General features: G+C 50.5%; 2 protein-coding genes across 2 annotated transcripts; both read left to right on the top strand.

The window, feature by feature from the left end:
* The first annotated feature begins 21,471 nt into the window (after window positions 1–21,471).
* ANKRD33 (ankyrin repeat domain 33) lies at window positions 21,472–23,800 on the top strand. Its single transcript, XM_065887736.1, has 4 exons — window positions 21,472–21,592; window positions 21,783–21,923; window positions 23,059–23,454; window positions 23,649–23,800. The coding sequence occupies exons 1-4, from the start codon at window positions 21,472–21,474 to the stop codon at window positions 23,798–23,800; spliced, it is 810 nt and encodes a 269-aa protein (XP_065743808.1).
* Window positions 23,801–40,638: 16,838 nt separating this feature from the next.
* ACVRL1 (activin A receptor like type 1) lies at window positions 40,639–48,152 on the top strand. Its single transcript, XM_065887297.1, has 9 exons — window positions 40,639–40,702; window positions 41,262–41,513; window positions 41,700–41,911; window positions 42,170–42,269; window positions 42,640–42,786; window positions 43,078–43,353; window positions 43,945–44,142; window positions 46,683–46,813; window positions 48,018–48,152. Exons 1-9 carry the CDS (start codon window positions 40,639–40,641, stop codon window positions 48,150–48,152), a joined length of 1,515 nt encoding a protein of 504 aa, XP_065743369.1.
* The last annotated feature ends 18,885 nt before the right edge of the window (window positions 48,153–67,037 follow it).

Genomic DNA, 67,037 nt, shown 5'->3' with positions numbered 1-67,037 from the left:
GGAGGGATGGAGGCCAAGGGTACCAGTTACTACAAGGCCAGAAGCAGCTCAGGGCGCCAGGAGGTGTGTGAAGTCCAGGGCATGCTGTTTGGGGGGATACTGGGAAGGACTTCTTGCTCTGATACTCTGAGATCATCAACCCTTGGCCCAGCAGGAAGCCTAGGATTCTGGTCTGAGAACCCCCAGTCCCCCAGAACTTAGGTGCTCTCCTAGCAGGAAATGGGGGTGGGGGGAAGCTGAGAAGCACCTCCTCTTCAGGACCCAGGCAGGCCCCCGAGCTGGGGCAGAATGTGTCTGGCAGCGATTACGTAGGGAGCTGGGGCTGGGAGGCCTCAGACTTCAGCAGGTCAGGAGTGACCTGAGCCAAGTGTCTGATTCCAAAGCCAGACGTCACAGGCAATCCAGGATTCCAGCTCACCCCACGTGTGGTTCCCATTAGGGCTGGCTGGGGTCTTCCTGAAGGCCAGGCGGATTCCTGAGCCCCTCCCCCAACACAGCCCCTCCCTCTTGGGGCTGTTTGGAATATCTTACCCAGTTCTTCCAGGTGGCCTGCTAAAGTGCAACCTTGGGGATTTTTGGGGGCATCCCACTCCAAATAGGTCTCCCTGCCCAGTAGATGATGTTTTTGCAGTGTCAGAGGGGACAAAGGGATAGGCGACTTCTAACCCCCCAGGGAAGGCTAATCCCTGAAGACCCTACACTGTGCCTGGGGCCTTCCCTCCCCTCCAGGTTAGCTGCTTTTGTTCAGGCCTCAGCCCCTCTGGTCCTGACACTTGCAACTGCCCTCACTGACCAGGCCTTTCCTCCATAATGCCCCTGAGTGGGCATTCTAAAACCCAGGCCTGTTATTCAGATCATTTCCCTCTTACAAAACTTCCAAGAGCCTTCCGGTATGTTTGCATCCTCAGATATATCTGTGCTATGTGTGTTTTAGACACACACCATTTTAAAGATTTAAAAAATAGTTGTCAACATTTAAAAACCAGGAGGCAACACATAAACACCTACACTTGTAATTTTTCTTGAAAATAGCTGACAATACTAAGCTCACAGGCTGGCATGGCAACAACTGGCCAGAGCTGAGTAGCAACTGGTCTTCCAGAAGGGATCCCTGGGGCTGACGTGAGCACCACAGTCCCCACCAGTCCCTATTGTCTCCCAGGTCTGAGGCCCAGATGAGTGAATGGTCTTTTTAATCACTGGGCTGGCACTGACTTTTATATCTTACTTCCTGTCAGTTTCACTCCTTCCAGCATCTTATGTTCCTTTCTGTCCCTTCCCATGCTGACACTTCAATTTGCTGCAACAAACCCAAGTCGAAGGTATGTGTCTCTTCAGCTTCCTTCACACACCTCTCTGCTCCCTTTCCTAGTCAGCTCCTCTCCCCCAACACTCCTGCTCCAGACACATCACTACCTTCAGAGTCCCGAGTCTTTGCACATGCTGTTCTTTTTTTTTTAATTTTTAAATTTTTAACACTTTTTTGAAGTATAGTTGATTTACAATGTTGTGCCCATCTCTGCTGTACAGCAAAGTGACTCAGTTATACACATATACACATTCTTTTTGTTTGTTTGTTTTTGGCCTACGGAATGTGGGATCTTAGTTCCCAGACTAGGGATGGAACCTGCGACCCCTGCGGTGGAAGCTCGGAGTCTTAACCACCAGGGAAGTCCCTACATTCTTTTTTTTGGGGGGGGGAGGGGATGTGCTGGGTCTTCCTTGCTGCGCATGGGCTGTCTCTAGTTGTGGTGCAGGGGCTACTCTTCGTTGCGGTGCGTGGGCTTCTCATTGTTGCAGAGCCCAGGCTCTAGGCACACGGGCTTCAGCAGTTATGGCTCAGGGGCTCTAGAGCACAGGCTCAGTAGTTGTCCTACATGGGCTTAGCTGCCCCGAGGCATGTAGGGTCTTCCCGGACCAGGGATCAAACCCATGTCCCGTGCACTGGCAGGCGTATTCTTAACCACTGGACCACCAGGGAAGTCCCTTACACTCTTTTTAAATATTCTTTTCCATTTTGGTTTATCACAGGATATTGAATATACGTGCTGTTCTTCCTGCCCCACGAACTTCTATTTCTCCTTCCAGCCCAAACCCAGAAGCCTCCTGATGCCTCCGGCAGGCAATACCTTCAGGTTGTCCAGTGGTCCCTAGGATTCCAGAACATCTCACACTGCATCCCCACCCTATAGTGACAGCCCCTCCAGGGTTGGGAGCAGACCTGCTGAGCATCCCCACGGCTCACCTGTGTTGAGGAATCAGACCATCAGGTGGGTGATGGGGATGGTTGCGGGGAGGGGCTGTAGCTCCGCCCCTCTGGAACTGGCCTCAGTGGCAAACACAGGTTTGTTGGAGTTGGCAAGGTTGCAGGAGGGGAGGCAGCAGGTGTTCTGTGCTGCAAGGTGAGGTCCGAGGATCTTGGCAGGAAGGACACCTGTGTCACCCAGGGACCTTGACATGAGAAGGTGGATGAGGGCTTGATATATATGGGAGCCTAATCTCACTCGGGATCACCTGTGCTTCTGCTCCTACCCCTGAGGGTGTGTGTGAAGATGTGTAAGCATTTGGGCAGTGGTTCCTTGCGCCAGGCCAGTGGGGTACTCTGCCCTGTGAGCACCCCCAATGCCCCCAGAGCTGCCATCAGTACAGGGATGGAGAGGACAACATCCTCACCGCTTGAAGCTCTTGTTGCAGAGACCCCAGGAGATGGGCTTGAAACCAGTGAGGCTGCTCGCTCGCATCATCTGTTCCCTGGCCTCCTGTCCCTAGCCCACCCCCCTCTTCCCCAGCGGAGTCTCTGCTTCCTCAGGGTCCCCAGCTGTCACAGCACCTTCCACAGGACCAGTCAACCCCTGTCATCACTCCCCCTGCCCCGGGGGCTCCCCAAGACCAGGGGAGGGCCTGATGCTCCTGGTATCCCCAAGACTAGCAACTAGCCCCCTGTGGAATCACCCGAGAAGTAGATACTGGGGTATCCCCGTTTTACAGTGGAGGAAACGGCTCTGAGCGGAGAAGGAACGTATTCAAGATGCCCCACCCTTGCGGAGTAACTGGGGGAGAATTTCAGCCCGGCCTGAGGGAGGCGTCCGAGAGCCAAGTTCTGTCTCCTCCACCCCTCCTCTTCGAGGGGGTTCCAGGCCCTCCCCTGGGTTCCTCACCCTCCCTTCCCCTTCCACCCACACCAGTCACAGCCGTCCTGTTCAGAGATTGATGCGTTAATATCCCAAAGCAAGACTTGACCACGGACCAATGCGTGCGTCAGCGAGTTGAGGAGGGACAACCCCCAGGATGCTTCAGAAGTCTCGACCCCACCAGGAGCAGAACCTGAACACTGGGATTCTGTGTCTTGTAAAGCTGTGTGACTCCAGCAGGGGAATCCACGTCCGCAGCCAAAGAGAGGCGGGTCGGGGCGCTCTCGGCACCCCACAGCATTCGCCCCAAGGCGGGTTCGCGGGTCACCCCTGAGCTCCCGCCCTCCCCTCCCGAGCCGGGGGTGCGCGTAAGAGCGGGGCGTTCGGAACGCTTCAGCCCCTCCCCCAGGCTTGGGGGAGGGGAGGGAGGAGGGAGCAGATGGCGGCAATTACCGCTCGGACCCTTCCCCGCCCTTAGCCTGAGGCCGGAAGATCGGCCTCGCAAGCTTTCGCGGGCGGGAGGGGCGGCGGCCTCTGCGGCCTGGAACCGACTGGGCCGCGAGCGGGGTGAGGGGCGCAGGTCCGGGAGAGGACTTCCTTCCCCCGGGAGCGGGGCTGGGAGATTCCCTTAGGAAAAGCCAAGCCCTCCCGTCCCGCTCCCAGCCCGAGTCGGCTCAGGCCGGTTGTCCCTCCAAGCCCCGCGCCTGTAGGTCTCAGAGCTCCTAGGGTGTTCAGGTCCGGGCAGGGGTTCAGGCTGGGGAGAGGGGAGCTGGACGGTTGTGCAGGTTGTGATCTAAACAAGGGCCGGGAGTTTAGAATGGGGTCCGAAATCCAAGCTCGGGCCTCGGCAGGAGCTGACTCTGGAGGAAGGCAAGGGGCACCTTTTCTCACTGAGGGATGGAAGGAGCAAGCCCGGACTGCCCGTGCTTTAGGGCAGCGGACTGTGTGCCGGAGCGCAGATGGCTCGAGGTGGCCTGTGTGGGGCAGGGGCAGGGCCAGAGAGAACAAGAGGGCTCTCAAGACCCAGGACACAGCTCTACAAACTGGGCTTCCCTGGCCCTTTCTCTCTTCCCGAATTACTCTCCCATCCTTCCCTTGTCCAGCTCATTAGCAAAATTTGGCCCTTCTGTCTCTAAGCTATATCTTGGATCAGACCCCGCCCCCAACCTCTCCAGCATGTAAGCCCCTATTACTCCTACTTCCTTGCACAGCTTCAGAGGCTTCTGTCTGCTCTCCTGGTTCCCCAACAGTCAACTCATACAGCTGCCAGGGGGGGCATTAAAAATACCAATCAGAAAACAAATCAGAGCATGTCACTCCCTGCTAAACAACCTCCGTGGCTTCCTCTGGAAGAGAGCCCCAACTTCACCCTGGCGCCTGCCTATGCCGACGTCTCCTCCAGCATTCCCCCCTCTGCCTAGGCACTGCTCACCCTGGCTGCCTTTCTGTTCCTTGAACTAGACAAGCTTTTCCCCACCTCTGGCCTTGGCCTTGCAGGTCCCTCTGCCTGGAATGCTCTGCCCAGCTCCTTCACAGGTATGTCACCTCCCCATCAGCCCTGACCACACTACTGAAGCAGCCCCACACCCATCTGCCTGATGTACTGTGTCACTTAACCTCATCCGTGTCTTCCACAGGACTCACCACTTTCTGTAACTATCCTCTTCGTTCACTTGGTCTGTGGTCTGTTTCACCCACCAGAATGTCAGCTTCATGAATTCAGGTGTCTTTCTTGTTCTCTGCTAGCATGATGCCCAGCTCAATATTTCCATACATTTCAGGAATGCGGGAGTCCCTGGGAAATGAACTGGACACTAGTCTATCTGGTTACTCTAAGGGGTGTGCTCCCTGGGGGGGCCAGCTGCAAACCGCTGTGTTCACCCAAATGCCTCATATACATGGGCAGGCCTGTGGTTTCCAGTCACGGTAATCTTAGCAGCCAACACTTACTGAGCATTTACTATGTGCCAGCCGTTAGGTGCTTTACATGGCTTAATTAATTTAATCTGTATGACAAAGTACCTACTAATATCCTCAGTTTACAAGTAGAGACACACAGACACACACGATGTGTGATCGTTCAGCAGACATGCACACGCACCTCAGCATTGGGTTCATTAATTTTCATCGCACAATAGATGCGTGAGATGAGTAATATACGGTTGAAGCTGGGGCATTTAATAACTACCGCAGCAAGGTGGAACAGAACAGGAGAACGGAACACCAGGGAAGGGTCAGCATGGGGGCACAGGGCTAGTGAGTAGAAGAGGACGTGTAGGCCACAGCCTGTGCCCTTGCTCTGGGTCCCCACAGCACTCAGAGGTGCAACTGTGATGCAGAGGCAAGGGCCTGGGTCCTGGTGTTCTGCCCTCCGCCAAAGGGCAACCACTTACCTTCTCAGCGCCATATTAACGAAGCGTCATGGGAGGCATACACAATACCTAACTCCCAGAGCCCTGGGCAGGATTACATTAAAAAATGCCCTAGGGGCTTCTCTGGTGGCGCAGTGGTTGAGAGTCCGCCTGCCGATGCAGGGGACACAGGTTCATGCCCCAGTCCGGGAGGATCCCACATGCCATGGAGCGCCTGGGCCCGTGAGTCATGGCCGCCGAGCCTGCGCGTCTGGAGCCTGTGCTCCGTAACGGGAGAGGCCCGCTTAATGCAAAAAAAAAAAAAAAAAAAAAGCCCTAACCTATAAGGAAAAGTATCTGGAAAGAAAAAGAAAAGATATATATGTATGTATAACTGAATCACTTTGCTGTATGCCTGAAACTAATACAACATTGTAAATCAACTATACTTCAATCCAAAAAAAAAAAAAATTGCTTGTGAAAGTACTTCATCAGCTGCAGAGGACTTGCTGAGGAAAGAGATCAGGGTATAGGTTGCCAGCCTGAAAAACTGGGGTTAGAGCTACACTTTTGGTGCCTCTAAGTCACAGCCTGCTGTTGTGTGCTCCTCCAGGGCGGGCCAGGCTCTGCCTCTGTCCTTGGCCTGCCACAGTTAGTAATCAATGAGTGTTTGTTGAGTGAATACACGTGTTTGTTGAGTGAATGCCTGACTTGAGGGAATGACCAGGGGATGAGTAAGAGAGGGAAAATAAATACTGTGATGTATTGACACCCAAACTCAAAGATAGAGTGAATGGAACAGGGACTAGAGACACCCTCTGCCCCTGAGCCTGTTTCTTCATCTGTCAAAAGCAGTGGAAAGGCTTGGCCCACCGTTCTCTCTGAGCTCCAGCGTGGATTAGATGAGATGCAGCAGGTCCATGGAGGCCCCCCTTTGCTGTCTATGCTGAGCTGAAGTGTCCCCTCCCCCGACATCCCTGTCCCCTGGAATTTATAGACTCTTCATTGTCCTGCACAAAGGCCTTCTTGGGGAGGAGATGGGGTGGGGGAGGAGACTGGGGAACTAAAAAGTCAGAGGCTGAGTAACAGCCGGCCACACCCGAGGCCCCATAAATCTGCCCCAGCTCCCTGTAAGATGGACTTCCTTTGCCTTCACCCAGAGCAGCTTGCAGGGCTCGGGCTGCTGGGATCAGTTCATCCTCCCAGCAGCTCTGGAGCCTCATCAAGGTGGAGGTGTGACGGGCGTGAAGACAAGACCCTGCGAGTGGTGGGGGACTCCTACTGTTTTATCCCTCTGATGTCAGAAAGTCCTTTCCCCCATTTCGTTCCCCTCCCTTGCGCGCCCTGTAATTCTAGTCCACTGCTGTTGGTTCTGAGCAGAAAAGTGAGCGTTCTGTGGGTATTCTGAGTCCAGACCCCAGAAAACAGCCTCTTCCCCAGCTCCGGCCTCTCAGGGAGAGAGGGTCGGGGCTGAGAGTAGAATCGGCAGATGGCGCAAGGCTAACAGATGACATGGAAAACAGAATTACTCAGATGTTCTGTCCCTCCATCTTCCCCCCAGAAGGGATGGCCTTCAAACTGGAAAGAGATAATGATATCAATTGGGAGGGTTGAGGAGGAGAGAAAGGGAAGCTACAGGGTACAGGGGACCACAAACCAGCACGGAAAAGACCTGGCTTGGAAGCCCATCCCTGCCACTCACCAGCTGGGTGATCTCAAGCAGGTCCATTAACCTCTCAGAGTCTGTGTTTCTTCATCTATAAAATGGGTCGATGAAAGAACCCTGCCTTACCTTCTCACTGGCTTTTATGAAGATGATGTGGATTTTCCTCTTTGTAAAATGGGCTTTACAACTTGTGAAGGTGTAAAAATGTAACAGGTTACTTATAAACTGTAAGTGTCAGCACCTTAATTGTTTGTAAAATTATTTTTTAAACATTTTTTCTTACGAAATAAAATGGAGTAGAAAACATTAGAGCGTGCCACAACTACTGAAGCCTGCACGCCTAGAGCCCGTGCTCTGCAACAAGAGAAGCCACCGCAATGAGAAGCCCTCGCACTGCAACAAAGAGTAGCCCCTGCTCACGGCAACTAGAGAGAGCTCGCGCACAGCAACAAAGAACCAACACAGCCAAAAATAAATAAATAAATTAAAAAAACAAAAACAAAAACCATCACAGTGCATCACATAGTTTTATAAAACTTTGCTTTTAGTTATATGTATGTTCATGTGTCCTGAGGCTGAAGGTAGATGTATTTACTGTGGGTGATGGTCAAAAAAGTTTGAAACATTCCAAATGGAGGAGATCCTTTAGTGATATCTCCAGAAAAGAATAGTGGATGGATGGAAGCTAACAACAAGAAATGCACCAGGGGGCTTCCCTGGTGGCGCAGTGGTTGAGAGTCCGCCTGCCGATGCAGGGGACACGGGTTCGTGCCCCGGTCCGGGAAGATCCCACATGCCGCGGAGCGGCTGGGCCCGTGAGCCATGGCCGCTGAGCCTGCGCGTCCGGAGCCTGTGCTCCGCAACGGGAGAGGCCACAGCAGTGAGAGGCCCGCGTACCGCAAAAAAAAAAAAAAAGAAATGCACCAGGTGAAACATATATGTAATTGTGGTGGACTGTGGAACCCCAGGCTGGGAAGATGAGCCCTGAGAAGCTCAGTATAACTGAGGTTGGTGGCGATGGGTGGGGGGGCTTACTTAGGACCTATCTGCTCTCTCGTTGCGTAAGGAGGCTCTCTTTGCTTTGTAAAATGCCCGGGGCCTGAATCCTGAGGATGCTGACCCTGAACACCTACTAAGCCATGGATGCTGCTCCTTCAGCATGGTCCTGAGCTGAGCCAGCAAGAATGGGCTGGTCAGTGAGAACCTTGAGCTCCTGTGCCTGGACCCCTCCCCCAAAAAGTCCACTGAGAGTGCAGCAGGTACGATGTAGTGTCGGGCAGGACCCCCCTGCCTGAACTTCACCCATGACCCTCATCCCCACCCCCACCCCCGGGGCCACAGTCTAGTGATGGTGAACTGGTCAGAGGGGGCCCTAAATCAACCCCAGGCTTCCCTGGTTGGCGTTGAGTTACGAGCTGTGGGTTTTGTGATGTAGATCGTGGTTGGGGAGGAGGGGCCATGACCTACGGCAGGTCACACAGGACCCCCAGAAGGGGCCAGAGCTGGGGTCAGAGGCCATCTCCTCCATTCTCCGCCCTACCCTGCTGGGTACCATTCCTAGTCCTTAAGCTGGGTTGGGCCATTTCCCTACTGACCTCTGGCCCCAGCTGTACCTGCCACCAGACCTGTAGGATAGGAATAGGGGGGCTCATGCTGGAAAAAGATCCTGAAAGAAAGGAAGAGGATGAGATGAGAGGACACTTGGCTCCTGACGGGTGACTGGTCTGTGCTCCAAACTGGACCCAAGCGCTCTTTCTCAGCTCTTTATCTGAAGATTTGCCACTGTGCTCTCCCCCAGACTCCCCCTTTTTCTCTGATTGAATTCCACATGTCAAGACTCCTGCAAACCCCAGCCCGGAGGATTAGATGGCTGGAGATATGGCATGACAGTCAGAGAGCAAGATAGAGAGAGAATCAAGCCGGTGCTCCAAACAATGCATATTATCAGGGCTTAAGAGAGAGAGTTAGAGGGGTCAAAAGATGGAAAGACCCAGACAGAAAGATGAGAAAGATCAAAAACTGAAAAGATGGAGACAAGGTGAAGCCAGACAGAAGGCAGTGAAGAAAACTAAGCTGAAGAGAAACTGGAGTGGCAAGAAAAGAGCATTCTGGTAAACTCCTGTCAGACCCCAGCAGCTCAGAGATCAAAAGGAGGATAACCTGCACAATTCCTTCACTGTTAATCCTTAAGGCCGCCACACGGAGACTCCAGAAGGAAATGTACCTCACAGAAAGTTACCTGTATGACCCAGGATGTTATCCATTATTTGACACATTAACCAGGAACCTCCACTCCCCCACTGCCGCAATCATCTCTATCAGCAAAGACATACACAGGAAGGGTCAAGACCCAGGCTGAGGAACTGAGCAGGGGTTGGGGAGGGACACAGAGGTCTCCCGAAGCCTGGACGGGGCACCTCCAAATGGGCATCGCTGCAGATGGAATGTAAAAGAAAACTCATGAAACTTCTGGGTGCCCGGACAAGCTGACGAATGATGACCTACAAAAATAATTCTCCTGTCCTTTGTGGTTTGCGCCACAAATCGAACTCCACCACTCTACCCCTGTGCACTAGTCCTGCCAAGACCCTGCACCTGCCCCCAGAACGCTCTGCTATAGCCTCCACTCTGTTGGGTGGGGATGCTCTCCCAATCCCTGCACAGGGCTGCCACCTGCTGGCTGAGAGTGGCCTTTCAGAAACAGGACCCTTGCAGAGGCTGGGGGGTGGTGTGTACTGAACTGGCAGGAGCTTCTCAAGGCTTGCGGGAAGAGAATTTGCAAAGCAAAATGTGAAATCCCCTTTACCTAGCTAGATGTTCCTGGGGCCTCTCAGCACAAGTTAAAGGCTCCTATCCTTTTAGTACAGTCACTCCTGAATGGTGCTGAGGGGTTCTTCAGGCCGGAGGACAGCCTCAGGAAATTCACATTTCCTGAGTGGCGGACCCTGTGCTAGATGCAGGAGACAGAGGGACCAAGGTGAGGGAAATAGCCAAGTATGAGATTAACGATAACTAGTGTGAAAAGCACCAGAGCCAAAATATATGCCTGACACAAACTAGGTTTCAATTAATAGTTATTGAGTGAATGAATGAATTTCTGAGATAGCACTGAGCAATGATGAACTCTGTACAGCAGAGGTTGTGGAGGAAGAGGAGGAAATAGGGAAATCTTTCTGATTCTTTTCCTTTCCCCTTTTGTTATCAAGTAGTAATTATCCTGGTGGAAGATTCAAACATTAAAAAGCAAAATATGAAGATCCCCTTTCATCTCATTCCTATCCCCCTCCTTAAGTGAATCAATGCCAACATTAAAAAAAAAAAAATTATTTATTTATTTGGTTGCACCGGGTCTTAGTTGTGGCAGGTGGGCTCCTTAGTTGTGCCTCGCAGGCTCCTTAGTTGTCGCTCCAGGGCTCCTTAGTTGTGGCATGCAAACTCTTAGTTGCAGCATGCGCGTGGGATTTAGTTCCCTGACTAGGGATCAAACCAGGGCCCCCTGCATTGGGAGCACTGAGTCATAACCACTGCGTCACCAGGGAAGTCCCCACTGCCAGCATTTTAATGAGCTTCATTCTTTACAGTAGTCCTCGACTTTGGCTGCACACTAGAATCACATGAGGAGATTTTTTAAATCCCCTTGCTCAAGTTGTGCCCCAGACCAATTACCTCAGAATCTCTGGGGTGCGTCCCGGGCATCACTATTTTTTTTAAAATATTTATTTATTTATTTGGGCTGTGCCCGGTCTTAGTTGCAGCACTTGGATCTTTAGTTGTGGCATGCGAACTCTTAGTTGCGGCATGCATGTGGGATCTAGTTCCCCGACCAGGGATCGAACCCAGGCCCCCTGTATTGGGAGCGTGGAGTCTTACCCACTGGACCACCAGGGAAGTCCCCAGGCATCACTATTTTTAAAAATCTTCAAGTGATTACACTGTGTAGCCAATGTTGAGAACTACTGTTTCAGGCCTTTCTATGCATTACTTACATATATGTAAGCGGCCAACTGTGCACGGGTACACACACACACACACGATATATATATTACATTGAGTTTTTCTTCTCAATTAACATTTCTCAGAGATATTTTCGAGCAATCCATATGGATCTATCCCTTTTTTTGGCCATGCTGCACAGTATGTGGGATCTTAGTTCCCCGACCAGGGATCGAACCCGTGCCCCCTGCAGTGGAAGTGTGGAGCCCTAACCACTGGACTGCCAGGGAATTCCCCTATCTTTTTTTTTTTTTTTTTAATGAAGGCAAAATCTACACGTGCATATTTTCCCAAGCCCTTCCTCTACTGATGAACATTTAAGTGGTTTCTAAATTTTTTTACTAATACAAATAACACTGCAAAGTTATACACAGTATATCTTTGTTCACATATGCAAGTGCTGTTTTGGGAAAGATTTCTAAAATCAGAATTTCTGGATTAATGTGTATGTACATTTGTTATTTTGATAGACACTGTCAAAATGCTTTCCAAAAATATTTACTAATTTACATTCTTCCAACAGTGTAAGCATTTAATATTACTAGTGTTTAATTTTTGTTAAGTTGATGGTCCAGAGTAATATTGATATTTCATTATTTTTTTAAAATATATTTATTTATTTTTGGCTGCGTTGGGTCTTCGTTGCTGCGCGTGGGCTTTCTCTAGTTGTGGCGAGCGGGGGCTACTCTTCGTTGCCGTGCGTGGGCTTCTCATTGCGGTGTCTTCTCTTGCTGCAGAGCACAGGTTCTAGGCGTGCGAGCTTCAGTAGTTGTGGCACGTGGGCTCAGAAGTTGCGGCTCACGGGCTGTAGAGTGCAGGCTCAGTAGTTGTGGCGCACAGGCTTAGTTGCTCTGCAGCGTGTGGGATCTTCCCAGACCAGGGCTCGAACCCATGTCCCCTGCATTGGCAGGCGGATTCTTAACCATTGTGCCACCAGGGAAGTCCCCATTACTATTTTAATTTGCCTTTTCCTGCTTACTTGTGAGATGAAGTATCTTTTCATATATTTATTTTGGCCATTTGTATTCCTTCTATGAATTAATTACCATGCCTTTTGTCCATTTTCCTATTAGGTTGATTTTTAATTATGATTAGAGGAAATTTTATTTCCAATAATATGACCGGCTGGACTCTGGACTAATCTTTCGGAGTAAAACAGTAAAAATGCAAGTTAAAATACAAATTATTTTAAAAGCATTGAAGAGTTGGCCAGATAGCAAGAATTTATTAGGTTAAAATCTAAGGGAAGGCAGAAACTCAGGGAAACAGAGCAAACAATATACTTTAGCTTGAGGACAGCTGTTGAATTAGGCAAACTTGAGCTTCAATTTCCATAGCCTTTATATCTGACAGAATCAAGGTGAGGAATTTCATAGAAGATTTCTGTAAAAAGCTAGGAGTCCAGGGCTTCCCTGGTGGCACAGTGGTTGAGAGTCCACCTGCCGATGCAGGGGACACGGGTTCGTGCCCCGGTCCGGGAAGATCCCACATGCCGCGGAGTGGCTGGGCCCGTGAGCCATGGCCGCTGAGCCTGCGCGTCTAGAGCCTATGCTCCGCAGCAGGAGAGGCCACAACAGTGAGAGGCCCGCATACTGCACAAAAAATTTTAAAAATTAAAAAAAAGAGTAAAGAAAACTACAGCCTGGTTGATTTCACTGGGAAGAGTAACAAATATTAAGGAACAAATAATCATGATCCCCTCACAGACTCTTCCAGAAAAGAGAGAATGAGAGAATACTTCTCAACTTACTATATGAGCCTATTTTATGAATTATTATTTTATGATATCAAAACCTGACAAGGGTGGTAAAAAGTGAGAATTAGAGGCCAATTTCATCCATGAATATAGGTGCAAAAATCCAAAAGCATTTATAGATAAATTATTAAAATCAATAAGAAAGTTTAGAAAGCTTGTTGCATATAAAATTAATATGCAAAATATATTCTATTCGAATAAAACATAAAATAGAATGTAAAAATAATATATAGAAATATAGAATATAGGAATAAGCAGTTAGAAAATATTAATAAAATTAATAAAAGGATACTATTTACCTACCATCAGAATGTATGTAGGAAAAAATCTATCAAAACATGTACAATATAAAATGTTCTATTAGTCAACCACATATCAGTACTTTAACACACACAAAAAGCTGATTTCTCACTCTCATTCACTCAAAATCTGCCATGTGTCTGGATGATTATCCAGGTAGCAATTCGGTAATTCAGGTTGCTTTGATCCTGTGGCTCCACCATCTTGCCATGAGGCATCCTCTGCCATCACCAAGGCAGGAAAAAAGCTGCTGGAGGGTCTTACATTAGCAAGTGAATGCATAGGTTCAAAAGGGACATTGTCGATTCCACTCACAACCTATTAGACAAATTAACCACACAACTTCGCTTAGTTGCAAGAGAGCTGGGGAAGTATAATCCTCCATATGTCTGGAAGAGATAGAAGAATTGAATACGGGTGGGCACAATAAGTCTCTAGCACAGACCTTTAGGGAGAAAACTATAAAATATTGAAGACCTTAAAGAAATCTAAATAAACAGAAGATAGACCATGTTTAAGGATTAGAAGATTCAATATTATAGAGGTATCAGTTTTCTTTAAATTGATCTACAGATTAAATAGAAGAGTCTCTTATATGGTCGCAGACAGGTGTTCATTGCAAAGCTGGAGTCACCTGAAGGCTCAACTAGGCTGGATGCCTAAGGTGGCTCACTCCCGTGATGCTGTTGATGCCGGCTGGAGGCTGGAAACTCAGCTGGGGCTGTCAACTATGGCACCTACAAGCTGGACTTCTCACAGCATGGTGGCTGCATCCTGAGAGGGAATAACTTGAGAGTGACTTCCAAGGGGGAAGCTGAAAGGTTTCTTCTGATCCAGCTTCAGATATCACACAGCATCACTTCTGCCATGAGCCCCTAAGACCAGCCAGGTTCAAGGGAAAGGTAAATAGAACACCTCCCAGTAGGAGAAGCGTCAAAGGATTTGTGGCCGTCTTCAGTCTGTCACATTTGACAAACATTCAAAATACCAATAGTTCAAAGGACCAAGAGTAGTCAAGACATTGTTAAAGGAGAAAAAGAAAGTGGGAATACTTGCTTTGGCAGACACCGTGATTCATTTTAAAGCTTCAGTACTTAGGACAGTGTGATTTGGGCCCAGGTATAGACAAATAAACCAGGTACTTCTCTGTAGTTCCTTCATCTTTAACATATGGCTTCTGCCTCATGGTCCTAGATGATTGCTTTAGCGCCAGCTATAACTTCTGCAGCCAGAAGGCAAGATGGTGAAGACGAGAAGAACACACTCCCATCGCATTAAAGATACTTCTAGAAACTGAGCATACCATCTCCACTTACAAAGAGTCAATTTAGGCCAGAGCTTAATCACATAGTCATACTCAATGCAAGGATGGCTAGAAAATGTACCCTCTAGTTGGGTAGCCTGTGTCCAGCGAGAGAATTCTATTACATACAGTCCACAAACACATGAAGAGATGTGCAAACAATATTAGTTATTAGGGAAATGCAAATCAAGACCATAATGAGATACCACTTCACATCCTTCTAACTGGCAAAAATTAGAAGGCTGACAACACAAGAGTGGAAGAAGCCTCACAGGGTCTTTTACATTTACTGGGTTCAGTTATAAATGGTACAAACAATTTGGAAAACAAGTTTGCATTATCTCCTAAAATTGTATAATTAAATGATTTTTGACTCAGCAATTCCACTCCTAGAATACTCTTGCATACACAATCATGCAAGAGCGTTTGATGAGAGGCTGGGCGGACTCAGGCCTGGGGCAGCGTGGACACTCTGGCCCCGGTCCGGTGGCGACGGCAGAGGCCAGGGGAGCTGCAGATTCCGGGGAACTGGAAAATGGCCTGCAGGAGATTGGAGGCAGCTGCTCAGGAGCAGGGCTGCCTCCAGGTGAAGGCGAGCACCCTGGAATCCTGGAGCCGGGAGGAGCACGAAGGACACACAGTGGCCAGGGGAGACCAAGTGTGGGGATTCCTCGGCTCAGCCTTGCTCCAGATGCACTGCGGGGGAATCTGGACATTTTAACCATACAGAGAATTGTCAGAAGATGCAAGCTGAAAAAGGAAGATTCCAGTTGTGGTTTGGAGCCCTCGTGTGCCAGCAAATGTAAATCTCTCATGGATGGATGTGGGTGCCCACCTGTTCAAATAGCAGCCCGGTTTGTCCTCTCCGCCAGGTACTCCCATGGGCCTCTGCGCCAGAGCCAGGAGGATCCCGTCACTTCAGAAGAGCCTCCAAATGTTATTGCTCACTAGGCCTCCTTTCAAATGCATCTTGCCTGAGAAGATCAATTGCATTATTTAAAAGTTTAAGAAAATTCAGTATCAAACATCCTGTGAGGTTTGAGAGTCCTGTGGCTTATGGACCCATAACTAGATGTAGCCCTGCTTTATAATTTTCCATTGTTTTATGGATGTATCCAGGGCTATGTACTCTTTTTAAACTAAAAGTCTTATTTTTATATTTAAAATGCACTATAATCTTCAACTGAATTTTACTAAATGCTGGTACCCAGTCTGTTCTGTGTGAGTCCCTGACCCAGGTTATCAGGTACAGGACCACCTATGAAAATGGAAATTTCTCATTAAAAAAAGAAGAGTGTTTGGGACTTCCCTGGCGGTCCAGTGGTTAAGACTCCGTGCTTCCACTACAGGGGGGCGTGGGTTCGATCCCTAGTCAGGTAACTAAGATCTTGCATACCTCCCTGCTGGATCAAAAAAAAAAAGAAGAGTGTTCATAGCTGCACAATTTATAGTGGCAGAAACTTGGAGACACCCCAAATATCCATCAATAAAGCAGCATGATAACTGTGGTATATTCACACAATGGAGTGAATATACACATAGCAACAAAGATGACCGGACTGTAGCACCACACGACAATATGAATGAATCTTAGCAATATGTTATTTAGTGATAAAAGTAGACAGCAAAAGGCTACATACAGCATTTACATCCTTTAAGCTAAAATACTAGAATTATATATGTGTAATATACATAATATATATACTTTGAAGGAAAACCTAAAGATGCAATAAAACAATATATAAAGGAACAAAACAAAAGGCATGAAATTCAGGATTATAGCTGCCTTGGGTGGGGAGGGGCAGGGGATACATTGGGAAAATCACGTAGTGTATTGTCAAGTTCAAGCTTTCGTTTGGAGGTGGTATTCCGGGTATTTATTGCCTTGTTAACAATAATTAGCTAATTAATAAGCTAAATAAAAGCAGATGATACAGGCACCAATAATGAGAACTGGGGATTGCGATCAATCTGATTCAGCGTATATGAGGTCTAAGAAAGAGAAAGAAAAAATTAAATCTGCATCAACGATAAGCGAAACAAAAACAAAAACATGAGACTTTAATTACAATAGCAAGAAAAACTATAAAGAATCTAGGAATCAACCTGACAATGAATGTATAAGACCTTGCTGGAGGAAATTTAACAGTATTGAAGAACATAAAGGAAAACCTGGAAAATGGATATATACCGTGTTTGTGGAGGAGAAAATTTAACATTGTGAGGCAGTCAACTTTCTCCAAATTAATCTATAAATTCAATGCAACTCCTATCAAAATGCCAGCAAATTTTTTCTAAAGAATTCAACAAACTTATTTGCAAATTTTTTTTTTTTTTGGCTGTGTTGGGTCTTCGTTGCTGCGCGCAGGCTTTCTCTAGTTGCGGCGAGCAGGGGCTATTCTTTGTGGCGGCGCACAGGCTTCTCATTGCGGTGGCTTCTCTTGTTGTGGAGCACCAGCTCTAGGCGTGCAGGCTTCAGTGGTTGTGGCACGGGGGCTCAGTAGTTGTGGCGCTTGGGCTCAGTAGTTGTGGCGCTCGGGCTTAGTTGCTCCATGGCATGTGGGATCTTCCCAGACCAGGCCTTGAACCTGTGTCCCCTGCATTGGCAGGCAGATTCTTGACCACTGCGCCACCAGGGAAGTCCTGCAATTTTATATGAAAGAATAAAAATCAATTTTGAAAAAGAAAATGAAATATGGAGAACTCACCCTATCAGGTAGTCAGACGTACTACAAAGCTGGAGTAATAAAATCAGTGTTGCACCAGACTGGAACAGTCTAGTAAAATGATAGAAGAACTCAAACACAGCGTAAAACATTAAAGAAAACTTGAAGTTTACATATGATAAAGATGATGCTACAAATCAGGGGGAAGAGAATTGTCTAATAGATGGGGTTATCTCACTAGTTGGAGAAAAGACTGGATCTTGTATTAGTCTGTTTGAGCTGCCATAACAAAATACCACAGACTGGGAAGCTTAAACCATAGAAATCTATTTTCTCACTGTTCTGGAGGCTGGAAGTCCAAGATCAAGATGCCAGCAGGGTTGGTTTCTGGTGAGAGCTCTCTCCTTGGCTTGTAGATGGCCTCTTCTCACTGTATCCTCACATGGTCTTTCCACTGTGCTCACACAGGGGTGGGGGAAGGGAGGAGAGAAAAAGAGAAAGAGAGCGTGCTCTGGTGTCTCTCCCTTTTCTAAAAGGACAGCAGTCCTATTGGACTAGGGCCCCCTAGGAACTCATTTAGTCTTAAGTACCTCCATAATATCACTGTCTCCAAATACAGCCACATTGGGGGTTAAGCCTTCCACATATGAATTTTAGGGGGACACAATTCAGTTCATAACAGCTCTCTTCCTCACACCATATATAAAAGTAAATTCCAGATGGATTAAAAACGAAATATTAAAAATAAAACTGCAAGAGTAATGAGAGATGAAGATCCTTGTGATCTTGGAGTGGGAAATTCTTCTTAAGCAAGACCCAAAAGCACAAAGTATAAGGAGATTTTTTATGAATTTAACCACATCAAAATTCAGGATTTCTTTCGATGAAGTTCACCACAGATAAAGCTAACAGAAAGGTTTACATTACAGTTGCCACATTTAAAACCCATCTGACAATGGGTTTATTATCTAGAATATTAAAAGAAATTCCTGAAAACTCAATAAGAAAAAGACAGGAAATTCTAATAGAACATTGGACCCAGGCTATGAACAGGTGATTCACAGAAGGGGAAACAAGAATGACTATCAGGTACGTGGGGAGATGCTCACCTTGTTGATAACCAGAAAAATCCAATGTAACATAGCAATATCCCCTTATAGTTCTGTACCATCAGATTGACAAACATTAGAAGGCCGAATAAGTACAAGGGTTTGTAATGATGTGGGAGACTTTTATGCACTGTTGGTGGGTGCACTACAAAATAGGGAGCAATCCGACAGTACCTGGTCAATAAGTATGCATGTTCCCTATGACCTAGCAGTCTCAGAGACGCTCTCTTTCAGGTCTACAACTAGATATGTACAAGGATGCTCACTGCAGCATTACTTGCAGTGGCGTGAAGTTGGAGGCAACATGGGTGTTCATCACTGGAAGAGTAAATAAGCAATATGTGATGGATGCACACTATGGAATTCTATTCAGCAGGAATAAGAGAGAAGAAAGAAAGAGGTTAAAAGGTACACCTCACGTATTTTATCAAGAGAGCAAAAGATTTTTTTCGGGAGCCTCACCCATCAGACTGCGGCTTGCATTTCATTGGCCAAGATTGTGTCACCTGGTCACACCAAAGTATAATAAGAGGTGACTAGAGAGAAGGGAGGCTATGGATAGGGAGTCTATCATCTCATCAGTGATTTCTGACACATAAGCTGGTAGATTATTTCTAACTGCTGCATAGAGTCCACAGTGTACATTCACCACATTTTACTGTGATGGCGACAGGTACAGCAGCCATCTTGTGACCATGAGGAAAAGTCAAGAGACTCCTAGAGAAGGCCCTGACAACATAAAGTTACTAAATCAACACGAACAGCTTCTTACGCCTGAACTTCTTATCCCGTATGAAGAATAAACCTCTATTTGTTTAAGCCACATGTGTCAGTTAGGGTTCAACTGCAGACAACAGAAATAAATCTGGCTAGTTTAAATGGAGAAGCAGGCTCTAGGTCCTGGAACAACTCCCAGCTTTGGGAGGCATGTGACCTCTGCCTATGATGGGGAAAACAACAGTCACTACTACAGGAAGCTGATGAATCAGGAAGCTGCTCACCAGGACCCTCCTGCATCTGTCATGACCTGTGACAGCAAAACGGATGTCCCATGCTACTTAGTTCTATTCCAAATTTATGCCTCACGCAAGAGTAGAACCTAAATCACAGATTCCTAGCTCACAAGAACCTGGGAGGTGTCATTTTAGCTTTCCAGCTTCTGTAGTTTTGGATGGATGTTGAACTGCCAGAATGTGGCAGCCACCACACTGCTGAGGTCAGCTTTTGGTTACTTACAACCAAAGGCACTCATGACTGGCGCACCGCACAGAACGCAACAAGGCCAGATCCCCAAAACATAACGCTGAGTAAAAGGAGCAAACACGATGAGCTCTGTAGCACAATCTAAGGTGTTACTTAAAATGTACACAAATCAACACTACCTTTTTCAGTGAAATGTACATTTTCAAGGATATATGTGTCAATTGGTAAAGGAAAGGAGGAGGATGGGCTGTGGGGATCAGGGATGAAAGAGATAAACCAAATGAAGTAAAATAAAACAAGAGAGAGATCTTGTACAGTCTGATAGTGGGAGTGATATAAGTACAGCAATATGATTGGCTCCATTTTCTACACCTGAGGTCCAAACCCAATTCATTAAGTTTGATATTTAATAGTAAGTTAACTTAAAGAATACTTACATAATAATTTATTAATTTAATAAATAATTGTAAATAAATGGTTTAATTTAAATGATTTATTTAAGTATTAACACAATTTCAATATTTCATATTTAATTTACCACACCAGATTAATCCATTAAACTTAATATATCATGATTTTTGTACCCCTAATTAAGCAATTCTTTATATTTTAATTTTCCCAGAACCTCAAAAATAGATTCAGGTGACCCCTGGCACCCCACCTCCGTCCCAGCCCCTATTTAGTGAGATGTCTTCACCTGCACTCTCTCCCACCCCACCCCCACCCCCTCACCAAGCCCTGCTCCACCAAGGAGGAAGGGATTTCAGCTTTGGGGGCCGAGCTCGGAAACCTGGCAACGCTTCCGTCGTCGAAGGGTCTGGTTCTACGGCAGCTAGTCTCCCCAGAACGCCGAAGGCGAGCGCGTCGGCAGAGAGGCGGGTCTTACTCCCAGAGCCGCCTCCGCGGGGGAGGAGCCGCCCTGACTCGGGCCCCGCCCACCCCGGCCAGGCTCTTGGGGCGGGTGTTGGTCGGCTTGGAGAGGAGAGCAGCGTCCCCGCCCGCACCCGCCCTCACCCCCCCATCCCTAACGAACCCGGCTTGATCCGGCTCAGCCCCGAGGTGTCTGAGGCAGCTTTTTCTGTTAAGTCGCGCCATCTGTTACCTGCGTTGCTTCCTGGGGCTGTTAGTCCACCTCGAGACACACCAGAGACCCAGTGTGTGTGCTCCCAGGAGTCTGGGGGGTTGCTGTGGGCTCCAGGCTGGGCCCCAGCAATGACTGCCTCCTAGGGACCCTCCAAACCCCAGGTAAGGTCCCATGGGAAAGAGAAGACCGCCTCTCTTCCTTGACTCTCACTAGGACCCTCACTTGCAGTGAACGACTTCGGCCCTCTTAGGGCTCTTGCCCTTCGGCCTCCCTGCCAGGGGCTTGTCCTCTCTCCAAGGTGGATGGGACGGGAGACTCCAGCGGGAAAAAGCTCTCCCCAGGGCCAGCTGCTGGGACCCCTCCTGGAATCCAGGGAGACTGTTCCCTTCATTCTGTGTTATAGATGCCAACTGCGTGAGGAGGGGAGACTCGCCTTCTTGCCCCCAGGATGGAAGAGGAGGAACTGACACTGCAGAAGGGAGGGCTGGACGTCGCTGAGACCCTGTCCTGCCCCGACCACGAGACCTTTACCCCAAGCTGCGTGCTGGGCGCCCTGTACTGGGCCTGTTTCCACAATGACACTGCCCAGCTCCAAGCCATGCTGGATGATGGGGTCTCCCCAGAAGAGGCCACCCAGGTGGACAGCAATGGGAGGGTGAGCTACCCTGGGTGCTTCACAGGGCAGCAGGGGGCGCTCTGTGTCCTCACCACGCCGCACTCATCCTTAGAGAGTCTCAGGATCAACAGCCACAGCCTGGGTCCTCAGGAGGAAGGGAGTGGGTGAGAGTGGGTCTTCACAGGGGCTGGAACATCTCTGGGACAGTTGTGGGGTAGAAGGCACAGGGCCCCCCCAAGGAGCTCATGGAGGAAAGCACCGGGGCTGAGCTGTCCCTCCCCCAGACAGGCCTCATGGTCGCATGCTACCACGGCTTCCAAAGTGTTGTGGCCCTGCTCAGCCGCTGTCCTTTCCTGGATGTGAACCAGCAGGACAAAGAAGGAGACACAGCCCTCATGCTGGCTGCCCAAGCAGGTGAGAGGCTGCTAACCCCACCCTTTACCAAACCCCGTCACCCTCCACCCCCTCCAGACCCGGCCACAGTCCCACACTCTTTGCACCGACATTCTCCCACCCCAGATGCTGCCTTGTTGGGTGGAGGGTGGGTTTGGGGCTTTGTCATCCCTTTCTTGGGTAGCTAAGCTCTGCCCTTGGTGCCCTGCAGGCCATGTGCCTCTGGTGAGTCTCCTGATCAACTACTATGCTGGCCTTGACCTGGAGCGCCGGGACCAGCGGGGGCTAACTGCGCTGATGAAGGCCGCCATGCGGGACCGCTCCGAATGCGTGGCTGCCCTCCTCATGGCAGGTGCATGGGGCCTGAACCAGGATGTGTGGTCTCCAGTCCCTCCCCCACGCCTCCCCACCAGACACTAAATCAGCTGTCATAGTTGCAATGAGGAGAGAGGTGGAGATGGAAGATCAATCCAGGCTGACTTCCTGGAGGAGGAGAGTGTGCTGGGGCTTCTCACAAGCAACAAAGTCCAGCTATTGATAGCTCTATTTGCATTGCGAATGGCGGTCCCAGAAAAGAAAGCTTGGGAGGATAACCTAGACCAGGTGGAGAACCTAATACAAAGAAGGCTGGTAACTGGAACCAGATTCCTAAGTTCTCATCCCGGCTCTGCCACCAGCTGAATGACCGTGGGCAAACAGCTTCCCTCTCTGGGCCTCACCAGTGTAAGATGAGAGTGATGGCTTTCTCTGGGCTGATTTCCAGCTCTGACGAGCCAGGGTTCCAGGAATGCAGTGACGGGTAGTTGAGACGTGTGGCCGTGTAGAGTCGTTCTGGGGTGAAGTCCACACTGTCTGTGGAGTCTCGGGCCCTCATTACTCCCTGAGGTGGGGCTGCCCTCTGTTGTTCACTCTGGGGGACCCCAGCCTCCAGCTTTTCCCTTTCCCATCCTGTCACACTGGGTTTGGGGTGAGAAGGGAGGAAGCTCTACACCCCCTCCTTTGTCTCAGAGTGACTGCCACTCCCCTCGTGCCCAGGATTAGGGGTGTGTGGTGGTGCAGAGAAGAACCAGGAGTGGGAACCATGAGAATCCCTGCTCCACCTGCTCCAGAGGGCACAGCTCGCTCCCCACCCATCCTGGGCAAACGTCACACCACCCCTCTGGTCAGTGCCTTGGCTCAGGAGGTCTCTATTCTTCTCCAGCTTTGGAGATAGGCCCCCCCCCCCCACACACACACAGTAGGTCTCTGTGAAGTCTTTTCCCCTCGCTGGACTCCAATTTCTCTATCAGTCCTAAACCGGAAGTTGGGATCTGGGACTGGTACCGTCTCTGGGCTGTAGCCACAGAGGGGCCCCAGCTTCCAGCTGCAACAGGATGGGACTCTGTGGCTTTGCATGTAACCCCAGTCAGTCCTGCTGCTAAAGAATCTGCCCTTCTGCAAGTCACCAATCCCTGTCCTACCCCATGTCACCCCGTACCTGTCCCCAGGTGCCGACCTGACTGCAGTGGATCCTGTCAGGGGCAAGACAGCCCTGGAGTGGGCATTTCTGACCGACAGCTTCGACACGGTGCAAAGGATCCAGCAGCTGCTGCGGCGGCCCCAAGTGGAGCAGCTCAGCCATCATTACCAGCCTGAGTGGCCAGCCTTGCCCGGGCTTGTGGCACAGGCCCAGGCTCAGGCCGCCCCGTCTTTCCTAGAACGACTTCAGGCCACCTTGAGCCTCCCCTTCGTGCAGTCTCCTCAGGAGGGGGGTGTCCTGGACCACCTTGTGACCGTCACGACCAGCCTGGCGAGTCCTTTCCTCACCACTGCCTGCCACACCCTGTGCCCTGACCACCCACCTGCACTGGGCACCCGAAGCAAGTCTGTGCCAGAGCTGCTAGGCACTGCCCCGCCCCCTCCCCCAGTACCCCAACTCCCCCAGGAAGTCCCTGGCCCCCGGGTCTTCATCCCCTACCAGAGCCCTCAGGGTGTACTGAGCATGTACCATCAGTGGCTCCAGCCCAGAGATAGTACCAGCCCCAGGCCCCAAGCCCCTAAGATCCTCCTCTCCAAGGCACCCTCATCTGGCATTCAGTGGAAGCCAGAGCCCAGGTCTGCAGGGAATCGAAGGCTGTCCCTTCCTGTCTGGAGATACCAGGAGCTCAGGATGGAGAGGAGGAGGCAGGAGGAGGCCAGGCTGGCACAGAGCCAGGGGACGAAGGGATAGGCCGGGCTGGGACTAGGTAATCAGGCCCCTCCCTGAGGCTCCTTTGCCCTCTAGAGCCCCTTCTGACTTCCCATCCACCTCTGTCTAAGTGACTGTACTCTCAGCCTGTGTACAAGGTTATTCATACAGCATTGTTTGCAACAATAAAAGGGTGGAAACAACCTAGGTGTCCATCAAAAGGGGACTGGCTAAATTGAGTCCGAGTGTAAATACTGCACACCCGTGTGATGCATTCTATACAGTGGCAAAACAAGAGTAAGGAAGCTCTTTATGTTCTCATGTGAAGCCATCTTCGAGACGTATTACGTGAAAAAAACAAAAAACAAAACACGGGGTGGAACAGTGTGTATGGCATGCTACTATTTGTCAAAGTAAAATCCGCACCAAGGTAAACTTGACTAATACAGATATGTAGTGAGTACCAAGATTTATTTAACTACTTAATGAGCAAACCAGCCGGATGGATCAAAGGAAGAAATGAAAAACTATTACAGACATTCAGGGGAAAAAAGAATGCTTGAATAAGATCGCAAAGATAGATACAAAAAAATCAATTCCTACCTGGCAATAAAACCATAACTTTTTTTTCCTACCAGACAAAAATAATTTGCTATTTATCAATCTTCTACAAGTTAACCTCTTAACTTTATAGTCTGCGCACTGATCAATAGTAAATCGTATAGCAAACTTAGTTACTTCCCCTGAATGACCCATAGGTGGGGTTATTAGCCAGTGATCTAAAATATCTTTGAAAGGGCACTTAGTGATTTTTTTGGTGTGCCTTATTTACAAGTGTTGGGTATTTTTTCTTAACATACTTGTTGCATAGATATATCTGCTTGCTTATTTGTGATAATGAAAGCAACCACTTGTAAGGTGCTTACTAGATTCATTGATACATCGAACTCTCCCAGTAATCCTATGAGGATTTTATCTTTGAGGACACAGGGTACAGAGAGGGTTAGGAATTGCCCAGGGTCACACAGCTAGAAACTGACAGAGATCAAGATTGAGAGCCAGCCGTTCCAGTTGTAGGGGCCAGACTCTTAACACCAAACCATGCTGCCTCACAGCACCTTTCTGGAAAGAGACACGACAGTGTTTTAGGGAAGAACACTGAGCAGCTGATGAAGGGTGGGAGGGAGACTTCTCACTAAGTATCTTCTTGAAACTTTAGGCCTTTTTAAAACATAAACTTGATTTTTTCAAACAGTCGTGGATTTACAGAAAAGTTGTGAAGGTCATGCAGAGAGTTTGGATGTACCCCATACCCAGTGTCCTCTTTTACAGACATGAGTGTAGTACATTTGTCACAATTAATGAACGATTGTTAATACATTACTATTAATAAAATCCATTCTTAATTCAGGTTTCCTTAGTTTTTTCCTAATATCCTTTTTCTGTCTAGAATTCCTTTCAGGACACCACATTACATTTAGTCATCACGTTTCCATAGATTCCTCTCGAATGTGACAGTTTTCTCAGGTTTTCCTTGTTTCTGATGACCTAGACAGTTTTGAGGAGGGTTGGTCAGATATTTTGTAGACTATCCCTCAGGTGGGATTTGTCTGATGTTTTTCTGAAGAGATGAGGGTTATGGGTTTTGAGGAGGAAGATGTACCATTCCCCTCACATCATATTCAGGGTACCTCCTACGAACATGACTTGATCACCTGGCTGAGGTGGTGTTTGTCATGTTTCTCCACTGTTATGTTCCTCTTTTTACCCCCTTTCTGTATTGCACTCTTCAGAAGGAAGTCATTATATGAAGCCCACACTTAAGGAGTGGGGAGTTATACTTCGTCTCCTTGGGGGTGGAGTATCTACATAAATTATTTGGAATTCTGTACAGAACTTTTCAACTTTTTAGTCAAGTATTACCAAATTTTGAAAGACTTGAAAATAAATCTGCTCTTGTGTCCATCAAAAGATGAATGCATAAAGAAAATGTGTTTTATATATATATATATATACACATATACACACACACAATGGAATACTACTCAGCCATAAAAATAAAATTTTGCCATTTGCGACAACGTGGACGGACTTGGAGGGCATTATGCTAAGTGAGATAAATCAGACAGAGAAAGACAAACACTGCATGATATCACTTACTTGTGGAATCTTAAAACGTAAAACAAACTAGTGAATATAACAAAAAAGAAACAGACTCATAGAGAAAAAACTAGTGGCTACCTGTGGGGAGAGGGAAGGGGGAGGAGCAAGATAGGGTTAGGGGATTAAGAGGTACATACTACCATGTATAAAATAAATAAGGGCTTCCCTGGTGGCGCAGTGGTTGAGAGTCCACCTGCTGATGCAGGGGACACGGGTTCGTGCCCCGATCTGGGAAGATCCCACATGCCGCGGAGCGGCTGGGCCTGTGAGCCATGGCCGCTGGGCCTGCGCGTCCGGAGCCTGTGCTCCGCAATGGGAGAGGCCACAACAGTGAAAGGCCCGTGTACCGCAAAACAAAAACAAAAACAAAACAAAATAAATAAGCTACAAGGATATATTGTACAACATAGGGAATATAGCCAGTACTTTATAATAACTGTAAATGGAATATAACCTTTAAAATTGTGGACTACTATGTCCTACAACTGAAATTTATATAATATTGTAATCAACTATACCTCAGTTAAAAATAAATAAGTAAAACACATCTGTTCTTTGAATAGAGGAAAACACACACACACACACACACACACACACACACACACACTGAGGTGACAATGATATTAGGGTTAGATAGTGTGTGATTTCCCCCAGAGGGTTCTGAAGGCAACTGTGGTGAACCAGAATGGGTTCAAGGTTAACTTTGCCATTTCCTACCTGTGTGATCCTGAATAAGACACTTAAGTTTCCCTTGCGTCCTTTCTCGTCTGTTAAGTGGGGGCAAACAGGGTTATTGGAAAGATCCACTCACTAATATGGGTAAAAAGGCTCTGTAAACCGCACGGTGCTGCCAAGAGTTGAGCTGCTACGGAAGGGCCCTGGGGAACCCAGTTTGACCGAGTTGCTTCCGAACCTCTGGGATGGAGCTAGAGTTCCTTCCTCCCCACCCACTGCTGAAATCAGAGCACATGAAGCCAGCCCTGGCCCTGGGCATTGCAGCCAGGTAAAGAAGCTACATCTACAGGCTTGGAACAGCATGGAAGTTACATGCTTCAGCCTGAGAGTTGGCCTGTGACCTTGGGCAAGTTACTGGACCTTTCTGAGCCTCAAGGCTCTTATATGTAGAGTGGAGGTTATAATGACTTGTCACCAAAGGGCTGTTGTGAGAATTAGTTGAGCTAATGCAGCACTCCGCACTGTGCCTGGCCTTAATGTCATCATTATCCTATGTAATCCTCACGACCTTCCTCGTTTACAGCTGAGGAAACTGAGGCTATGAAGGTTAAGGTACTTGCCCAGGGTCACCAGCTGGTAAGTGGCTAAGTGGTACTTGGAGTTCAAGTCTGTCGGACTCTGAAGCCCGTGTCCCTTCCGTTGCAGCACGCCCGGACTCCGCCCACAGCCTAGGCTCCCTGGTTCTCGGAGCCTCTCCCTCCCACTTCCAACCAGTTTGAGTTTTACAAGGGTGCAGGGGTGACCATGGCACCCTCAGGGCCAGAGAACTATCCCTCTGCAGCTCTCCCTCCAGGCTCGCTGGCTTGGCGTAGATCTGGGCTGGCAGGTGGTAACGCGTTGTCCATGGGTCAGACAACAGTTTCCAGCAGAGGGAGCCTCTCCACCTTGGAGAAGACCGACCCCTCCATCCCTGACCATCTCCAGGGCCACTAGAGTCCTAGGCGGAGCCATCTCTCTCTCCCTCTAACAGCTCCTGACAGCCTTTCGGGCCACCAGCAGGGAAAGAAGTCTAGTGGGCTGCCCTAAGTCCACGTCTCCACTAGCACCCCCAGCCTGGCTCCTGCAGCTTCCAAACTGAGTCCCTGTCAGCAGAGGCCACGGAACCCAGGACAAGGTACCTGGTGGTGAAGAGCACAGGTCACATCAAAGCCGCTCTGCTACGGCCCACAGACGTGGGTTTGAATCCTGACCCTGCCCCTTATCTCTGTGACCAGGTCCCCTCCCAGCCTCGGTCTCCTCCTCTGTAACATCTAATGGTGATAATATTTAATCGCTACTTCCCAGAGCTGTTGTGTGGCCTAAACAGCGGGAGGCCTGCGAGGCACGGAGCACTGCCTGGCTCACGGTCAGCGCCTGGTAAACAGCAGCTTTTGTTCCTGTGCTGGGCGGCAACGGGTAAGGAAACGACCAAGGGGGCAGTTCCGCGGAGGAGGCCAGCGGACGTGTCCTTGGAACCCCATGGCCTCCCCTGTGATTCTACGATATTATTCTGGTGGCCCCTGAAGTGAAAACACACACTTATCCCGGACAGCCTTCTCAGGCCGGCTCCCACTCAGCTCTGCAGCCCAGCGCCCCCAAGCCCGGCCCACTCCCCATTACCATAGCGCTGATGGTACCTGGCAGACAGGGGCTCCTACAGAGGAGACTGCAAGGTTGGCTGTCCTGACGCACGCTGGGATGTCAGCCAGGCTGTGGGGACTCCTGGGGAACTCTCCCCTCACTCCTGCGAGGGCAGAAACCGTGTCTGTCTCCCTAACCCCTATAGGTCTGTGCCCGACCCATACAGGCTCAATAAATGTGTATAGAAAAGAGCTGAGTTCAGGCTCCACCAAGGTCTGGGATGCTTAAAGAGGCCATTATCATCTCCCTCTTCTTTTTAGGGGCTGCCCTGGTTCCAGGAGTGGCAGTGACCCTGGCTATTCCAGGGCACAGCCTAGGAAGCACCTATTGGGTCAAAAGAAGGCAAGGGAGTACATATATGTGGGGAGGACAGAAGGACAAGCGGGGGCTCATTTGTTTGTGTCCCCTTTTTCCCAAACTGGGGCATCTTGACAGGATTCCCTCCTCTCTGGCAGTCGTACTTTCCAAATGGTTGAAAACATCTATGTACCTTCCATCACACCAGCCACCAGGCCAGCCGTGCCTCTCCTCCTCAGAGGGACCACGGCTTCTCATGGTTAAGGAAGATAACTGCGTTTGAAGGGAGGACTTGAGGGCAAGGCTTGGGGTTGGATGGACTCTGCAACATCCCTCAGAGTCACACAGGCAACGTCACACGCGGACACAGGGTCAGCCAGGGGCCCTAGGGGCCTGCAGGCTCACGGGCAGAGAAGTACACACAGGCCCACTGGTCCACAAACTTCTAGTCCCATACAGAGAGGCCAGGCATACAAGCACACATAAACACACCCCATCACACAGGTGCACAAACGCACAGGTTCACTGACAAAAGAAAAAATAAAGACAGGGTCCCCCGACTCCCTGAGGTTCCTGGCCCCTCCCCTGCCCTTCCTATCCCCTGTGCCCCCAACACGTTGCAGTCCCCTGTCCAACGGCTCCATACATAGCCTGTACGACGGTGGTCGAGGCTGCAGAGTCTGTCTAAACATTGGGAGCAGCAGTTAGGGGGTTGAGGGAGAGCTAAGTCTGACCCTCGAGTCCTCCCCACAGACCTAGGTATCATCCGTAACTATGAAATCCATGGTCCCTCTCAGGGAAAGGAGAGAGGTGGTGGGGACTTCCCTGGTGGTCCAGTGGTAAAGAATCCACCTTCCAATGCAGGGGACGTGGGTTCAATCCCTGGCCGGGGAACTAAGATCCTACATGCTGCAGGGCAACTAAGCCCATGCGCCACAACTATTGACCTCACGCGCCTCAACTACACAGCCCTCATGCCCTGGAGCCTGCGCGCCACAACTAGAGAGAGAAAACCCACACGCCACAGCTAGAGAGTAGCCTGCGATCTGCATAGAAGAGCCCACGCGCCGCAGCAAAAAAGATCCCTCATGCCTCAGTGAGGATCCCGCATGCCTGAACAAGGATCCTGCATGTTACAAAGAACTGCCACAGCGAAAGAAAGAAAGAAAGGAAGGAAGGAAGGAAGGAAGGAAGGAAGGAAGGAAGGAAGGAAGGAAGAAAGAAAGAAAGAAAGAAAGAAAGAAAGAAGGAAGGAAGAAAGAGAGGTGGGCAGCTAAAGCCTAAATCCTTCTTTGTGGTTGTTTCCTCCAGACCAAGCTTGGCTACCCCCCATCCCCTACATCCTACATCTGTGATTTGCCCTTGGGGACAAGGGGCAGAGGCCTGCAGATGAGGGAGTCTTGGAGACAAGAGCTCGCTGAGAGCCCTCAGTACCAGGTCCCCTGGCGCTGGGAAGGGCAGAGCCTAGGCACGGATGCTGGAGGGGTAGGAAAGGGGCAGGATTTGTGGCATTTCCCCTCCAGCTGGAAACAAAGGCACATTCCTGTGTCCAACTCCAGCAATCTGGTCCCACCCACCCGAGTGGCTGGAGCTGAAGGAAATCCCGCTGGCCTCTGGCCTCACCCGGCCACTCAGCCTCTCTTTCAAACAATGTCTGTCCCAGCCGGGGCCATTACCAGCTCTCAAATCCTGGGGACCGCCCCCCCTTGTCCAAATAACAAGCCCTCTCCGTTGGGGATGGTTCCTTTAACTCCTCAGACTCTCTCCTCAAGCAGCAAGGGTCCCTGCAGTACCACCCAAGAGCCTGCCAGGCCCTGCTTGGGCTTAGAGTGGGCAAAAGTCTTGATGCCCCTGGGAACTCCTGTGACATCCAAAATGCTCAGCCAGACCCTCAGCACATCTTCAAGTCCTGAGATTCAGTGGAACATCCCCCCAAAACAAGATCATTCACCTCAGCTAGTGGACACATCTTCCTTTATTGCAGCAAAATTGCAACTCTAGGGAAGGGTGGAGGTACCACGCTTCTGACTTGGTGAAGAGTCAAGAGATACTGTGTGATACCAACAGAACAGGAACTGAAGGTATATTATTAAATTTACAAAAGAATAACATATGATCAATAATTAGAAGGGAGAGAACCTAAATGACCTAAATTCCGAAGCTTTTAAATCTAGAGATAGGGCTTCCCTGGTGGCACAGTGGTTGAGAGTCCGCCTGCCAATGCGGGGGACACGGGTTCGTGCCCTGGTCCAGGAAGATCCTACGTGCTGTGGAGCGGCTGGGCCCGTGAGCCATGGCCACTGAGCCTGTGCGTCCGGAGCCTGTGCTCCGCAACTGGAGAGGCCGCAACAGTGAGAGGCCCGCGTACCACAAAAAAAAAAAACGAAATGTCACAGAAATGTCAGAAGACGATGATTAATCCCAGCCTCTTTGTTCTTCCCCTTAAAAAAACCCCTAACTCAGAGACCATGTGGGAGTGGATCTGAGGCTTGTCTCCTTCTCCTTTACTTGCTGCCCTGCAGTAAATCCTTACTTTGCTGCAAACTCCTGCTGGCAGAGTTGGACTTTCTGCATGATGGGCCCACAAGCCCTTTGCTCAGTGACAACTATAGTTGATAACACTTTATTGTATAATTGAAATTAGCTGAGAGAGTAGCACTTAAATTTTACTCACCAAAAAACTCATCAAAAAAAAAAAGATAGATATGTGAGGTGATGGATGTGTTAATTAACTAGATGGGAAGAATCCTTTCACAATGGATACGTATATCAAATCATCACGATGTACATTTTAAATATCTTTTGGTAAAATCTCGCATCTGTTTAAAAATTGAAGTATAGTTGAGTTACAATGTTTATACTTTAAATACCTTACAATTGTGTTTGTCAGTTATACCTCAATAAAGCTGAAAACAATCTAGAGATAGAAGTGTAAACATATTATTTAGAGTTATAGAAGTAAATGTCAGAGAAATAAATAGCTTTGGGAAGGGGATGGCCCCAGCAAGAGGGTCTGGGGATGGACACAGTCACTTCTCATTATAATCTCTTCTGCAGAATTTTTAAAGTGTATTTACTCTGCGTATTTAGGATTTCCTGAGTTATTTTCAGAATGGCTGTCTCATGCCTCCAAGTCCTCTGCAGTGGCTCTGCATTCATCTATACAACAACCCCTCAGAGCTATTCATAGAAGAGGAGGTATTTAGGGCTCCTCTCCAAACAGGTAAGGAAACTGAGGCCCCTGTCACACAGGCGAGACTCCGCCCTCCTGGAGACTCTCAGTTCGTGCCCTTCTCCTGCCTCACAGCACAGTCTCCTTCTCTCAAAGCCAGACAGCTGTGAGAGTTTCACAGCTAGAGGAGAATGTTCACAGGTATTTTGCTTTTATTTGGAGAATGTGGTAGAGATGGAATTCGCAGCCCCTTTTTACAGGTGTGGAAGGTGAGCCTGGGGGCTCTCCTCCAGCGCTGGGGCCGGTTTGGAGGAGGAGAGTCAGGGCCTCGAGGAGGCCCGTGGGGAGGGGCAATCCACAGGTTGCTGGACTGCCGAGGAGGAGATGGGACTGGGGCAGCTTCTCAACAGAGCCCAGGCCCCCGAGGCATTGTGCGGGCACCGTCTCATCTCAGTCTCCTGCCCTGAAGTGCCATCCCTTTCTTAAGAGCTTCCCCCCTGAGATGAGTCATCCTCAGGGCTCCGGCTGGGCAAGGAGTGGACAAACCCATCTAGGGGACATCCTGGAAGAGCTGGAGAGGAAGAGGAAGGTGACTCAGTGGCTCAAAATGTGGCCTCTGTCTGCCAGCCTCTTCCTGAGGTGCTGGACAGAGCTCTGGCTGCCCTACCCTCCCCAAACATTAGCAGTGGCCAAAATGTCTTTTCACCTGAGCTGTGGTGTCAGGGCCCAGGCCCAGGTGGTTTCCTGAATCTTACAGCCAAAGGAGATAACACAAGGCTGGGAAGAACCTTTGAGAGGATCCGGTCTAAGCCAGGCCGGAACCAAGGCCCCACGCCCCCTGGTTTACTGCTCTTCTCAGGACTCCATGGTAATGGAGTAATGGTGTAAGGGTGCCTCTGGCCTGAGCGGACGAGACCTAGGGAGGGCACGTCCTCTCCCTGCAGCCCTCAGAGCTGAGACTCTCTCCTCTGTGTTGAACAGATGGATAAATGGAATTCATAGGAATCTGCCCCACTTCTTCCCTAAAGGAGACCCACAGTTCTTCCTCCTTATGTATCCTGTTCTACTGTTTTCATTTGAAAAACTCCCTAGGTTGCCTGATCTAAATCTCCCACTCTGCAACTTAAATGGAGCAAAGCCCACCTCACCCTCTGCTAACCGTCCCGCCCTCCTTGCTTTGCTTTTTTAAAAAAAAAATATTTATTTATTTTCTTTATTTATTTGGGTATTTTTGTTTGTTTTTTATTTTTGGCTGCGATGGGTCTTGCTGCGGCGTGCCAGCTTCTCTCTAGTTGTGGCCTGAGGGTTTTCTCTCTCTAGTTGTGGCACACAGGTTCCAGGGCGCGTGGGATCTGTAGTGTGTGGCATGCGGACTCTTGCGGAGGCGTGAGCTCAGTAGTTGTGGTGCAGGGGCTTAGTTGCCCCGTGGCATGTGGGATCTTAGTTCCCAGACCAGGGATCGAACCCACATCCCCTGCCTTGGAAGGCCGATTCTTTACCACTGGACCACCAGGGAAGTCCCACTCCTTGCTCTTCCTTCCTACTCATCCCAGTGCAGAACTGGCTACATAATTTGTGGGGCCCAGTGCAAAATGCTGGGCCCTTTTTTCAAACATGATTAAGAATTCCAAGATGGTGACAGCAGAGCATTAAACCAAGCGTGGTGTCTGTACAGGTTGGACACCCACGAAGTCGGCCCTGCCCTAGTATCAAGAGCAATGCTTGAACTCAATATTCATAGCTTGTCCTGAAAGGTCAAGTTGTCCAATCCCCTGCCTTCATGTCACCTGTCTTCCATAGGTGAGAATCTCCTTGAAGTTTCACCCCACATACCTTTCCTAGGATCTCCAGGCCTCTGCTTCACACACTGCTGGGAAATTCTTCTAAATCTAACTAAGTCTTGGCCCTTTACGCCTGTTTCCTCTTAGTCTGTCCTCACTGTATATGGGGAACAGCTGGTCCTTTTGAGTAATTAATTCCTGTAGACTTGGACGCAGTCTGTAATTCCTTTTCCCTTTCCTCATTGGGCTGAGTCTCCAGTGCTTTCTCCAACTCTGTGTCCCTCCTCTGATGCCTTCCCCAGGTCCTCTGTGTTTTGTGGAAAGCATGGAGTCCACAGGAAGCCCCAAAGCACACCCGTCAGGGTCCACAGGGCTCCATGCTCTGGAGAGGTGGGGAGACTCCAGCACTGAGGAACAGCCACCCTGCATCGGGCCCCATCTTCCTCCTCCAAACCCTGCTCTCCTTTTATCTGTTTCATGAACTCTTCCCAGATAAAGTCCCCCATCCCCACAGACTCTCCCCAGCGATGCTCAGTTCTTGTCCATCTCGATGTTTCTGTTCTCAGTGTGTGTTTCAGACTGAATGCTTTCCTTGGGGAAGCACCCCCCCCCCTCCTTCCACCTCTCAGGACACAGATCCGTGGGCTGGGATTGGGAAGGGTTTATCATAAACCACAGCAAGGCATGGGGGAGAGTGGATATGAAAGATGGACACCAGCCACACTCCCAGTTCTCCAGCTAATGGTGCGCTAAAGCGGCCACTATAATCTGAAAGAGCAGATACTGTAATCCCATAGTACTTCCTATTGGCTGCAGGACACAGTTCTGCCCTGACACTGAAATTTGGGTGTGCCTTGGTTCTGGAATTCACAAGGCCCACAAGTTGTGAAGCAGCTGTGGGTGGGGGCTGGGAAGGGTTTCAGCAGAGGAAGTGAGGTCAGTCAACAATTGATGCTCGTCTGAGCCTTTAGTCATTGTCTCCCCCAGCCTCTATTCCTGTCGGAGAGGGTGTGGAGGCCTGGGAGGGATGCCCTGGCCCATCTTACAGAATCTCCATCTTAGAGCAAGACGCCTTAGAAGTCTGCTTCTGCTTCCAACACCAACATCTTTCCACCTGGCTCTGAGGCCATCACCTCCCCAACCTTTTCATTTATTAATTTAATTAAACACTTTCATGGAGGTCCTGTGCCAGGCTCAGCCAGCTAGCATCTTTGCTATGAACTAAGATAAGCGTCATGTCCCTTCATTCTCCGGACAACCCTATGAGGCTGGCACCGTTTATTATGCCCATTTAGCAGATGGGGGACTGAGGCATGGAGAGGTGTCACTTGTCTAGGGTTATACAACTAGTCTGGATTCTGACTTCAGAGTCTTTGTGGATAACACGGAGGCTAGGGATAAAGTGGAGTCCTACCTTCAGGGTGCCCACAGTGGTTGGAGCAAGGGCATGAGGAGGAAGGGTTTGCTTCTCTCTCCAGGAGAAGCCATTCTGCTCCCCTCCCCAGAGCATCTTGTCCGCCCTGTCCCAGCAGTGTCCTGAGGGAGGCTCCCCGTCTCCAACTCTAAAGCTCCATTTGGTGGGGTGAGGGGCCGGCCTTGAAGGCGGCAGTCCACGGCAGTTCCCAGCCTCTCCCTCCATTCTGACCGCCCGTGGTGCAGAAAGGCATCCCCGTCACTGAGCTGTGCTACGGCCGGAGGGGCTCAGACCCTCACCCCTGACTCAGAGCTGCCCCATCTGGGCCTGTTTACCCTGCGCTGAGCGCTGATCAGTGAGAGGCTGCGGAGGGGGGCGAAGGGGCCGAGGGAGGAGGCTGAAGGATTTAGACAGAGGGGGGAGTCCCCGAGGGGGGGGGGCGGGCGGAGCCAAAATATTTCGCACCCAGCCAGCCCCAAAGTCTGCCCTTGCTTCTGAGCCTTCTAGAAGGAGGAGCTGGAGTTTTGGGTGGGAAGACAGGTAATTTCTCTCCATTCTGCCCTCCCCGCGTGTCGTTCCCTCGGTGCCCCCCTACCCGTCCAGGATTCCAGGTCGCCCCTCAGCGGCTCTGAGCGGGGAGGGGCACCTCCACCTCCACCCCTCCCCCGGCCGGCCCTCGTATGGTGCCTAGCGTCCCAGCACTGGCCCCCACGGCTCTGGGCCTGAACCCCGCGAGACCCCCGCGGCCCAAGGCCAAGGCCCGCCCCCTCGGGGAGGCGGATGTGGGAGGCTGGGGGCGGGAGCGCGGCCTTGATCCCGGGCGGGGGCAGCCGAGGGGGATGCCGCCCTCGGGATCTGCAGCCGCGCAGGGGAGGGTCCGGCCCTGAGCCCTGGCGAGGGTCGAGCGGGCGGCCGTCGGCTAGCTGGGCAATAGGAAACGGTTTATTAGGAGGGAGTGGTGGAGCCGGGCCAGGCAGGAAGACGCTGGAATAAGAAACATTTTTGCTCCGGCCCCTTTCCCAGTCCCGGGAGGCCGCCGCGCCAGCCGCGCCGAGCCAGCCCCTCCCCGGCCCCAGCCCTGCCCGGGGCCGCGCCCGGACCCCAGACCCTGGCCCTCTGTCCAGCGCCCGTCGTGCGACCGCGGCCGCCGCCGGGGAGGGGAGGAGGCCGCCTGCTGCACGCTCGCGCCGCGCTGCCCGCAGGGCAGGCCCAGAGGTGAGTCGAGGTCCCCGGGCCGGGCCGTTGCGGGGGGGCGGCTGATCCCAACCCCAGTGGGTCCTCCCCATGGCATATCCCAGAGAGGTCGCTGTAGGGTCAGTCCCAGTTCCTCGTAGTACAAGCCGCCCCTCGCCCTCCACCAACATCTGCCCATCACCCCACCTAAGACTGGAGGGGGCTGGACCGAACCCGCACTGAGAATCAGAAAACTTTGCTCCTGGGGCCCGTCACTTAGCTTCTCTCATCCTCATCCATAAAATGGGCGGAAAGATCCCTGCCCTCCTTCATTTACAGAGAAGGGGGTCACATGTCCTTCCAGGAACCTGGATTGACCTGGGGGTGGGTGTCTTACTCCCAGCACTGTTGAGCCTCCCCTTGAAGCCCATCTTTCCCAGACCAGTCCCGGCCACTCTTGCCAAAGGAATCTGACACTACAACTCCCTCCTCCAGACCTCAGTTCCAACCCTGTGTGGTCAGATAATCCCCAATGCACGGACTTCCTTCAGGATCCAGGTCAGAGGGGATCCCAGTCTCCCTCCAGCCTGGGACCCCAGGTTTTCAGTCTGCCCTGGAGGTCAGTCTGGAGACCAGTGCTGTTATGACCATCCCAAGGCTGGCCACCCACCCCCTCTTTTCTGCTCTAAGGCAGAGTGGACGGTAGCTCTCACCCTCTCTATATGGGCAGCTTCTGGCCGAGTCAGGGTCTGTCCGACATCTCTTACCCCTTACTGTTTGTTTGGCCTGGTACCTGTCCTCTCATCTTATCAGGTGGTTAAAAATAGCTACCATTTATTGAGTACTACTATGTAGACACTTAGATACATTTTTGTCATGTAATCCTGGCCACAACCTAGCAGAAGAGGTGTTATTATGTCCATCCTACAGAAGAGGAAAGAGATTCAGATTTGAATCACTTGTCCAAAGCTCCATGGATGGTTGGGTGTTTAGTAACATTTATTAAGTGCTTACTGTGTACCACTTAGTACTCTGCTAAATAATTTTACTACATTATACCTATGAAATGAGCACTATTATTATTCCCCATTTTTCACAGGGGAGCCGAAGCCTCAGAAAGTTCAAGTAACTTGCCCCAAATCTCATAGCCCTAAGTGGTAGAAGCAGGATCTGAATCCGGGTCTACATGATCCAGAGACCGCAACCTGACCTCTGTGCTATACTGTGCTGCGTTCGCATTCTGTCTGAGATCCTAAGATCCAGACCTGATGCTACATCCCAGCGCTGTGAGGTGGTGCCGATGAACGCGCTTTGTGACAGTTAAGGGGCAGCCCAGGATGAGCAGGTCAGTCTGGTCCTCTGCTGTATGGTCCTCTGCCGATGTGCAGAGCAAGGCGCTTCCAGCCCCATGACAGTCACTGCTGTGCCGGGCCACTGCTGCTGATGGGAGCCGGTTATATCGATCCTTCAGGTGTGCTGGGGAGAAAGGGATCGACATCCACCTTCCGAGCACACCTCTACTCTGCTTCTCCCCAACTAGGGCTAAGCCTACAGCAAACAGATGATTTCTAAACAAACCCGCATTTGGGCGGCAGGTGGTGACAGTTGCAGTCTGTTCATGCAACCCCCCACCTGCCCTTTTTCCTCTTTTGAGGGACCTACCCGACACCAAACAACAGCAGAAATAAAATGACCAAGTGAGGATTTCTTACCAGCAATTTAAGCTGATCAAGACATACCTGGTGATTCTGGGCAAGAAACCTGACATCCCCGAGCTTCCATTTCCCTATTGGATTGTCGTGAGGACTAAATGAGATCAGCCGTCAAAGTTCGGTACTTAGCACATAAGTATTACTCAGAGGAGGTTAACTCTTATTACTAAGAATTTCACAGTGGTGAGTTAATATTTGAAATTAGTTTAGCGTTTGTGATTTCTGGCTTAAAACTGTGATGCTTCAGTCAGCAGGAGATCTTTCAAGAAGTTTTGTTAGACATGAAAGGAGTCTACCGGTCCCCAGGAGTCTGTCTGTGCTAGAGTCAAGTCTCAGGGCGAATCAGGCAGGGCCAGCTCGGAGTTGGGACTGATCTGGACTCAGCACCCTCTTGTACCTAATCTTACGCCAGGCCCGGTTAAAAATTGGACAGTCGCAGTTTGCCTCCACTGCATTCCCAGGATTAGACCAGAGGCGGATTCTGCAAATGCCGCCAAGCCCTCCCTGCACTGTTCCTGGGCCCCAGAGGCTGGACGTGTCCTGAACGAAGCCCGCGCCCTGCCCTCCCTCCGCCGTGTCTCTGAGTCCCTGGTTTCAGTGTTTAGCCTTGTCTGTCCCTTCTCCAGTAGAAGCGGGGAGAGGTCCCCGGGTAGGAATTAGAGCCCCTGCCCCGTGCACTCCACTTGCACTCACCCAGCGGGGTCCTGCCCAGTGAAATGAAAGCACGGGGACCAGTCAGCATTGTGCAGGACCCACTTCTCAAAGTGTGGTACCCACACAAACTGATCAGAATTACCTGGGGACATTTTTTTAAATGCGTGTTTCTTACTGGTCCCAGTGGACTAAATCAGAATCTGGAGTGGGGGTGAGACCAAAGAATGTGCATTTCTAATGAAGCCCTTCAGGTGCTTCTGCTGTAGAATTGTGTAGGTGAGAGGGTGCATTGGAGCACAGAGAGGTGAAAGCATGGGTAGAGCATTCTAGAAGGCCGCCGGCTGTCATCCTGTTGTTACCCCCTTCTGCTTCTTGCTGCATATTCTCTCCCTAGCTGCTTTCTGGGCAAAGACTGCCAAGGATGGATTCTCGCCCTTACCCCAGTGGGCAAATTCAGCTTGTCTGGGGCTCCCTCTCCAGCCACCAGTCCCACTGTAGAGTGCTTGCCAGACTCCCCACTGCCTTCTGGGAGGGGCAAGAGGCAGAAGGTCAGGCAGAGGCTGGGGACACAGCTGCAGCGGCCCAGGGCTCCGTTTCCTCCCCCAGCCCTGGGCCTCTGGGGCAGAGGAAGCCCAGGCAGGAAGGCCAGAGCTGCCACCAGCCAGAGAGGCCCACGAAGCGCCCCCCTCGCCCCCACCACGAGTCATCCTGCCCTCACAGCCTCAGCATCATGGATCTTCATTTGGCACCATTCTTAGACTAGGGGCCTTCTGCAGCCCTACCAGCCTTACCATGTCATGCCAGAAGACACTGCCCCTCCCTCGTGGCAGCTGCCCCTACCTGGGGATCCAGTCCCCAGGCACACACCTGCATACTCTCCACCATTCAGAAAGTCCTTCTTGCTGTCTGACCTCAGTCCTTCTTGCTGCAGCCTCAGCCCTAATCTTCTCATTCTAAACCTTGGAGAAATGAAGAAGGGGGTGGCTTCTGAAGCACTGGATGGTTTGGGAGCTGAGATGGGGACTGTTATAGGTCAGAATTACTCCCCTAATGCTCTCCACCAAACTTCTGGAGAAGTTCAACCAGCCACAGAAGGTCAAACATTCAACATCTAAGTATGTTTCACTTCCCTTCGACATCACTGGCCCTACCCCCACTCTTTCCCAGGACGGCAAGGAGAGAGAAGGGGGCCGGGGAGTGGCTCAGACAGGGCGTCTTATACTCCGATGAGGGTGCAGAGAGGTTCCTTCACACCTGGCACAGCCCAGCACTGTCCAAGCTTTGTATGGTTGTTACAACCCTGAGGGCTCAGACGTGGGCTGCCACCCTGGATTGCGATATGGAGTAGAAAGACACTGGACTGGGAGTCTGGACACCTGGGTGGTACTCCCGGTATTGCCACTGAATCCTGCCTGACCTTGCACAAGCCTCCTCTCCTGACTGAGCCTTAATCCCCATCTTCTCTAAAATAAGAGCTGGGCTTTGTGATTCACAAGGTTTCCTCCTAGGACTCCATCATGGGGGTGCCCCAGCCCCGGGTGGCCCCTGCAGACCCTGTAGCCACTCCAGCCTGCCCTGAGAATATGTCCTGCTCCCTGCTTGTGCGTGACTCCTGCCTGTTCTATCCAGACCCCAATCTAAACAATCTTGATTCCTGTTCCCAGCTTGGCGGGACCCTGAATGGCAGGAAGTGAAGACAGGAGACTGTTTATGTTTGAGGCAGCCAGGCCGGGGGGGCGGGGGCACTGGGAAAGGGGTGGGCAGGGGTGGAGGCTGGGAAGGGGTGGGCAAGGGGGCAGGGGACAGAGGGTGGTGGTCCTGCTGAAGAGATGCCCCTTCTACCCTAGTCCCGTAGTCTCCTTCTGCCCTCTGCACCCTCCAGTCTGAACTCAGCTGCAGGAGAGCTGGGAGTCCCCCAGGCTCTCAGTCACTTAAACATGGCTCCCCACCCTTTACCCCTAACAGGATGGTTTCCATGGGGAAGTGAACCAGGACTTCCCCTGCAGGCCCCTCCCCAAAGCCAGACACAGGGAGGAGGGAGGAGGCCTCCCTGCCCCCCCACACAAAAAAACTCCCAGTGATTTCCTCTGGGTGGGAGGGACCCACGGTCAGTGGCTGAAAACACTGAAGGGATCACATTTCATAGATGTTATTGCACCCCTTCTCTTCTCCAGGGACCATGACCTTGGACCCTCCCAGGAGAACCCTTCTGATGCTACTGACGGCCTTGGGCCTGACCCAGGGTGAGTACTGGGGAGCAAGTATGGAACAGGGGCCTGGGTGGAGAAAGGGCTACCTGGGCTCAGCTCTTGTTGGGCTGAACTTGAGGAGCTGGGGAGGAGGGGGACTTAGGAGCTTGGCTGGAGGGTGGGAGACGGGCTCAGTGGGACTAAGCTCCCGGCTACCCCAAGTCCTCCTGATCCAAACCCGCAGACTGCTGCTCTGTCAGACTCCAGGGTGGGACCTCTATCTGGGGGTGCGGCGCAGTGGAGATGTTGGCAGGGAGGGCCCGGGAGAGCCCTCAGAGTTGGGGCTGGGGGCTGGGCTGGGCCTGGAACTGGGAGGGGAGGTCCTAGGATCAGGGAAGGGACAGAAGCCTGGTTCTCCTGGTGGCAGCTGCCCCTGGCAGGGATAAGTCACTGGAGGGAAGGGTAATCTGAGGATGGAACTGAAGGACCAAGGCCTCAAAGATTTGAGAGCTCAGAAGCTGGGGAGCAGGGGGGTGCAGGGGGCAGACCTGGGTATTCGGCTCATTCTGGGGAGTGGGGCCCAGAGCAGCTGAGCTTCCAGTGTGTCTCCCAGGCGGCCCCGTGAAGCCCTCTCGGGGCCCGCTGGTGACCTGCACGTGTGAGAACCCGTACTGCAAAGGGCCCACCTGCCAGGGGGCCTGGTGCACAGTAGTGCTGGTGCGGGAGGAGGGCACACACCTCCAGGAACATCGGGGCTGCGGGAGCCTGAACCAGGAGTTCTGCAAGGGGCGGCCCACCGACTTCTTCAACCACTACTGCTGCTACAGCCCCTTCTGCAACCACAACGTGTCCCTGGTGCTGGAGGGTACGTCCAGCTGCTCCAGCAACCTCTCCCTGTCTTCTCAGACTCTGCCCTCCCCGCCCTGCTTGCCTCTCCTCCTCTGGCCTGGAGGGCGGGGGAGGCAGGACCCTGGGATCTGACTGGCAGAGTGGCAAGGTGGGGGGCGTCTGGCCTGGTGGAAGCTGGGTCTCAGTGTCCCTCCTGTGCCAGCCACCCAGACTCCGCCAGAGCAGCCGCAAGGAGATGGCCAGCTGCCTCTCATCCTGGGCCCCGTGCTGGCCTTGCTGGTCCTAGTGGCTCTGGGTGCCCTGGGCCTGTGGCATGTCCGGCGGAGGCAGGAGAAGCAGCGGAGCCTGAACAGTGAGCTGGGCGAGTCCAGCCTCATCCTGAAGGCATCCGAGCAGGGGGACAGCATGCTGGGGGTACGGGACCGGGAGAACCGGGGACACAGGGTGGTGAGAGTAGACAGGAGGCAGAGGCACAGAGCCAGAGGGGACCCAGAGTGGCAGGTAGCTGAGAAGGGCACAATGGCGGGCACTCAGAGATTTGACTGGGTGCTGGACGGGAGGGGTTGGTGAGTGAGAAGCCTGGAGAGACACAGCAGTGGGGCCCAGGTCGAGGAGGGAGAAACGGGTTGGGCGGGTCGTGGCTGCCTCTCAGTGGCCTCTCGGTACTCCCAGGACCTCCTGGACAGCGACTGCACCACCGGCAGTGGCTCAGGGCTCCCCTTCCTGGTGCAGAGGACAGTGGCGCGGCAGGTGGCTCTGGTGGAGTGTGTGGGTGAGCAGTGGGTGAGCCCGGGGGATGGGGACCAAGAGCTCCCATGAGCTTGGAGGGGTGAGGGAGCTCTCGGCCTCCAGCGTCACAGGTGGGGCCAGGCCTGGCTCCGAATGGGAATGCTGCTGGCCAGGGAGGGGGTTGGAGATGGGTCAGTGCCAGACCCTTCTGCAGGAGCTGGGCTGGAGCAAGAGGCAATGGGGGTGGCCTGCCGGCTGCCTTTGGGTCTGGATTAAGTTAAAACATAATCGTCAGAGGTTCTGGAGGTGAAGTCAGTGTAGCATAACGATGGGGACTCTTCTGGGGATTACTGTGCCCACGGGCTCTGTGTGTCCGGTATGTGACCCCCCTCCCTCCTCTCTGGCCGGATCAGGAAAGGGCCGCTATGGCGAGGTATGGCGGGGCCTGTGGCACGGTGAGAGTGTAGCCGTCAAGATCTTCTCCTCGAGGGACGAACAGTCCTGGTTCCGGGAGACTGAGATCTACAACACCGTTCTGCTCAGACACGACAACATCCTAGGCAAGCGGGAGGGTGCGGCGCCAGGCCCCCGGCTCTCATCCCCCCGCACTCGGGGCTGGACCGCCACCTCGCCTCTGGACGCTGACCTAACCCTGAAGGACTCCCAGCCGGCCCTCAGCGTCCTCAGCCCTCTGATTCCAGCTTCCTCTCTGACCTAAGCCAGACGAGCCTCCACCCCAGCCCCAGCTTTGCCCTGACCTAGTGCATCCTCTGTCCCCAGCCCTGACCCTGACCCGTCGAGCCTCCTTCATCCCTAGACCCTTGGTGAGCCACCTGACCCTCCGCCCACAGGCTTTATCGCCTCGGACATGACTTCCCGCAACTCAAGCACGCAACTGTGGCTTATCACGCACTACCACGAGCACGGCTCGCTCTACGACTTTCTGCAGAGGCAGACGCTGGAGCCCCAGCTGGCCCTGAGGCTAGCCGTGTCCGCGGCCTGCGGCCTGGCGCACCTGCACGTGGAGATCTTCGGCACGCAGGGCAAGCCGGCCATCGCCCACCGCGACCTCAAGAGCCGCAACGTGCTGGTCAAGAGCAACCTGCAGTGCTGCATCGCGGACCTGGGTGAGCGGGGAGGGGCGGGCTCTTCGCGGGGGGCGGGGTCCGTGAGCTCCGCCCTTTCCACGCGGTACTGCCTTTGCTGATTTGGATGCCCGGCGTCGGCGAGGACACTGACTGGCGCTTTAAAACTTACAGACGTGTGTTTGGTCTCATCTCACCTCTCCAAGAGCCCCACAGGTTGCCTTAACGTCCTTTTCAAGCCCACACCAGCCGAGCTCCAGGAGTTAGGAGAAAGGGGCAGGGAGCCAGCAACCTGGGTTCTCATCCTGGCTTCGCTGACTACATCGTTCCCCGTCACCAGGCCTTGGGGTTCGGCTCTGTGAAACGGGCATCATAATGCCTGCCTCCCCTACTCACACCTCGCTGGGTTCTTGCACCTAGAGGGCACCACACAAGCACAGTGTAACTGGGACAGTTATTCTCCCCGTGGCTGCTGTCTCCCAGCCCACCTCAGGGCGGGTCTCCATGTGCCGGCCCCTCTTATGTCCTACCATCTCTCTCCATCCCACCTCACCGCCGGACCCCAGCCTCCCAGGGGCCACCCCGTCTGTGGGCTGGGATGAGTGGCAGGAGTGACAGGCCCGGTACCCACAGGCCTGGCTGTAATGCACTCCCAGGGTAGTGACTACCTGGACATCGGCAACAACCCGCGAGTGGGCACCAAGAGGTACATGGCCCCCGAGGTGCTGGAAGAGCAGATCCGAACCGACTGCTTCGAGTCCTACAAGTGGACGGACATCTGGGCCTTTGGCCTGGTGCTGTGGGAAATCGCCCGCCGGACCATTGTCAATGGTGAGGATCCCCCCTGCACAGGATAGGGAAAGGGGAATAGGGTGGGTGGATAGACAGGCAGGAGATGGGACTTCCTGCCGTGGCTGGTGCCCGTGGCCTGAGAGGCTTGTGGTCAGACCTCCCATATTCCCTTTACTGCCACTCACCAGCTGGTCCAGCTGAGTGACCTTTTAAGGTTCATCTGAGTCTGATTCTGGCTGTGAAATCTTGGGTAAGTGACAATAACAAAAGCGTTAAGAGCAGCTAACATTTATCGAGTTTCAACACGTACCAGATGCCACGCTGTATACACGTATTATCTTATGGAATCGTTCTTTGTTGGCAGGGAGGTGGTATTGCTTAGTGGTTAAGAGCGTGGGCTGGGAATCAGACTGCCTGAGCTCAGTTCCTGATTTTGCCATGTGCAAGGTACTTAACCTTTCTGTGCCTCAGTTTCCTCATTTGTAAGATGAGAATAACATAATGCCTAGTTGTTGCGATAATCCAAATAGGGTATCCAGGGCAGCACCTGGAGCTGTTCTGTAGCTCAGTAACTGTTAGTGGCAATTACTGTTGTAATGACGCATGCTTGACACAGTATCATCCCTATTTTACAGATGAGGGGATTGAGGCACAGAATTACAGCTGTCCGGAGGCAGCACTGGGGTCTGAAACCAGGCAATCTGACTCTGGGGGCTCGGTGCTCTTTATTACCGTGCTTTTTCTACCTCTCCGGTCCTTGGTTTCTTTGACCGCAAAAATGCGGGATATAATAGCGCTTGCAGTGCCTGCTTATGACTGCCTTACTATTATTATTAGCCAAGCCGCGCAGCATGTGGGATCTTAGTTCCCCGACCAGGGATCGAACCCGTGTCCCCTGCATTGGGAGTGTAGAGTCTTAATCACTGGACTGCCAGGGAATTCCCTGCCGCCTCTTTATTACCGTGGGTGCCACAGGGGACTCAGATTTGGAGGGGCTGAGAGCAGGCGGAGGGACCTCGTTCCTGATGGCTCCATATAGGGGGCCGCCCTGTGGCTGGTGCCCTCCCAGCCCTGGGGTGGATGGGTGTTGGGTGATGGTCTGGACCAGGTGGGGAGGTGATCAGTCTTTGTGGAGGCTGTCCATGGGGAGAGGCTGCTGGGAGTCCTGACAGGTTGGGGACCACCCTCTGGCTGGGCTCAGGTCCCTGCCCCTCCGGACGTGAGCTCTAGAGGCTGGGGCTGGGGAAGGGGGCACCTGGAAGGAGCCGAAGCCCCTTGGACCAGGCTTCAGGCAGGAAAGGGAGGCTGGAGCAGCCTGGGCTGAGGGGGAGGACGATTGCCGACTCCCGGAGCGGAGGGAAGCTCTGTCGGCCCCACACAGATTCGTGGCACATTATAAACACTGTAATCTGGTGTCAGCCCCGGCGCTGATTAAAGGCCCATTAGACACGCTCAGGCCTCTGTGCAGCACTGATTAGGGCTCGAGCAGCACAGGGGCTGGCCTGGAAGCCCGCCACGGGGAGCACAGCTGGCGTGGGCCCTACCGAGGTTGCGGCTGTGCTGTGTGGCCGCGGCCACCAGCCGGGGGCTGGAAGCAGGGTGTGGCCTGGGGCGCTCTTCTGGGGTCTGGCCTCTTCTGCCCCAGCACCTGCAGCTCCACGGGCATCATCTTCTGAAAACTCCTGCTAAGGACCACGTACTTCAGATGACGAGGGGAGGGGGCGCTGCCGGCTGAAGGGGTCAGCAGAGGCCTGTGCCATCCCTGGGAGTGGGTGGATGTGATCTGGACCCGGGTGAAAATCTCTTTCTCTTAGGAGATGTGTTTTTTCTCCCCCTTTCCCTCATTCCATATCCTCATCCAGCAGTCAGCCAGCCTCCCTTCCTTAAGTGTAGCTTGGAGGTCAAGAGCATGGGTTTTGGTCAGACTTTCTGGGCTTAAATCCTAGCTGTGTCACTTACTACCTGTGTGATTTTAGACAAGTTTCTTCACTCCTCTGGCCTGAATTTCATTGCTTGTATAAAGTGGAGCTAATAGTATTGCTTACCTCATAGAGTCGTGAGGATTTAACGCCATGCAGTTAGGACAGTGCCTGGCACATAGTAAGTGCTCAGTGAACATTAGGTATTTGGGGGCATCTGTGATAGTTGGGGCCTGGGAGCAGTACCCAGGCCCCGGGTGGGAGGCAGCTGTGGAAAGACTGGAACAAGATCTGGCCTAGGAATACAATGAGTTTAAGTCTTGGCTTTGCCATTACTAGCTGTGTAACCGTGGGCTCAACTTCTCTGAGCGTCAGTTTCTCCATCTGTAAAATGGGTCTTTGGGTTTGCTGTGAAGACCGACCAGATAATGCATGTAAAGTGTTTATGGCACAATGCCTGGCATATGTGGTAAATGTAAAATAAATGGCAGTGATTATTTATAAATATATTTATTATATTATGGTGTCTCTCTCAGGGGTAGCAAGGCCAGGCAACTGGTTTCCTGGACCCTGGGACAGAGGGTGGGCAAGGCTCTCCTCTGGGTGGTATTGGGCCTCCTTGAGGTCCCAAGTGACTGTCCCATTGCCCTCCATCCCTAGGCATCGTGGAGGACTACAGGCCACCCTTCTACGATGTGGTACCTAACGATCCCAGCTTTGAGGACATGAAGAAGGTGGTGTGTGTTGACCAGCAGACGCCCACTATCCCCAACCGGCTGGCTGCAGACCCGGTAAGGCCTCTCTGGTGGGGCTGGGATGGCGTGGGGTGGTGGCTCACAGCTGGGATTTCTGAGCCCAGGAACTTGTGTCTGGCCTCTGCTTCACCTGGATAGATTCTGGGGGACAGATTCCAGGGTGCTTCTCTGGGTACTCCCTCCCACGTCCCTGCCTGTGGACCTCCGGGACCCTGTGGTTATTCTGGTAACCAGAACCCTTCACCTCGCCCGAAAAGTCAGAGGCTCTCTGCTGCATTTCCTGCCACGAAGTTTTTGTTGTTGTTACTCATTTTTGCTCTTTCTCAGAACACTCCATATACTTATACAGGACACATGCATACGTGTATCTAGACACACAGGGGCATGCACGCGCTTCTACACAAACACACACTCACAGGTACACACGCATGCACGTATATGCCAGACTGTTGACCCCATGAAGAGGAAAAGCATGTCTCCTTTGCTGACCCTTATCTAACCTGTCACAGTGCCTGGCACACAGTAGGTACTCAGTAAATGTTTATGGAAAGAATTAATCCACGTACACATGTGTATACATGTATGTATACATAGACACGTGTATATTTCTGCACAACATACAGAGCCACGAAAAGCCACTCATATGCACTCCTGTGCGCACACACATACGCTCTGGCTCGGGAACCAACTTGAGCTCTGAGGTGGAGTGAGGCTGGCTCACTCTGGGACCGCTGAGATTCCTGGGATAGGTTCCTCCCTAGACACATGCATTTTGAGGACGCTGCCAGGGTTGGTGGAGGTGCTGGGAGCCACTGCCCTCGACACTGGGGTCCCGCTGCATATAGGCACGTGGGAGCCCCGAGGCCTGCAGATCTCCCCTTTCCTGGATCTTGGTGGAGGTGAGGGTGGGGTGTACTCACCGAAGGGTGTCCCCGAAGATCTAAGTTACATCTCTCTTTCCGTCCTGCCTGCCTCTCTCCGTCCCCTTCTCACTCCACTGCCTTGTCTTCCATGTTTATCTTTCTTCCTCATCCTTGCCTGGTTCCTGCCACTCTCCCTCTTACCACCACTTCTGTCCCTCCTCTCCCCCTCCTTTTCGACACTCTCGTTTCCGTCTTCTCATCCTTCCTGTTCTGCTCGTGTCTCCCCACTACTGGGCATCCTCCTCGCCTCTTCCTTTCCACCTTCCCTGACCCGTGTCTCTGCTTTCTCTCCTCTGCTTCGCTCTCCCTCCCCCCAGGTCCTCTCAGGCCTGGCTCAGATGATGCGGGAGTGCTGGTACCCAAACCCCTCTGCCCGCCTCACTGCACTGCGGATCAAGAAGACACTACAGAAGCTCAGCAACAGTCTCCAGAGGCCCAAAGTGATTCACTAGCCACAGGCCTGAAGCCTGACTCCCCTCTGCCTGCAGTGTGTGTGGTGGGCAGTGGATGGTGGCCTGTCTGGGTAGAGGTTCTGTGAGTGTGTGTGCTGGGGAGGGGGGTGCCCCTCTGTGGGCAGCTGTGCCTGCCCAACTCGGCCCCCAGCCCATCCAGCCAAAAATACAGCTGGGCTGAAACCCGATCCCCGCACCCGCCGCGCGCCGTCTGGCCTGCTCAAAGCAGCAGGCTCCCTGACGCCGGGTTCCGCACCCCCCCCCCCCCCCCCGCCTCCCACGCCCTGGGTGCACCCCCCTACCACCCCCAGGACCTGATGCAAAAGAGGCCTCAGAGCCAGGGTGGCCAAGCCAGGGAATCCCAGTCCTGGGCCCAGAGTCTGGGCCTGCACTTTACCCCCTGCTGTCAGTCAACCCCACTGCCCCAACAGAGCTGCCAGGGTGGCACAGGGCCCCGTCCAGCCTTCAGTAGACACCCTGCCCTGCCAGGCTTTAGCCTCTGTCCCAAGCCCCAGACACCCAGGCCCATGGGTTTTTCTCCGTGGGTTTGTATCTCAGCTCCAGGCCGCCTTGGGCCTCTATCTCCTAGACAAGACCCCTGCTAGCTGAATGCTAGCTGCCCAAGAGACCGGGGGGCCTGATCCTGGGCCCCTGCTCCACTCCCCTCCTAGCTGACTTACTGTGGCATTAAAGCCAAGGAGTCTTGCTGTGGGCGTGGCAGAGTCATAGGCCAGTGGAGAGGTGGCAGGTCAGATGGGCAAGGTCCAGGACTTTCAGAATAAACTGAGAGGATGTTGGAGCCAAGCATGGCCGCCGGGGAAGGGCTCAGCTGGGAGTCAGGAGACCCAGGGTCTGGTCCGGGTGCTTGCTCTACAGGACAAGAAGGAGGCCTTCGCTGGCCCAGGACCTTTGTTTCTTTATCTACATATTGAAAGATTTGTAGATGAAGATTTGGTCCTGATGTCTTTTGAGGTGTTTGTCAGCTCTAAAGTTCTTTGAAATGTTTAGCCTGTGTCAGAACTCAGTTCATCAGTCCCTTGTACTCATTGTGCCCCAGCCCCTGGCAATTTGCCTCAAGATGGAGATTTGAAAATAACTTTAGCTGAGGCCAAGCGTGTCTGAAATGCCTCCTAGTTTAATTCTACGAGCTCCAGTTCCGGCCGTAACCCATGCCTGTGGCCATCCTTGGGCTCACACAGCCCTGGGCCTTCTGGCAGGCAAGCCAGCCCCTCACCTGCTCTATAGCTTCGCCTTCTCTGCCCAGGGCTGAGAGGGGCCAGGGGCCAGCTTCCTGCAGGGCCTCAAGGCTCAGAAGAAATCTGGCTCCAGCCAGCAAGCCTGCAGCACCCAGGTTCCTGCTCCCCACTGGCCCCTGGCCCAGGGCCACACCCTTGGCCGGGCCCCAGAGAGTGTGTGTCTAGGAAGAACCTGGTGGCTGGAGAGAAACACATGGAAAGTTCGGCGTTTGGAAGTATCGAGGGTGTATGTCCATGCGCTGAGGAGGTTACCCTGAATCCTAGGCGGGTAGATGGGCTGGAGGGTGATGGGGCTGGAGGTGGGGCCTGAGTGTTGGTGGGGAACAGAGCTCAGGCTAGGGACATGACAGCCCCAAGCTTGGGAAGACCTGGCCTCACAGCCCTCAGCCTGGGACAGGGTGGAGAAGGACCCTCAGTTGTCCACAGGAGATTAAGGAAACACAGCCTCCTTCCCCTCCTGCTGGAAACGCCCCAGCACAGCCTCCCTGGCCAGCTTCTCGAGTGTTTCTTCCTTCCACCGTCAGAGAGGCACCTTCCCAGGCTGCCTCCCAGCATTGTGCAAGGCCCGGAGGAGAACCAGGAAGTGAAACTGGGTGAAACAGAAAGCTACATGGACCTGCCACGTTCCCACATCGTCGTGGGTCACTCTGCTTCCCGGTAGTGTCACGTCTTCTGGTCACTGGAACCCACCTAGCCCAGGAATCAGGACACTCCTCAAGGGTTTTATCTCCACTGGATTTGGGTGTTAAAAGTCTCCTGAGACTCCACAGCCAGAAACTGAAGGCAGCAGCTCACCAAAGGCTGGAAAATCCCTAAGAGGAGAAGGTCTGAGGCAAGAGGCGGAGTGATGGGGGAGGGTTGAGGGAAGGGGCCGGAGTTGGGAGTACAGCTGGGGCCAGGGAGAGGAGGAGGCATTGGTGAGAGCGGTCTGCATAATGCTTCTGAGTTCAGGACGGTGTTCCAAGGCCGAAATTACAGTCTCTTAACCTGGAGATACTCTTCGTGGGAGCATTTAGCTCGTGCTTAGCACATAGTAGGTCCTCAATAAAGCATGGTTGAAGGTCCGGAGCTCCTGCTGAGTCTTCGCAGGCCGGTGCCTCTGCAGTGGCCCATCGCAGAGGGAACCAGAGGGGACGGGGAAGGAGAGGGTCCCAGGGTATCCTGCCCGGGCTTTGACCCGTGAAAGACAAGTCACAGCTGGCGCAGGCCCCTGCTTGGAGCCAAATCTCAGTTCCCACCGCCAGCTGGGAGTAGCCTGCTCGCGGCGCCTCCGCATCGCCCTCTGCTGGCCGAAGGGCTACCCAGCGGCCGCCTCCCGCCCCGCCCCGCCCCGCCTCCGCGCGGGGATCGCCTGTTTTTACCCGCCCAGGAGCTCCCCACCCGGCGCCCGCGTGCGTGAGCTTCCCTATGCTTCTGTTCTGTAGGGACTGTCCCCCGAAAACCACATCTAGAAAGGAGCTGCGTCCTCACTCAGAGGCAGCTTGGACCCGCCCGCCTTAATTCCCTGTTCTCAATCCCCTCCTCAAATGGGGCCCCCGCCTTGCCTGGAGTCAGTCTTCATGCTCGGAATGAGAAGGCGACCGCCATCCTCGGGATCCCACCTTGGCGTCCTGGGCGGGCTCAGACAGCACCCTTCCCTCTCCCCACGGGAAACTGAGGGCGGGGACATACCATGGGGGAGGCAGGTACTGAAAGAAGACAAGAGGTGACTTTTCCATTTGACCGCCCAGCCTAGAAGATCTGTGCCTTTGCAGTAGAGGCCCCCTTAGGGAGTCACAGAAAGGGGTACCCTTGGTAAAAGGGTATCCCAATTCGTTTTACCACGAGGACCTGCCCTCCTCCCAGCAGCCCCCAAGGCGGCCTCAGGCCTGGAGCCGGCTAGGACCGTGGATGCCAATGTCCATGGACCTCCACAAGAGTCAGTACCCTCCTTCCCAGAGGACCTCTTACACCAGCTTTGGGGAAATAAGAGCGTTCCTGGCGTCCTGCAAAGGCAGCTTTTCCCTTCCTCCTGTGCCTCCTGTCCTTAAATCCCCACCCTGATGTCCACATTATGGTTGGTGTGTGGGCAGAAGGTCCGTAGGAATATTACGGAAAAGAAATCACAAGAAGACAGGCTGGGATCTGGAAAAGGAGAATTGGCTCGTTGCCCTCCAGGGTTAGTCGGTGGGAGGTCGTGGCATCTAAGCCCCTGCCTCCACGTAGAGCCTCAGGGAACCTGCCTGCCTTTGAAAGAAGAAAACCCATCAACTTCTTCGCAGCTTTGTTTTGCTTTCCTGGGGGACCCCAGGCTCCAATTTCCTTATCTACATAAAGAGGGAGAGGATCATTTGTGTGGTAAGGATTCTCTCTGAGGGGTGATGAGTGTCTGTGTAACGTGCCCAAATGAGAGTGAAGCTGGTTCCTGGAGCATGAGCTTTGATGCTGAGGACCACGCCCTCCCCCGCCAAGGCCTTGTGGTACCCAGTTCTCCCTATTCTCCCAGTCACCATTCTCCCTCAGTCCTGCCCCACATCTACCCTCAGAGAGTGGCTCTTCTCCCTCTAGAGCCTCTCTCACATCCAGATTAACAGACCAAGAAGTGGCAAGTCCCCATGCCTAAAAGATCCAGCCCTAGGGATGGAGCGGAGGGGTGCACGTCCTGAGTCCAGTCTCCCAGGGCGGGGACCGATGCTGACTGTGCAGTCATCACTCCGGGTGGGCGACTCTTGGAACGAGCTGCTTCTACCAGGGCCACGTTCAGATTGCTAGAAATAGAGACAGAAGGCTTCTTGTCTTTGCATATGATCTGCATAATGTCATAGACACACAGTCTATTTTCAGGCAGCTTTCAGGTTAAAGTGTTGTCACTGCTGCCCTGCGGGTGTCACGTCTGGATGAGTCTCTTCTCTGTTCTTTTTCACCCACCCACTCTCACTGACCTAGATCCCCAACTGCAGGAGCAAGTGGTGAGGTGGGGGGCAGAGCAGGCTTGTCCGGGAAGCCGGGGTGGGGGGCAGGGCCAGAGGCACACTGGCATTTCCTTTACTACCACCAGCACCACCAAAAGCAGAGTGGGGCTGCTCAGGGGCAACTGATAGGCAGAGGCAAGGAACGGGAAGCAAGGTGGCCCACATTCTGTTGTACACAAACCTTTCCCGCCTCTTCTACCAGGACAGCCAGTTCCCATATGGTTGGTTCAGTCTTCTGCCAGTTTGACGGAAGACATCTAGATAAACCTGTTCCTCTCGGCCACCATAAAGCTGGCTTGGCCCAGCTACCCGTCTTGGACGTTTACTTTCAGCACTAAGACTTGCTCTTAGCCTCCTGTGAAATCTGACCCTCAGTCTGTCCGTCTCCCGGGAGCCCCATCTGGGAGACGGGTATCCTAGACTGATGGTCAATGTTTTTAAAGCACCTGGCACATAGTAGGAGGTCAATCAATGCTAGAGTCCCCTCTTCTCCTTCAGAAGTCTGTGCCAAGCACCTAATTGTCCCAGGCCTGGATGCCCAGAATAGGCACCATGCTCTGAGGGATAAAGGCAAACATGCTAGAAGGGCCAGTTAGGGTGACTTACTAAGACGTCTGTTAACCTTGGCAGGTCACTTGGCCTCTCAGAAAAGAGGGGGGCTGGTGGGTTTTAGGGGCAAGGACAATTCTCATGTCACAGCTTGAGCCGTTTGGTGACCTGTCCTTGGTCACAGAAGGCTAGGGTTGGAGCCCCGGCAAAGGGATCATCAGGGCCTGTCTGCTGTCGTGTCTTACTGTGGAGACCTAAGGATTCACCAGATGCCAAGGTGAGGAGCCTGGGAGACTTGCTGGGTCCTGGGAATCATGGGACCACTCAGTCCGGCTGGAGAGCAGCCCCGTACCACCCAGAGCTCCTGGCCCCTGGCGTCCAGTCCCCCTGGACCTGCCTCGTCCCCTTAGGCAGGCGTTTCCTGTTGATAAGAAGCTCAGTCAACAAACACTGATAAAGAGATGAAAAAAGGAAATTAACAGGGCTTGGGTATAATGGGCATTTTGTCTGCCTTTTCTACCCTTCTTCGTTCTCCCTGCACTCCTCCCCCACTGCTTCCCAGAACTGAGGCAAAAACATACCCCCCACCTCCACTATGGGCCCTATTTTGCAGTTTCCAGGAATTTAGCCTTACAGAGCCCTTAGAAGCAGGGCCTGGTTGACCTGGGGGCAGGAGGTGGGTAGGAGTTCAGAGGCAGGAAACTCTGGGTGCTGCGAGGCCCCCACGTCCAAGGAAAAGGGCAGTGGCAGCAGGAAGGAAGGACTGTGAGGCACAGGTTGCATCGACGACCTTCCCTCTTCCCTTCGCCTCCCTCCCGGCCAGAGGCCTGGATCCAAGTCGTGGTTAGGTGGCTGCATAGTCTATAATTAGTGGATTTTCCATCATTTAAGTCTTGGGCTTATTACTGGAAAATCTCATTAATTTTGATTCTACTAATTTGGAGTCTATGATCCTTTGGGACAAGAAGCTGGACTGATGTTTAGGGAAAGAAAACAAACAAGTTTGCAAAGCGTGTCCAACTGCCCTTCTTGGATTTGGTTTTTTTTTTTTTTTGCTGTACGCGGGCCTCTCACTGCTGTGGCCTCTCCCTTTGCGGAGCACAGGCTCCGGACGCGCAGGCTCAGCGGCCATGGCTCAGGGGCCCAGCTGCTCCGCGGCATGTGGGATCTTCCCGGACCGGGGCATGAACCCGTGTCCCCTGCATCGACAGGCAGACTCTCAACCACTGCGCCACCAGGGAAGCCCCTTGGGTTTGGTTTTGTAAGCTCAGCTCAACAAAGGCCCTTTTCTCAATCACTCGGCCTGCAGTTAAGATAACCTGCCACCAGGTGGGTGACGACGCTTTGTCCTCACTAGTGCAAGTAGTCATGGATCATGGACAGGGTTTTTGTTTTGTTTTGTTTTGTTTAATTAATTAATTAATTTATTTATTTTGGCTGCGTTGGGTCTTCGTTGCTGTGCACAGGCTTTCTCTAGTTGTGGTGAGCCGGGGCTACTCTTCATTGCGGTGCGCAGGCTTCTCGTTGCAGTGGCTTCTCTTGTTGTGGAGCACAAGCTCTAGGTGCCCAGGCTTCAGTAGTTGTGGCACATGGGCTCAGTAGTTGTGGCCCACGGGCTTAGTTGCTCCGCGGCATGTGGGATCTTCCCAGACCAGGGCTCGAACCTGTGTCTCCTGCATTGGCAGGCGGATTCTTAACCACTGCGCCACCAGGGAAGTTCAGACAGGGTCATTTGAAAGATTTATACTAGATACTTCTTTTCCCCTCTTCCCTGGTGAGATCATTCCTTAATAAAAACAGTTAGGCAAACATAAAGGAGCAGAATAGGTGGTTCTAAATGGCCAGGGTTTAAAACAAAGCCAACAGCCATCTACAACTTGAGTTCTTTCTCCTGAATTCAGAACTGTTTCCAGTCCTGGTTACCACCTGACCAGGGCCTTCTCTTGGCTTCGGGCCCTCAAAGCTGTCAGTGTACTTCTGACCCTTGAGGGGAGGAGCAGAGGGTTTTATCCTAGTCAAGACTTGGATTTTTTTTTTTTTAGTAATTCAATAAATGTATTCTAAATTTTATATGGAAGAATATAAATTCATGAAGAGCTAAGTCAATATTCCCTTATTTTAGGTTAATTTTTGCATAGGTCATATAGTCGCATGATTCAAAAACGGAAGTGTCAAAAGGCAGACAGTGAAATCTCTCCCTCCCATCCTTGTCTCCCATCTGCCAATGTTCCCTGACCCCCAAATAAATTACTGGTCTTAGTTTCTTATGCTTCTGTCTCTTCAAAGTTTCTTTGTATGGATATAAGTGAATTCGAATATGCATCCTTGTCCTTCCCCATCTTTATACAAAAGTAACGTACACACTATTCAACACCTTACTTTTTTCACTTAATAATACGTCTTGGAGATCTTTCCGTATCAGCAGATAGAGAGCTTTAAGATTCTTTCTTCATTTTTCTCCTTCTTCCTCTTCTTCTCTTTCTTCTTCTTCTTCTAATTATTCTTTTAAACAACAGCGTGGTATTCTGCTGTTTGGATGTACTGTAATTAAACCAGCGCCCCATTTTGGAAGTTTTGATTGTTTCCAATTTTTGGCTATAGCACATAATGCTGCAATGACTAAATATGTACGTATATCATTTTGCTTCATTCAAGTATATCCATAGGATAAATTCTAAAAAGTGGAAGTCCTAGGTCAAAGGATATGTGAATTTGGCTAAGCCAATTTCAAAAAAGTGTGAAGAGGGGAGACCTGCCGTAGCAGATAATAAGACATAAGACAAACCATAGCAATAGAATAGTACTAGACAAGTGGACACATAGACAAATGGACAAGTAGAACATATTAAGGGCTCAGAAACAGATCCATATAGACCTGAGAACTGATATGTGATAAAGGTGTCATCAAAAATTAGTGAAGATGATGGCTAAAGGGTATAGTGGGTTTTCTCCAGGAGGAGTGATGAAAATGTTCTAAATCAATTGTGATAATTGTTGTACAAGTCTGTGAATATGCTTTAAATGGGTGAATTGTATGGTATATGAATTATATCTCAATAAAACTGTTTAAATATTAGTGAAGAAAGGCTAGGCTGTTCAGATAGCGTTGGTTTCCTCAAACCATTTTTGAGGAAAAATGGTTAGGTCTCTACATTACCTCATATACGAAGATGGACTCCAAATGGATTAAGGACCAAAATGTGAAAGGCAAAACTGTAAGGGGAATAAAAGAAAATGTAGGGCTTCCCTGGTGGCTCAGTGGTTAAGAATCCACCTGCCAAAGCAGGGGACACGGGTTCGAGCCCTGGTCCGGGAAGATCCCACATGCAGCGGAGCAACTAAGCCCATACGCCACAAGTACTGAAGCCTGCGCACCTATAGCGCATGCTCTGCAACTGCAACAAGAGAGGACACTGCAATGAGAAGCCCACGCACCGCAACGAAGAGTAGCCCCCACTCGCTGCAGCTAGAGAAAGACCATGCGCAGCAACAAAGACCCAGCACAGCCAAAAATAAATAAGTAAATAAATTTAAGAAAAAAAGAAAATGTAAGAGAACATCCTTGTGACCTAGGTGTGAAGAAGGATTTAAACAAGACTCTTAAAACACAAACTACAAAACGAAGAACTATGTGGATATGATGATATCAGTATACTCTTCAAAGATACACCATAAATTTAACATTAATGAATTAATAAAGTTAATAGACAAATGGTAGACCAAAAGAGATATTTACAATCCCTAAAAGACTGTTAAGCATTAATATCTACAAGATATGAGAATGCTATCTACAATATATGAGAAACTCCTTCAAATCAACGAGACTCCATAAAAAAATGGGCAAAATACATGAAGAGTTCATTCACAAAAAAGGAAACCCAAATGACTAACAAGTATAAAAAGGAATGCCCAAACTCACTAGGGGTCAGAGAAATGCATATTCAAATGACATAAAACTAATATCTATCAAAATGGCAAAATTAGAAAAGTGAGTAGTGCCAAGTATTAGCAAGGAGGTGGGGAAACAGGAACTCTTGTTCAGTTCTTGTAAAGTATAAACTGGTGTAGCCTTTGTAGCCTTGCTTAGTGAGGATGGGTGTGCCTATGCCATTTGACCTCATTGATACCATTTCTGGGTCACATCTCAGAGAAATTCTCATACAAGTCCCCAGGGGGACATGCATGAGGACGGTGCTTGTGGTAGCAGGGAGCTGGAGCCAACCTTGGTGTCCATCGCTAGGGGAACAGATAAGTAAAATGTTGTGGATGAATACTTGAGAGCATTTTGTCCTCCATCAGAAGCAAGGAACCAGATATACATACAGCAACATGGATAGATCTTTAAAATATAGAACTGATCGGCAGAAAGAGAAGGCGGGCACAGTGCCTTTTACATAAATTTGGAATGCATAATAAAGCTATCCTATGATAGAGCAATCTTACTTCTGGGTATATATCCAAAGGAATTGAAATCAGGATCCTAAAAAGACCTCTGCACTTCTGTGTTCATTGCAGCATTACTCACAGTAGCCAAGGCATGAAACAAAATAATGTCCATCGACAGACAAATGGACCAAGAAAATGACGTAGTATATACAAACAAAGGAATATTATCCAGCCATTAATTAATTTTAATATGACTATTTAAAAAGTAGGAAATCTTGGGACTTCCCTGGTGGTTCGGTGGTTAAGACTCCGCGCTTCCAGTGCAGGGGGCGCTGGTTCGATCCCTGGTCAGGGAACTAAGATCCCGCGTGCCGCGTGGCAAAAATAAATAAATAATAAACATTTAAGAGTAAAAAGAAGGAAATCCTGCTGTGTGCGACAACGTAGATGAACATGGACCACATCACGCTAAGTGAAATAAGCCAGACACAGAAGGACAAATACTACAGGATGCCACTTAGATGAGGAATCTAAAACAGTCAGACTCATAGAAGAAAAAAGTAGAATGGTGGTTCTCAGGGCTGGGGTGAGGTGGAAAGGCGGTGGAAGTAGTCAAAGGGTACAAAGTTTAATTTATGCAGGAGGAACAAGGCTTAGAGATCTACTGTATAGCAAAGAGCCTCTAGTTAATAACACTGTATTGTATGCTTAAAAATATGCTAAGGGGAGACCTTATGTCAAGTGTTCTTCACACACACACACACACACACACACGCACACACACAACAAGAATAGAATTCATACATATTCAAAACAACACTACATTCTTAACAAGGATACCCCTGTACTTAAGGACACAAGCTGGCTAGAATGCTTGTGCAGTGAGGGGAGCAAGGTGGATGGAGATTGAAAAGGGGATCGGAGAAAGAGGTGGAAAATACAATCTGAGAGAGGCCTTGCCGCCTTGCACAGGCCAGTGATGATGACAAGCTACCGCGTGATTAACCTGAGGCCCATAAGTACAGGGGGATAAGGCAACAAAACCACAGAGTCTGAGTCCTGACTCAGCCGCTCAGAAGCTTGTGATCCTGGGCATGAAACAGCACAGAATACTCGGCTTCTTCATCTTGAAATGGGAACAATGTGAGGAATCATGATCATGTTGGACAAGCGGCCTGGCCAGAACTGTCGTTCAATAAATAATAATAATACCAATGAAAGTGCACTCTTTTCACCAGTAGTGCTCATGGCTTCGGTCCTGCAGAGCTACAAGCTGGCTTTGTGTCAGTTCCTCTTGCTGGGAATTCCCTGGTGGTCCAGTGGTTAGGACTCGGCGCTTCAACTGCAGGGGACATGGGTTCGATCCCTGGTCAGGGAACTAAGGTCGCGTATGCCGAGCGGTGCCACCAAAAACAAAACAAACAAACAAATAAAAAAACTCTTGCTTTGTCCCTCTCTCAAATCAGGGGAAAGAAAAGCAATCCCTCTCCCTAGCCTCTGGCTCTCTAATCTCCCCGGCCTCCTCATCTGGGCGGCAGCTAAAAAAGAGAGATGTGCGGGGCAAGGTGAAAGTTTATGATTGCAGATATATGTGTATATGCACCTATACGTGTATGAATATATATATATGTGTGTGTGTATTTATTTCCATTAGAAGAAGACTCCTCATCCTATACTTACTGGCTGCTCCTTTCGGATCAATACTTCGGTTGGGTCTTTTGTGAAATGAAATTTATATTCACGCCCACCGTTTCCTTAGTAACAATCTCCGGCAATCAGATCTGCTCTCTGGTGGAAATGGCCTTTGGAAAGTGCCATGCGGTGCACAGTTGCACAATCTTACCTTTGCCAGAAACTGTTTTCTGATGTAGCCAGTATCTTTTACAGAAAAAAAAAAAAAAAATTAACTACATTTAAGCAGACTTAACAAGGTCTTAAAATAGATATAAAGTGGTTTCACCCCACAAGGGAAATTCTTAAAATACTAAAGTACTGTTTTTAAGCATAGTCAAGTACTTCAGAAAAACGAATTTACATTCCAAACAATTTCTATGCTAATTACAAATGATTCTTTCCCAACCACTAGGTAATATGTTGTGTTACTGTATGTACCTGAAATGAATAAAATTATTATTATTTTTTAACCAATACTCGCTCATTCAAACTAGTCTTTCCACAATTCTACTGGATCTGCACTTTTACTGTATTTCAATAAAAATTTGAATTTTTTTTCAAATTTGATCCCATAGTATTGAGGTAAAAACACAAAAACGGATTTATCACAGTTGTGTAAATGAGAGGCTTGCGACTCTCAGATCTCCGCTGATTTTGCCTTTTCCTGCATAGAAAATGGTAAGCCCCAGGATGTCTCGCAACTGCAGACACCAAACCCATGAACTCACTGCACCCGTACCTCTCCCTCCTCAGGTCCCCCTCTCAGGTCCTCACTCTTTTTTGTTTGTTCGTTTGTTTGTTTTTGCGGTATGCGGGCCTCTTACTGTTGTGGCCTCTCCTGTTATGGAGCACAGGCTCCGGACGCGCAGGCTCAGCGGCCGTGGCTCACGGGCCCAGCCGCTCTGTGACATGTGGGATCTTCCTGGACCGGGGCACGAACCCGCGCCCCCTACATCAGCAGGCGGACTCTCAACCACTGCGCCACCAGGGAAGCCCAGGTCCTCACTCTTAATGGCCCTTCACTTTTTGAAATGAATCCTCAACTTGCCCTTCTCTATGAAGTCCTTCCCACCAGGGTGTAAACTTGCTGCAAACCACCCCCCTTCCAACCACCCCAATCCCTCTCCCCTTCCCTTCATGGTCGTATTTATTGGTGAAGTCTCTGCTTCCGCACCTCCCACTCACTCCTCAGTCCACCACCTTCTGGCTCTGCCATGGAAACTGATCTCCTGGAGGTTACCCCTGGCCTCCTTGTTGCGAAATCCGGTGCACCCTTATCAGTCCTTCCTTTTTTAACTCGACCTCTCGGCAACATTTGACCGCTGACCACTCCCGCCTCTTGGCTTTCCTGCCACACGCTGCCGGTCTCTCTCTAGCTTCTCTGGCGGCTCCTTTTCAGATGTCTTTGAAGGCCTCTCTTTACCTCTCCTGTAAATGCTGGTGTTCCTGGCTTTCAGTCCGAGGTCCTCTTCGCCATCTGCACAAGCCTACTGCATAAGCTCATCACACCTTGGCTTTAGGCTCATTGATGACGACTTTCAAATCTGTGTCCCCAGCCCCCACCTCCACCCTGACCTCTAGACCTCAAGACTCGGCTGTTTCCGAACAGCTCCTTGGATGTCTCCCAGACATCTCAAATGCATCATGTCCAAAACAGAACTCGTTATCTGTCACCCCAAACCTGCTCTGCCCCTGATGTTCAGAGAACGGTGTTACTATCCAAGAAAACACAGGACATCTGTTTATGACCACCTTCTCCCAAACACCATCCCCGCCCCCATCAATTAAACACAAATTCTTGTCCATTCTACCTCCCAGTTATCTTTCCAACTCCATCCACCTCTTTCTGTCCCCATCCTGGTCTCAGCTACCAGCATCCCTCCTCTAGGTTAGTGGAATGTCCCCCTGCTCTCCTGCATCCATCTAGCCCCTCCAACTCATCCTTTACCCTGAAGCCTGGAGAAGTTCCTCTAAAATACAAACGGACACTCCATAATGCTCTCTGCTGAATATCACTGCCCTCAGGTTAGAGTCTAAACTCCTTATTAACAGAGGCCCCTATTGCTCGATCTGACCTAGCCCGCAGCTCTGACCACATCTCTTTCCACAGCCCTCCTCCATCTCCACGTTCCAGCCACACTAGGACATTCTTGGTGTCTGGGACATTCTTGGTCTGACTACTTGCATTCATCAGTAAATACGTGTAGTGGTGTGATGAAGTGGACTTCGGGGAGAGGCAGACCTGGGTTTGAATTCCAGCTCTGCTGTTTTCAAGCTCTGCCTATGATGTTGAGCCTGTAGACTAACCTCTCTGAGCCTCCGTGTCCTCATCTGTAGAAAGAGGAATAGTAATACCTGCTTTGTCTAGCATATATAGATTTTTCTTTCCAACTACCTGACCCACCTCCACCTCTCCACGCTCACACACTTTTTCTGGGAATCACTCCTTCTTCCCTATTTCTATAGGAACAGTGGTGGTCCCTAATAGCCGTGTTTGTACAACATGACCAAGCCCACTCCCCACAGATGTTTGGGCCAGAGGTTGACACTTGACCCAAGCTGGACCATCAGTCCCTACCTCCTGAATGAGGAGTTGTGACCCAGAGAGCGTCACACCAGAATCTTTCCTGTGCAGCTGTGCTGAGCATACACCTGAGGACTGTCAGGGGCCACATGTTCCTTGTGGATGGGATGCAGAGAATGCTGGTCTGCATCAGAGAAGAGGGAAGCAGAGGCACAGATGAAGCAGAGGCCCAGGGAGGAAGAGGGTGGAAACGGAGAAAGAGTCTTGTCCACTTGATATCCTGCTTCTAGTCACTGCCTGAGACCAGCTGCACTGAGCCTGGGAGAAACTGAAGAAGAAAAAAGTTTGTTTTTTCTTAAATAGCTAGACTGGATTTCTATTACTTAGAATCGACACAGTCTTAAGTAATCTACTATCTTACAGAGTTATTGTGAAAGTTAGAAATGAGGTATGTATACATACAGTAGGTAATCAAGAAATAATTACAATAATGTTATTATTTTTACATTCAAAGGATGGATGACTGAGGAAGGGATGTCAGAACTCTCTGCACCCATTTCTCTAGAATAGTTTCAGAAATAAGGTTCAGGGCACTGTATCATCCCATGAGTATTTTTTTTTTATTGAAAAGGCTAGGTATCGTATTTTGGTAAATTTGAAAGAAAGGAAAAAAATTATGCATAATCTCGCCCTACCAAATTGAAGCAAATATTTGCATACATACTTTACATACTTACGATCATGGGGCACAGGGTATTTTGTGTCCAGTATTTTTCACTTATATAATAAACATTTTAATATTTCTATACAGAATTCATCATCATGAATTATTTAATAACAGTGTATTATGTAATTTATTAAGTCATTCCATATATATATATCCATATACATATCTTTCCTGTTTTCTTCTGTTGTAAATCATGCTGCATTGTGTACCTTTGTGGATAAGTCTATTTTAAATCAGTTTACTTTTTTTAGTTGAAGTATAGTTGATTTACGATGTTATATTAATTTCCAGTGCACAACATAGTGATTTGATATTTTTATAGATTATCCTCCATTTAAAGTTTTTATAAAATATTGCTTTTATTCCCTGTGCTTTACAGTACATCCTTGTGTCTTACTTACATTATACCTACATTGATTGTTTTAGTTACAAAAGTGAAATTGATATATAGTCATCTTTGAAAATGTTGATAACATAGTCAAGAGGAAAATCTTTGTAATTTCACTGCCTAGAGATAACTCTCGTAAACATTTTGCTAAATATCCTTCCAGCTCTTTTTTATGATAATTAAAACATAAATATTAGAATATACTATATTTTAGTACATATTTTATGACCTGCCTTTCCCCTTTTAACTGTATGTCATAAACATCTTGTTGCATCATTAAAGTTTCTATAACCATGTGTATAGATGTACCTTACAAGAACGATTCTCTCTTTTTGAGTATTCATTTGTTACCAATATTTTACTATTTCAGCTGAAGCTGTGATGACATTCCCGATTTTCAAATCTTTATGCAAGTGTCCGATTACAATATTTCTTTAGGATGAATTCCTACGGCTGGAATTGTAGGGTCAAGAAGTATATGGATATGCTTGGGATAATTCCTAGGAGTGGAGTTCTGAAGTCCAAGTTTAGAAATTCTTCAGGACTCAAAAAAAAAAAAGGCTGCCTTAATTTCCGAGTGGAATTCTAGTGGGGGAGGAGAGGAGAGTGGTTTTGTCCTCTCAGAATCACCTCCCAGAGGAGAGGCAGGTGGTGCACGCTGGGTTATGGGGACTGGCTCCTGGCCCTCCTCCCTCCCTTCCCTGCACCCTCCAGGGCAAACTCCCCTCCAGTCCCAGGCATTTCGGGGCAATGGCAAAGATCAAAAGACTTGGGTTCCAGGGATTGGTTCCACATTTTACTGGCTAAATGACTCCGGCAAGTCACTTAGGTGTTCTGAGGCCTCAGTTTCTCCACCTGTAAAGTGAGGCTAATTATACCCACTCTGGAGTCCTATAGTTTGTCTTGAAGGTGAAGTAGTAATATATCAATTACAAATCCCTATTCTAAGCTGTGTATTTGTTCAGCCCCAGAAAGAAACAATGGTATTTAGTATCAGGATCCACTTCTGACAGTAGGATGGAGACATGATGGTGGAGAGTATTGGATCATGGGATTTCACCCACCTGACCAGCGCTGGGGCAAGGCAGGAGTAAGCGTCCATAAACCCTTCCCTCTGGCACTGTCGGGATCTATTCTGGGGGCTAGAATGGTGGCCAGCCTACTGTTGTAGTGGCTGCAACAGCAGCGGTGGGATTCTTCAGTTTTCATCTACAACCCTTTCCTCCCCCAAACCCAGGCGGCCCCTGAAGGTTCCCATGACAACAGCACGCCTGGGAAGGACCAGCTTGAGGAAAAACCAGATTTTGCTTTAAGAAAAACTGGTCAGAAGCCACAGGCAAGGCGAGCTGGGACAGGGGCTCTGTGACGGGGCTGGGTCCTGAGACAAAGACCACAGCGGTGTGAGCTCAGGCTCAGTGCTAGACAGTCTATAGAACAATATCTGACATGTTTGGAACACTTCCTGTGGCCGGACACTATTAAATGTGCTGCTATATATGTATTGACTTGTCTGATCCTCAGGACAAGCCTATGGGGCAGGACCATTCTTTTACCTATCTTACAGGTGAGGAGACCAGCATGGTAAGGTGAAAAACTGGCATTCCGACTTCAGTGCCTGAGTCATGGACCTGTTGGAAGTCATAAGTCTCCTGTCTACAGCCTTTGGCAAGTGATAAAGGACAGCTTCATTCTATCCTCACAAAAGTTTTGCAAGATAAAAGTCATTATTCCCATATTACAGATGAGGAAACCAAAGGTCAGAGAGGTTAAGTGATGGGCCCCAAATCACACAGCTAGTAAGTAACAGAGCTGGGATATGAACTCTGATCTGTCTGAGCCCAGAGCCCATGGCCCTTCTCACTAAGGAAATCCATCCGGTCCTTCACATCTTCACCTGGGTACATTTGCCCATAAGCCTGAAGAGGCAGGTCATGGTTGCTTAGTATAGCTTTAGAGGTGTGGGGGGTATGTGTTTCTGTGCCTTTAGCACTGTGCCAACACACACACACACACAAACACTCACACGCATGCACACAGGCCCTGGCAGGCTGATGGAGCTGTCCTACTCCCAGCCCACTCACAACAGGTTTCCCAGGAGTAAACTTGCCCACACCTGCTTGCCTCAGCTGGGAAAGGCTGCTAGGAGGCACGTCTCCCCACCCCAGCTCATGCTGAGTAACCAGGCTGGGGCTTCCCAATGGAGGGAGAAACTTCCGGAAGTCTGTGAGGCCACTGGGACTTCTGGGGATTTTTTTCCTAAAGAGAGTGGGGAGCCTGAACTTCAGAGCTGGGCTGCTTAGGGAAGGGGAGGTTCTGTCGGAAGGACATTGTCCCTATTATTCTTCCAGTGTCCCTTTTTTTACTTAACATACTTAATTACTCGTCCCCTGATTTGATTATTTTCTGGGTGGTGACTTTTTTTTTTTTTTTTTTTTTTTTGCGTTACGTGGGCCTCTCAATGCTGTGGCCTCTCCCGCCGCGGAGCACAGGCTCCGGACGCGCAGGCCCAGCGGCCATGGCTCACGGGCCCAGCCGCTCCGCGGCATGTGGGATCTTCCCGGACCGGGGCACGAGCCCATGTCCCCTGCATCGGCAGGTGGACTCTCAACCACTGCGCCACCAGGGAAGCCCGTGACTTTTATTTTTAAAAGTCCTACAACCCCTGCGGTAAGTGCAGTGGCCTTCTGTGGCCTTCAGTCTCAGCTCTGCTAGACCATTCCATATTTTCACCTGGGAGCTTACCTTTAAGGTCTTGAAGTAAAGCCACGATATTTGCAAGGGCGGCAACAGAACCTCAAGTTCTGCCAAGTTCCTCTCAGATGGTGGGCTAGATAAAGGGCAGAGACCTGAAGACTGTCTTTTTTTTTTTTTTTTTTGATTAAAAAAATTTTTTTCATTGAAGTATAGTTGATTTACAATGTTTCAGGTATACAGCAAAGTGACTCAATTATATATATTCTTTTTCAGAGTCTTTTCCATTATAAGTTATTACAAGATCTTGAATATAGTTCCCTGCACTATACAGTGTTTGTGTATATATCATACAAACAAACTACACCATAAGTTTGTTTTCTATATCTGTGAGTCTATTTCTTAATCATAGATGATTTCGTTTCTTAGTTTATTTTCTAGGATCTGTATTCTAAAACCTCAGGCTTATAAGTGATTTTAAAGAAGACTTGGTAGGAAACCATAAACAAGACGAAAAGACAACCCTCAGAATGGGAGAAAATATTTGCAAACGAAGCAACTGACAAAGAATTAATCTCCAAAATATACAAGCAGCTCATGAAGCTCAATATCAAAAAAACAAACAACACAATCCAAAAATGGGCAGAAGACCTAAATAGACATTTCTCCAAAGAAGACATACAGATAGCCAACAAACACATGAAAGGATGCTCAACATCACTAATCATTAGAGCAATGCAAGTCAAAACTACAATTAGGTATCACCTCACACCGGTCAGAATGGCCATCATCAAAAAATCTAGAAACAATAAATGTTGGAGAGGGTGTGGAGAAAAGGGAACCCTCTTGCACTGTTGGTGGGAATGTAAATTGATACAGCCACTATGGAGAACAGTATGGAGGTTCCTTAGAAAACTAAAAATAGAACTACCATATGACCCAGCAATCCCTTTACTGGGCATATACCCTGAGAAAACCATAATTCAAAAAGAGTCATGTACCACAATGTTCATTGCAGCGCTATTTACAATGGCCGGGACATGGAAGCAACCTAAGTGTCCATCGACAGATGAGTGGATAAAGAAGATGTGGCACATATATACAATGGAATATTCCTCAGCCATAAAAAGAAACGAAATTGAGTTATTTGTAGTGAGGTGGATGGACCTAGAGTCTGTCATACAGAGTGAAGTAAGTCAGAAAGAGAAAAACAAAACCTGTATTCTAATGCATATATATGGAATCTAAAATTAAAAACTGGTTCTGATGAACCTAGGGGCAGGACAGGAATAAAGACGCAGCCGTAGAGAATGGACTTGAGAACACGGGGAGGGGGAAGGGTAAGCTGGGACAAAGTGAAAGAGTAGCATTGACATATATACACTACCAAATAGAAAATAGATAGCTAGTGGGAAACAGCTGCATAACACAGGGAGATCAGTCTTGGTGATCACCTAGAAGGGTGGGATGGGAGGGTGGGAGGGAGGCGCAAGAGGGAGGGGACATGAGGGTATATGTATACATATAACTGATTCACTTCGTTATACAGCAGAAACGAACACACCATTGTAAAGCAATTTTACCCCAATAAAGATGTTTTAAAAAAAAAGAACACTTGGTAAAGCCAACTAGGTAAATTTTGGCTGGAGCTGAACGAACAAGGAAGAGGGTTGTAGGCGATGGGGTCTAAGGGCCAAAGAAGGGGATATATCATGCAAGCCCGGAAGTCATGTATTGTT

This window comes from Phocoena phocoena, chromosome 11, assembly GCF_963924675.1.
Source record: "Phocoena phocoena chromosome 11, mPhoPho1.1, whole genome shotgun sequence".
In the NCBI taxonomy this organism is placed as follows: Eukaryota; Metazoa; Chordata; class Mammalia; order Artiodactyla; family Phocoenidae; genus Phocoena; species Phocoena phocoena.
The sequence above is the reverse complement of the archived record's forward strand: the minus strand, read 5'-3'. Positions and strand labels throughout refer to the sequence as shown.

What these genes read in the sequence shown, in the direction of transcription:
- ACVRL1 (XM_065887297.1), top strand. Translation starts at nt 40,639, where the DNA reads ATGACCTTGGACCCTCCCAGGAGAACCCTTCTGATGCTACTGACGGCC. An exon ending in AGGGGGACAGCATGCTGGGG is followed by an intron (nt 41,912 to 42,169) that starts GTACGGGACCGG and finishes CGGTACTCCCAG; the next exon opens with GACCTCCTGGACAGCGACTG. An exon ending in GGCTCTGGTGGAGTGTGTGG is followed by an intron (nt 42,270 to 42,639) that starts GTGAGCAGTGGG and finishes TGGCCGGATCAG; the next exon opens with GAAAGGGCCGCTATGGCGAG.
- ANKRD33 (XM_065887736.1), top strand. Translation starts at nt 21,472, where the DNA reads ATGGTCGCATGCTACCACGGCTTCCAAAGTGTTGTGGCCCTGCTCAGC. An exon ending in GGCTGCCCTCCTCATGGCAG is followed by an intron (nt 21,924 to 23,058) that starts GTGCATGGGGCC and finishes ACCTGTCCCCAG; the next exon opens with GTGCCGACCTGACTGCAGTG. An exon ending in GTCTGTGCCAGAGCTGCTAG is followed by an intron (nt 23,455 to 23,648) that starts GCACTGCCCCGC and finishes TCTGGCATTCAG; the next exon opens with TGGAAGCCAGAGCCCAGGTC.